We start from the raw sequence: 72089 nt of genomic DNA on the forward strand, positions 1-72089 counted from the left end.
CTTTCAATGCAACATGTCTATCTTCATTGCATTAACCTTCGAAGCATAATCATACATTTGCATAATTGTGTGCAATATAATACAGATTCCTTAAGATAATTTCTTACTATGTATTAAGTCGCATTAATAAAAGTAATTTTGGGGTGGTTGGGTGGCTCAGTCAGTTAAGTGTCAGATTTCGGCTCAGGTCATGATCTCACGGTTTGTGAGTTCGAAGCCTGTGTCAGACTCTGTGCTGACAGCTCAGAGCCTGGAGCCTGCTTTCAATTCTGTGTCCCATTCTCACTCTGCCCCTCCCCCACTTCTCCTCCGTCTCTCAAAAATAAATAAATGTAAAAAAAATTTACGTAAAAACAAGTGAAAGTAACTGTGGAATAAAAAATAAGCTGTTCATATGAATAACAGATGGCAATCTAAATAACTATTTCAATATTTTTTAAAACTGTTGAATGTGTAATACAGGTATTATGTTTCATATAGTCAAATTTAAAATATGGAAGTCAACTCATGGATGTGATAAGTTTTGAACATTATTATTTGAACTTTCTCTTGCTCACAAGTTTTATTTGCTACCAATACCAAAGATAACTTAAGGAAAATGTTATCCCTTGAATGTTTTGCATAAAACATAGCTGAGTTCCTCTTTGTACTTTGGAAGTCTACATAAACACTCTTCATATCATTTCTTTTACCAGTTTTCTTCACTAAGATGAAAAAAAAAAAGAAAAAGGTAATAAAACCTAATAATGCAAACATCAGTTTTAATAAAACACTCAAAACTTGTGGGACCACACAATATATTTCACAACTGTTTCCCTCTTCTTGGTTTTTCTGTTCTCTTCTGATTTCCATCTCACATTCAGCTGAACTCTATTTCATTTTTTACTTTTACTTCTTTTATCTCTGGCTTGAAAAGTTCCCAATGTAATTAAATCTAGGTTCTCATCTGAACCAGATCATTTATATTTATAAGGATCTATACTCATTTTAGGTGTAAATTAGGTGAAGATATATCTATATACCTAGATATCCATATCTATCTAGATATCTATATCTATCTATAGTTGTAGATATATATAAATAGATATAGATATATAGATATAGATATAGATATAGATATAGATATAGATATAGATATAGATATAGATATATTTGGTCTTACCTTTGACAGAGATCACAATTGGTAATCTTTGCAAATTTGTCCCCAAAAGCTTTTTTTTATCAAGTAAGGATAGTAAATAATAATATATATACTATATATACTATGCTATTTATAATATATAATACTATATTATATATTACTATATATATGTAAAATAAGGATACTAATCTAATTACTCAACTGAAGCTCCCTTCTTGTTCATCTTTGACTCATTGTCTCTTTTCTCATTGTTTTTTTCAACTCTATAATCTTGAGGCCTGAGTTGGGCCATGGACTCCTAATTCTGTTCTATTCCTTTAATATTATGGGAGTCTCTTGCAATCAACTTTTACCTAGTTTACATAGGGGGTATATTTTTCCCAAGGCTGGTCAGTTCAGGATGAGTCTTTCACAGATCTTAAGTGGCTGAATGATGTAGTTGTGTTATTTTCTAACAGGGCAACATCAGAGTTTAAATGTGGGGCTTGGAAAGAACACCAAGTACCCAAGTATCTGTGTCTTCCCATGACTTTCCCACATTGAACATGAGCATTCATCCTTAGGGCTCAGATCCTCACAAGCTGAGTATTAATAGCCAAAGTTAAATCTCTGGTCATTTAGTTCATATTTCCACACTCTGCCTCCTACCTGGGAAAAGATGCTTGTTTCTATCAAGTTCATTTTTAGAGTCAGAACATTTCACGCTGCTGGCACTATTACCATTGTAATCCTCTTGACAAGAGTGGAATTCTCCTTCAAAGATAGTTTGGGAAAAAAATTGGCATGTTCTTCATTACTGAAATAGAAACACGGACATATTTTAGTGTCTCATTTTTTAAAATAATATTTAATCTCATGAGCATTGCTCTAAGTTAGATGATCATTGAGTTATAATCACATAGAATCCCATTTGTTGAAATTGTCTTCAAAGTAGTAACAAAGCAGTAGGTTCATTCTGACAAGGGCAATTTATCTCTTTCAGGAGATGGTCAGGATATGGTCATGAAACAGTTTTGTTTTTGTTTTTTTGTAAACAGATGTGTCACCATATAACATTATTACAGTGCCATTCACTATTTCTCTATGCTATACTTTTCATCACTGTGACTTATCGTTATGAGCATCACGTAAGGGTTAAATTTGCCTAATTGCTATGTTGTATACCTGAAACTAATAAAACATTGTATGTTAGCTATACTTCAGTAGGGAAAAAAGGCAGATATGGTGCTGTAAGCTAATTCCTTACTCCGTGTCTTTTGGGTCTCTGTCGTAGTTTGCTTGTTTTATCTAAGTTATTGAATTTAATGATGTAAACTCTTCATACTTCCTTCCTATCCCTTTCTCAATATCTGTAGAATTAGTAGGAAAGTAACCTCCCATTTCTGATACTGGTAAATTGTTTTTCCTTTTATTTATGATTAGTGTGGTTAGAGATTTATCAATTTTATTGATTCACTTAAAAAAGTCATCTTCTTGTTTCATTGATTTTCTTTATTTTTTTCTCTTCATTGCTTTATGCTCTAATATTTCCTTTAATTTGCTTATTTGAGGCTTGATTTCTTTTCTTTTTTTTTAAATGTATTTATTTATTTTGAGAGAGAGCATGAGCAGGGAAGGGGCAGAGAGAGGAAGGGCAGAGAGAAAGAGGGCGGGGCAAAGAGAGAGGGTGGGGCAGAGAGAGGGAGAGAGAATACCAAGTAGGCTCTGTGCTGTTAGCACAGAGCCAGATACAAGGGGCTTGATCGCATGAGCCAGGAAATCATGACCTGAGCTGAAACCAAGAGTCAGATGCTTAACATACTGAGCTACCCAGACACTCCTTAATTTTTCTTATTTGTTTCTTAAGGAGAAAACAGTGTTGATTTATTGAATCATTTCTCTTTAATAGTATGACCATGTAGTACTACAAATTCCCCTCTAAAATGTAGGTTGCATTCAACATATTTGATACGCTGTGTTTTTGTATTAATTAAGATCAAAATAATTTCTATTTGCTATGACTTCAGATCACGTTGAAATTTGAGCAAAACCTTGATCTTGACGTTCAAGTGTGTCTCCACTAGTCTTGCCATCTAAATTTCCAGATGTATTTTAGATACAGGTTTCAAGTTCCACTTAAAAAATCCTCTTAGTGATTTAAATGACATTGTATTCCATCTGAACATCAAATTCAGACATAATCGAATTTCTTTACATATTGTTTCAATACACGTCCATCACTAAAGTTGTATCATGTATTGTGATAAAGATTATTTTATCATATTCTGCAAAGCACATTGAGAATCTCTAGACTTTATAAGTGATCTCATCTGATTGTGTTAAGGTTCACTCTTCGAAATGTAATGTTTGGTGGATATTGACAAGCATATAGTATCATCTATTGACAGTTTTAGAATCATACACATAGTTTCATTCCCTTAAAAATTCTCTTTCTTAGCCTATTCAATTGCCCCTCTCCTCCAAAATCTTAATAGCCACTTAACATTATAGTGTGTCTATGGTTTTGCCTTTTCCAGAATCTTATATAGGTGGAATTATAGAGTAGGTAGCTTCTTGGACTGACTTTATTCACCTAATAGTACACATTTAAAATGGTTAAATAAGTCATTTGTAAAATCACTAAATTACAGTTTGTTTATCCATTTACCTATTAAATGATATTTTGGTTGCTTCCCATTTGGGACAGTTGTGAAGAGAAGTTACCATAAATATTTAGATGCAGGTTGTTGTGTGGACACATTTCAAATCAGTTGAATGGATGCCGAGAACCGTGATTGATGGAGTATATACTAAAACAGTGTTTGGTTTGTAAAAAACTGCCAGTCTTCCAAAGTGACTATACTGTTGGGCATCTCCACAAGCAATGAATGAGAATTCCTATTACTCCACATCCTTACCAGTGTTGGGTAATATCTTTTTAATATTTTTTGTTATTTTGTTGGTTTTAACTGTTTTAATAGATGGGATACATCTTCACCAGTGTTTGGTAATATCCTTTTAATATTTTTGTTATTTTGTTGGTTTTAACTATTTTAGTAGGTGTTTAGTGGTATCTTCTTGCTTTAATTTTTAGGTGTTCTAGCACTATGTGTTGGAAAAGTATTATTTTATTAATGTTTATTTACTTAGAGAGAGAGAGAAGAGAGAGAGAGAGAGAGAGACAGAGAGAGAGAGAGAGAGAGAGAGAGAGGCTGTGAATGGAAGAAGGGCAGAGAGAGAGGGAGACACAGAATCTGAAGCAGGCTACAGGCCCTGAGTTGTCAGCACAGAGCCTGACATGGGGCTTGAACTCCCAAATCGTGAGATCATGACCTGAATCAAAGTCAAAGTTGGGCACTCAACCAACTGAGACATTCAGGCACCCCCTTTGTCATTTGTTTGAGGAACGCTGGACCACCATAAAAATATCACAAAAGGGCCTGGGAGTACATATACAATTCCTGTCAAAACTTGCTGCATCCTGCATTTGCCTGTAAAACCCCCAGCCCTTTCTTCTGAGAGGGCTTGCATTTTTTGAAGACCTTAACCTTCCATAGCCACTTTTGCCCAGCAAAACAATAAAGCTATTGTCCCTCTTTATCCCAAACTCTCTCTTTGCATTATGTTTTGGCTCCAAAGCATGGAGGTTGGTTTTTGATAAACATAGTAATGTGAGCATCAGCATCAGTGAAAATCAAAGCAGAATAATGCTTTGCTTTACCACTCTTAGGTCTTAATAACTCCAACAGCCTTAAATACATATGGCAGGAAAAAGATAATACCAATGTGATTGAACTATAATAGCATTTTTTTTTTACATTTTGACAAATATCTCATTGAAGATATATACAATTTATTTTATTCTGCAAATGATACTATGAGGTTAGTATCAAAGTTATCTCCATTCAATATATGGGAAAAATACGTTTTGAAAGTTAATGCAATTATTTCAATATGACATAGCTAATTAATAGTAGAGCTGCTTTAAGAATCTTTAAATGACCATGTGTGTTCTCTGTAAGTTGTAAAGACAAAGTAGATAATTTTATTGGACCCAGAAAACATGTCAAGTGAGTATAATACAGCACAATACTTATAAAATTCTATAAAACCAAAGCTGAGTTTTTTTTTTTTTCATGATGCAACTTTTGGCCAAAGTTCAATTAAATTAAAGTTTATTATACTCCTATTCCTAACAACTAATTATGTGGAAAAGTATTAAATACTATGGGCCTCGTAGAATTAGAATGAGAAATTAGACTGAGGAAAATACTTAGAACATTGAAATAATTAGAACACGTGTGAAAAAAAGTCAACGCTAATAATCATAGTCTACTTACTAGTGTGAATACTTTCATTTTTTAATCAAGAAATAGAAAAATATCAAACTCTTTACTGGAAGTCATGGTTCGTATCCCTTTGGTGACATTAGAACAATTTCAGCAAACATTCCACAAACTGCCGTTCATTTTCTTTGTGGCTTTTAAAGCAAAATATAAACGAGCTTTGAGAAAAGTTTTTTTTTAAGTTTGTTTATTTATTTTGAGATAGAGGGCACAAGCAGGAGAGGGGCAGAGAGACAAGGAGAGAGAGAGAGAATCCCAGGCAGGTTCCCCACTGTCAGCACACAGCCCAAAGTGGGGCTCGAAACGACAAACCATGAGATCATGAGCTAAGCCGAAACCAAAAGTCAGCTGCTTAGCTGACTGACTCCCCCAAATGCCCTTAGAATGAAGATTTTAATGTAGAATTCAAACTTGAAGCACACGGCCTTAGAGTTTTCCAGATCTAATTCAGGTGTCTCCCCTTCTGTCACCCAGCATCTATGACAAATCTCACCTTCTCTCACTCCTCTCCTCCTAGTGCACATCACAGACTGCAAATTCCCACAGCCAACCCAACTGTTGGAAGTTTTTGGTCATCTCACGATTAACCTGAATGTTAAGAACCTAATAATTATTGTTTATTAGGAGGAAAAAACAACTATATGTAATCGTAGTGATGCAAAGTATAGGTATGCTTTAGTGCAGCTGTGTAAATTTCAACCTACACAACATTAATGGTTCTTTGAACATTACCGTTGTTTTTTAAATGCAACCCAGGCACTTTTAAAAATTTTAAATATAAAGTATACAGAAAAAATCAGGATGGATAATTTTGATGATTGAAATGTTATGATTTTTGTGTCACGTCCATGAAAATATTTTCGGCTATGATTGTCTTCTGTAGATAGAAGCACTAACTCTGTCCTTGAAAATACGAAATAAAGCTGACAAGTGTACAAGTGGGAGCATATTTTAAAAAATATAACAGCACTACTTTATTGAGTAATACTGAGTTGAAAAACTAAAATGGTTATTATCACTGATATCTAAGATTCGGATGATTTGCAGTATCCCATAAATGTATGATGCTGTTTGTTCTATTTATAAAATGTACCATCTGACTCCCTTTATTCATGATTTTTATATCTCTTATGGCCACCGTTTTATAAAACAATTTTTATGAAAGCTGTGTAAAGGTCTTTAACTTTTTTCCCCTATCATAAGCCCTTTAAAGATGGCAACACATACATGGGGAAGAATCCTCAGTGAATAGTATAATTTTTCCTATTCAATATGTTATGGTAAATTCCCAGAAATGTATACACTAATTTTTAAAACTGGGTCATTTTATTCATTTTTTTAATGTTTATTTTATTTTTGAGAGAGAGAAAGAACGTGAGTGGGGGAAGGTCAGAGAAGGAGACACAGTATCCAAAGCAGGCTCCAGACTCCGAGCTGTCAGCACAGAGTCTGCTGCGGGGCTCGAACCTACAAACTGTGACATCTTAGCCTGGGCTGAAATCGGATGCTTAACCAACTGAGCCACCCAGGTGCCCCTAAAACTAGTTTGTCTTCATATTTAAGCTTTTTAAATATGAAAGATACACATTGATTTTGGACATAAAACTGACAAAAATGGTTTTCTGTACCAAAAGAACGTCATTTTACGTATAAATCTCTAATACAGTTTTTCTTGAATTCCCTTAAAATTCAGCCCCGATAAAGGAAGTTAAAGTCAAAGAAAAACATTGTGTAATAATGCAATTATTCTACTCCCCTCTTGTTTGTACACAATCCTTATTTTTAATACAAAAGAGGAAAATTCTCAGCTTTTTTCACAAATATTGCAGTTACAGTCAAAAAAATAATAATAGAAGTGTCCTTGTTAAGAAAGCCTTCCCCTTCTAGAAAACAGTAACATCAAGAGACAATTTCGACTAGGTACCTCTAGGAGTTTAAGTAGCTCATACTCATTTTGGATCCTCTATTATAATAGATGCCTGCAATTGAGTATCAATCCCCCTATGGATGGAGAGCCTGACTGAAAAGGAAGTTAACAACAAAACCAACAAATTAAAAGTTTGGGAAAACATGTGGAAGGTTTTCTTTTAATCCATTCTCAGTCGAGAGTGTGTGTCACATATCTTAGGAGCAATGGAGGATCCTAGTTATGCTAATATACTTTTTCTTATTATTCTCACACTCCAATGAAAATCAGGTTATTTCATCCTTTGAACCAATTACATAAATAAATTTGGAATAATAAAATCCATTTATGTTTGAATGGCAAAGAGTGTAAGAGAAAACATTGTCAGTTTCAAACTGATGGCTCCATTTTCTTTCACTTAAATGTGAGTCCATAGATAGCTATCATCATTAGGTGCGTTATGCAAGTTTTCTTTTAAGCAATGCAGAAAACATAATTAAAATCTTTGGAGAAATTAGTAAAGGATTTTGGGAGAATGCCGCCACAAAGATGTTTTCCTAGGTTGTGACTTCTGATGCAGGAGTTATGAAACCACCTGTTAGATCTGAGAGGGTGTTGGTTTTCTTTAATGTTTTAAATAAGTGATGATATTTAAAGTCAGTTGCTAGTTTTGAAAAATGCTACCTCGGGGCGCCTGGGTGGCTCAGTTGGTTGGGCGACCGACTTCGGCTCAGGTCATGATCTCGCATTCCATGAGTTTGAGCCCCGCATCGGGCTCTGTGCTGACAGCTCAGAGCCTGGAGCCTGTTTCAGATTCTGTGTCTCCCTCTCGCTCTGACCCTCCCCCGTTCATGCTCTGTCTCTCTCTCAAAAATAAATAAACATAAAAAATTAAAAAAAATATTTAGAAAAATGCTACCTCTTAGGCAACAAGAAAGTGCAAGATTTATATCCAAAAGATCAATAATATGTAACCACGGTCTTCCTCCCAGAAAAACAGAAAAAAAAAAATCCCAACATCCACCCAATCGTCCACCTTACCATAATATTTCTATAACTGTAGTGCTTCATTTCCTCTACTGAGGATGGAATTTCCACCCTGTTTATGGTACATACTAAGTGTTAAAGAATGCTGTCTTTCTTTTGAGATTGAACTATATGATCAGAATTTTTTAATACATATTTTATAAGTTTATTTTGAGAGAGAGAAAGTATGAGTGGGGGAGAGGCAGAAGGAGAGGGAGAGAGAGAATCCCAAGCAGGTTCTGCACTGTCAGCACAGAGCCTGATGCGGGCTTGAGCTCACAAAACTTGAGATCATGACCTGAGCTGAAATCAAGAGCCAACCGCTTAACTGACAGAGCCACCCAAGCACCCCAATACATGAGTACTTCTAACAGGAAACAATGAAAGTATAATATTAGAGAGGACATAGTATGATGTCACCCAAAGTAACTTGAATATTTTTAAATGTTAGTTAAGTTTTTGTTATATGATGTTCTCAAAGTATTCTGGGGAAGTTGCACAATTGCTCGAGAAATAATGTAACCAAATCATCTCGTGGAAAATGTAATTATTTGTGTATAAGTTTCCAAATATTTCTTTCCTGAATGCTATATGTTTCAGTTTTTGTCACAGTTCATTGAAGATTTAGTGAAGACTACTTTTATTTCAAATAAACATTTTGGATAATTACAAAGAATATTAAAATTCTATTTCATACATGTTGCCAAAAAAGGGAACTCTAGATGCTAATTACAGGACAGATCCTTTCCTCATAAGGATATCTACAAAAAAGAAACTTTAGATAATGACTTGGATTAGAAACAAAGAAAATATCTGTTTGAATAAAAAGCACATGGTCGATGTTACTTGGATTTTTCTGTCCATGAATGTCCCCCAATCTTTTTCATCCCATTAAATATATCAGAAAGTTGCCTAAGCATTTTATCAGGAATGCAAAATTCTCCTTCGAAGGAGATTGCAAATTTGTCCAACATAGTATGTCCCAGATCAGATTTGTCACAACTTTTTGTATGCATCCCTGTAAATGAGTTTTGCAAAATGGCAGGAATCATTAAAGAATTGTAGACCTTTGAGCTGTGATTAAAATTCACTCAGTATGGGGGCTCCTGTGTGGCTTGGTCAGTTGAGCATCCCACTTTGGCTCAGGTTATGATCTCATGGTTCATAAGTTCATGCCCCGCGTCGGGCTCTCTGTTTCAGGTCGTCCCTCTCCCTCTGTCTCCACCTTCCCTGCTGGTGCTCACCCTCTCTCAAGAATAAATAAACTTAAAAAAAATTCACTCAGTGTGAACACAACCCTACCCTCTAAAGAATGGGCCGGGAGTGCTATGAATCCTGGCACTCTTGTTAATAGCTACACAGATACAAAATCTGCTATAGCACGGACCGTATTGTCAGTTTTACAACTCTGTTAAAATATTGCAGATAAATCATAAGAATTTCTTGGCCTCTTTAATAATTACACCTCTAGACAGGTTAACATCAAATGATAGCGTGATTATTTGGGAATATGATATATGGTGCTCGCTTAAATAAAATCCAACTTTAAATACAAAGAAATACAGACCACACTTGAATAGATACAAATGCATGTTTTTATTTGTATATCAGTTTTTGTGTCAAAATACTTCTTTAACATTCGAATTTACGTATTTTGATGGTCTCCATTTCAGAGGTGTAGTATTACACTAAATTTATATTTAAGAGGTCATTTTCTGTTCCCAGAATGGCATAGAAAATTGGGGAAAGGGAATGATCTTGGCCATTCCATTATGCTGATTACTGAGATTTCATTGTTGACATGTGAGTAGCGTGTGGGAAGATGAGTAGCTTGACCTACTCAATGCTATAGATATGTTTATTCATATATGCAAATATAAATGTATATATTAACATAAAAGAGTGATTGCATTCTTTTGAAAATTTTCCTTATATACCTATACCTGGAAATTGGCCACAAAAAGAATACAGGTATTAAAATCATATTTTTCATTATTTTCACTTGCAGTGTCGACCCAGGACACTTTGAGTTGTTTTTTCCTAAAGTACATAGACTTTTAATAAGCTGACTTCTCAAGTGATAAAATTTGGTTCATACCATAAAATAATAGTAGTATTAAAATCAACAGTGCCTTGTGACTTCTATTAACTCGTGATTTTTGAAAATCTTTATTAAAATAAAAAAAGGAAACTATACGCCAAGGGTTATTACCTAATGTGGGACATTTCAGATGTTACTTAATAGTGACATTTCTTAAAAAATACTTTATCACTATTTTATACTATTTTTAAGTTTTATTTTAAGATATTAGAATAAATGATAGCTAAAATACACAATTGGTTTTCCTACTTCAACCATCTTTTGGACAATCTTTCCAACATTTGCCCTTCAATTTAAACTAATTAGAAAGTAAAAAATAGAGGAGCATTTTAATGTTTATAAATATTTAAATGTTAAAATATTGATATACCTGACTTTCTAATTATTTAGGAATAAAGCGAGCCAGATATACACAATTATAATAAATTTGGGAAGATTAATCATAGTTTTATGGAGCCTTCCTGCTAGTTGAATGGAACATCATTAAAATATCTATCATGTTAAGTGTTTTCTTTAGCACTAAAAATAAATGAGACAGCAAAACATGAAAAGACAAACAAGAATCTTAAATGTATATTACTAAGTGAAACAAGCTAATCTGAAAAGACTGTATACTGTATGGTTCTAACAGTATGATATTTCAAAAAAGGTAAAACTATGGAAACTTAAATAGAAAATTTCAAAAGAAAAACTAGGAGGTACATGTTTTAATTTAGCTAATATAAGGACCAGTAAATGAAAATGTTTGGAAATGTAATTCAAAAATTATATGGATGAAAGAAATACTGGAGAGTCATGATTGCCCATCTGTAGACTTTTCAGTTTGCTCTCAAGTCACTGGGAAATGACTTGAAGATTTGGGGCAAGAGTACTATGGTAGATTTTGGCTTGCAGAATATTGATCTCATCATATTTAACATAAATGCATGAGATTACTATTTTAGGATAGTATGTTGATAATGAGAAGACAAAAACACTTGATTAAGTTACCTTAGCCTGATCTATTTCATTGGTATCAATGAATACACTATTTTCTTTTTGTTCACATCCCCTCTATTGTGATTTCTTTTCTGGATTTAGAAAGTTAAGCTAGAGGGGTACCTGGGTGGCTCAGTTGGTTAAGCTTCCCACTTCGGCACAGATTATGATCTCACAACTCTTGAGTTCAAGCCCTTCCTCAGGCTCTGTGCTGACAGCTCAGAGCCTGGAGTGTGCTTTGGATTTTGTGTCTCTCTTTCTCTCTGCCTCTCTTCCACTTTCTCTCTCTCTCTCTCTCTCCCTCAAAAATAAATAAATATTAAAAAAAGTAAAGAGAGTTAAGCTATAAGCTAAGCACAACAATTTCATTTGTTCAGGAATCTCAGTTTTTTGTTTTTGTTTTTGTTTTTTGTTTTTTGTTTTTTTTGTTTTTTTTTTTGCTTCTCAACCTACAGTGATTTGACAGTCAACCTTACTTCTCCACTGAGACTACCCTCCTATAGTCTCCAGCAATGTCTATTGTGTTCCCTTCAGGGAAACCCTTTAAGTGATGATTTGCATTGGCTCTTAAAAAATATTTGACAGGGGCACCTGGGTGGCTTACTTGGTTGAGTGTCAGACCTTGTCTCAGGTCATGATCTCATGGTTCCTGAGTTAGAGCCCCACATCCGACTCTGTGCTGACAGATCAGAGCCTGGAGCCTACTTCAGATTCTGTGTCTCCCTCTCTCACTTTGCTCCTACCCTGCTCGTGCTCTCTCTTTCTCTCAAAAATAATTAAACATTAAGAAAATTGAAAAATACATTTGACATTCTAGACCACATTATCCTTCCTATAGCAATTTTTTCTTGTGACTTTCTTCTTACTTAGTAATTACTCATTTTTAGAATTTTTTGCAATCTTTGTTTTATATGGATGATAAATGTTGACTTTCCTTGTTTCCTGAATTTGTCCGTCTCATGTTCTCATTTTTTATGTCGTTGTGCTGTGTGATATTATTTTCTTTGATGTTTTCAATTGTAATGAACATTTGACAATATGCAAATATTCAACATAGATCCTTTAGATACCACACCTCTATTTCCATAGCATTCCTGGATGATTTAGATTTCTCACTGACCCCAAAACCCTGATCTCAAACCTTTAATTCTTCTACTATTCCTTTTCCATGTGAATCATATCCACACCATTCACTTACTAAGTTATAAACCAGTCTTTTCTTATATTAGTAAATCGGCTTCCTAAATTGGTAATCCAATTTAATTGGATCCCCACTCTGTAGACATCAAGATCTTTCTAAAATGCAAATCTGATATTATTACTTCTATGATTATTTATGTAATACTTCTGCCAAATTTAGCTCAAGGCTTATTAAGCATCACTTATAATAGTGCTACATATGGTATGTAATAGTTGCAGTGGCATGCCAATGTACTAGTTATGATATAGGCTATGATACTGAATGAAATAGACCCCCCAAAAAACAAACAACAAACAAACAATAGTTGAAAAAGAAAGGCATTTCATTTGGCTCTCTTCTTGTCCTTTTTTCAGGGAACTTGGTCTCTTTCATTATTCTGTTTAAAAATTTCTCAAAAGGTTTCTCTTATCTGCATAATTCAAGCAAGTTTCAGGAAGCTGCTCCTGCTCCAGATTGTGAAAAGTGAAGGAGGGGGCACCTGGGGGGGCTCAGTCGGTTAAACATTGGCCTCTTCGTTTTGGTTCAGGTCATGATCTTAGGGTTTGTGATTTCAAACCTTGCTTCCAGCTATGCCCTGGAGAGCATGGAGCCTGCTTGAGTTCTATCACCCTCTCTCAGTCTCTCCTTTTTCTCTCTCTCTCCCTCCTTCTCCCTCAAAATAAATAAACAGACTTAAAAACAGGAAAGTGAGGGAAAGGAATTTTAGGGCCAACAACTTTGTGTTTAAGGAAATCGCCTGAAATTCCTCATCATGCCTTTCACATCCCATCGCCCCTAGTGTCCAACCTACAGCTAAATGGAATGAAAGCAAGGGAATGGAGTTGTAAAGGGGAAGTCAGGCTAACAATTGGGAAATTTTCTATCTATAAGGAAATGGATATTGGCAGGCAGTCTCTACTGTACCATCAACATCAGCTGATCCCTGTTATCCTCAGAGTTTGCGTTTCTGTCATTGTGATTCACATTGATTTCCCCTAATTATCTTTACCTTCTTGATATTTCATGTCGGTTATGCTGTTCTCTTCCTTAGGACAATCCTCTTGACTCTCAGCTTCCCTTACTTGTATTCAGGGAACACCAAATCATAGCATTTCAGAAGCAAACACTAAGGATTTTTGATTTATAATTTGCTTATATTTGATCATTCAAAACTTTCTTTTTTTAACGTTTTTCCCTTTCTCAACATTGGTACTTTTAGTAGTCAATACTTTTACAAATTATCATCAGAATTAATGTTTGTGAATGACTTCTTTATGTTTTCCTCAAAGCCAATAAGAATTTTAGCCCGTATTTTTCAGCCTTGTATAGGGACCATGATGTTTTACTTATATTCTTTGATCATCTCTTTTTCAGTTATTCTGGTAACTTCTGGAAAGCACAATTTTAAGATTAAATTTCTATTTTCTACCTTTCATAGGAATTGCAACACTTTGCCTTTTATCTCTATCATTTCCATTTGATTTTGTTGGATTTTCCTTTCAATTGTATTTCTTTCAGCTTATGAAGTTTTCTTCTTGAATCATAGTAAGATTCAAACAATTATTTTTTTCTGAAAGATGTGCCTTCTTAGTTTTCTAAGAAAAATATTTCCAAAGTTATGCTCTTACTTTCATAAGTCAAACTAATATTTTCCCCCTTTTGTCAGCAGGAGTTTGTTCCCTATGCCTCAAATCAGAATTTCTCCCTCTCAAATTCAATTGAGGCAAGGTTTCTGCCATCGTAGTTTTTGTCAATAGATGGGGGTGGAGTTACTACTGGAACCTCTTTCTATCAACTTGATGTTCATATTACCCTATGAAATATAAAGGGAATTAACAGTATGATGTCCATAAACTGTACCTCAATGCTTGGTATCTAGAAAACATTGACTGTTACAGATTTCTTTTACACCCATCTACTCTCCTACAGTGCACCTCCTGGCAACCAAAAGAAATAGATTGTCTAAAACATTAAAATTCAGAGTCATCACTTTTATACAATTCTCTTCTATTTCCTAGTTTTGAACATGATCTTGGGTGTGTGTGTGTGTGTGTGTGTGTGTGTAATATCCCTTCCTGTGTAAAATGTTAATATCTACTCTTTTTCTCCTCCCAGCTACTCCTCGAGACATGCGCATGCACTTATTTTTAATCTCTTACTTTCATACATGATGTGCATTCACTTACATACATGTACATTTCCCCTTCACGTCAGTTTCTACTTGGATATTTGAAAAAACATTTGCAAATCAGAACAAGTATTACTAAATGTATATCATGTGCTGACATCATTTAAGGTGTTTTTTAAATTTTATTTTTAAAAGTTTATTTATGCATTGAGAGAGAATTAATATGAATATGAATATGAATGTGAGTGGGGGAGGGAGAGAGAGAGAGGGAGAGAGAGAATCCCAAGTAGGTTCTGTGCTTTCAGCGCAGAATCCAACACGGGGCTTGATCTCAAAACTGACCTGAGCTGAAATCAAGAATCAGATCCTTAATTGGCTGAGCCACCCAGGCACTCCTGAAGGTATTTTAAGTACAAAAATAAAGATTTTAACAAAAGATCCATTATTTAATGTATAATGCATTCTAGAGGTCTGATACAGAAAATAAACAAGCAAAGAAAATGTAAGGTATGTTAGAAGGTAATACACATCACAGAAACTGTAGACTAGGGCATCAAAATCTGAGGCTTGATAATTTTAAGGAGGTTGGTCTAATATATCTTGAGAAAGCCTAAACACAAAATGGAAGGAGAGAGGTATACATGCAGATATATCTTTTTCCAGATGGAAAGGAAAGCCAATGCTAAGAAGTGATGTACATGAGAAACAGCAAGTAGGTCGGTCGGGCTCAGTGAGTTGAAGTGAACAGATGGAGGGAATAGAAGAGATGATGTCAGAAAGGAAAGGAGAGACTAAAATGCCTAGAGCCTTAGGTACTTTAAAGACTTTGATTTGATTTCTGAGTTCAGAGGTTTATACAAGGGATAATCCAAATCTGATTTGTGGGTTCTAAGGATTCCCCCTTGTATTGAGAATTAAACAACAAAGAACAGGGATGAGAGCAATGGAATTATTCAGAAGGCCACTGCAGAATCTATACCATGGGTGATAACACTTGATACTCGTATCAGGATGGAGTGAAAGAGGTAAATATTGGTAGGGGTCTTAATATGATTTTGAAGGAAGACATTACATGATTTCCTGAAATATTGAATGAGATGTTATGAGAGAAGAAGGTGTGTGAAGAATGCCCTAAGATTTTGAGACTAAATGACTAGAAGTTCAAAGAAGCTGTTGTAAGCTGAAATGGGGAAGATTGTGGGCAGAAAATAAGTTGCAGAGAAAATAAGGAACATGCACTGGGGAACTCAGAATCTCTATAAAGCAGTCATTGTAGGTAAATAGGTGGATATATGGGTCAAGTTTAGGAGTGTCTTAGCTCAGACTACTATAACAAAAGACCACAGACTAGGCAACTTAGACAACAGAAATTGAGTTCTCATAGTTCTGGAGGCTAGAAGTCCAGGATTGTGGTGCCACTGTTCAGTTCTTGATGAAGACCCTCTACTTGTCTTGTAGACTGTCACTTTCTCATTATGTTATCTGCACACGTGGCAGAGAGATTTATCTTATTTCTTTCTATATAATCCATATATATATATATATATATATATATTCTTCCATATATTTGTATATATTCTTGCATATATATATTCTTGCATACTATATATATATATACATATATACATATATATATGTATATATATATATATATATATATTTCCAAATATCTTAACAATGAATAAGAGAAGGAGATTTGAAGTCAGTGGTAGAAAATTCCCAAAGATACTTCCCATTTTATGAACCACACCTCCTTGTATTTATGGTGCTGGCTAGTCCCCCCTTTTTGAATCTGGCTTGGGTTTTGATTCATTTGTAGCTAATAGAATGTGGCCATAGTGATGGTGCATGACTTTCAAGCCTAGATGAGAAATATTATAGCTTCTGCTTAGATTTATTGCAGCAATTCCTCTGGAGGAAGCCAGTTGCCCTGAGAAGTTTGGCTAACTTGAGGTTGTTATGTCCCGTGTAATGTTGCCACAAGGAGAGAAGGGGATATCTTCACAGTGCCTAGTTGATCCAGCCATAGGAGCCTAGACTCCAAGCATATGAGTGGAAAAGACATTTTGCATATAAAACTCTATTAAGCCTTCAGGTGATGTCAGCCAGTCCTGTTGAGAGCTAACAGCAGCTGTATGAAAGACCTCAAATAACAACTATTTAGCTTGAGAGATATTAATCCATTTTTTACTACAGTGTTTTGAAGTGACTTGTTATATCCCAAAATCATCAGCATACAGATAATACATAATTCCACACGTTGTGGTGCATTCTCCAAGGAAATGAATATCAGATGACACAGTAAGTGAGCTAGGTTCAGAGCCCCAAGTAATCTATCTTTAAGTTATGGAAGAAGACAGCTGGTAATACATTAGGAAGGCAGGTTAAAATTTTTCTTTTTGAATTATTATTTTGGGATGGAAAAATTGGTAGCCTTGAATGGCAAAAGACTTAATTTAGACTTTAAACAAAAGTTTATTTATTATGAGAGAGAGAGAGAGAGAGAGAGAGCAGGAGGGCAGAGAAACATGGAGAGAGAGAGAATCCCAAGAAGGCTCTGCACTGTCATCTCAGAGCCCGATGCAGCACTGGAACTCATGAATCATGAGATCATGACTGGAGCTGAAACCAAGAGTCAGACGCTTAACTAACTGAGCCACATAGGCACTCCAAATGACTTAATTTAATTGCTTTAAAGGAACATTAAAAAAAAATCATTTAAAGGGAAAATTTAAAAAAATAGTTTTATAGAGAAGGAATAAAATTGAAGAGACCTTAATGAGGCTTCTAGGAAAATAGTTTTCGTCAAATTTCGGGGAAGGAACAAGGAATGCTGAACTATGCAGAGATCCATCCACAAAGGTAAAATGCTATTAGTACCTCCACGGCTGAAGGAGCTAAGGGAAGAAAGAGTGTACTTTAAGGCCAGACATAGGTGAAATCATCAAAGAATCTCCAGCAAATCATTACTAGTATGTAGAGAAAAGCAGGAGAAAAATACTCAGATCTCTCTCCTTCTACCCTCGATATTTCATTTTACCTTTTGTTTCAATGCAAGGCAGCCTGAGAGATGGTGTCATCAGGGGCCAGGTTAACAGATGCAGAGCAGGCCAGGGGAGGCCGAGGTGTAGAGGGGTAGGCGATACAGATGGACGAAAAACAAGCACATTAAAAAAAAGAAGCCCCCCCAAAAATAATAAGGAAGTAAGACATAAGGATTAATGACAACAAACAAGATTCATACACTTTTCAAAAAGAAAAACTGATGCTGACCCTATATTACATCTAACTTGTTTTCAAAGCTCGAAGTTTTTAATATCTAATTTACAGATGTCATGAGACACAGTTTTCACATACTATTGTTTGATATTCTTTTCCCTGCTTTCTAATAATGGACATCAGTCATCACAGTACATGTTGCCACTTTGACAATTAAAACAGGTATGACAGAATGCATATATAAAACTACTGTTCAGTTTTCTTCTCTAATTCAAAAAATAGAAAAATGCCTAAGGGGAACAGGAAATTGTGTCTTTGTTCTAATAATACATTAGAATACAAGGCAGGAAATAACTCTACCTAGGGAATCTGGGAATTTGGGTTACGGGCTAGGTAGAAGGTGAGAAGGAGAAGAAATATAGATCAATTATTTTAGGGAGGTGTTTTATGTTAAGTGTATTCTGAGAGAGAGAGAGAGAGAGAGCGAGAGAGAGCGAGAGAGAGAGAGAGTGGGGGGGGGGGGCAGAGAGCAGGGGAGGGGCAGAGAGAGAGGAAGAGAGAGAATCCCAAGGGGGCTCTGCACTGTCAGCACTTAACCCAACCTGGGGCTTGATATCATAAACCACAAGATAATGACATAAGCCAAAATCAAGGGTCAGATGTTTCACTGACTGAGCCACCCAGAAACCCCATAGGAAGGTGTTTTTATGACTGTGTATACATGTATTAAGCGTATTGAAGACACAGCATTGCCTTTCATCCGAACATAGCACATCAGATGAATAGGGGAGGTGTGTTTATTGGGATTTTCCATTAATAGATTTAAATCGTAGTCTGGACTGCTCAGCACAAGCATGAAAAGTGCCCAAGAATTTGGTGAGTTTTATTGAACGGTTCTAGTGGACACACATGTAAGTACTCTTAGCCGTACGTGAAGCAGGGATCTTCACAATGATGATGAAGTCTGTCCCTGCTAGTTAACCCTATGTGTTTAACTCTCATGCATAAAGTGGATTTCTATTCGTTTTTTTAAATTTTTTTTCAATGTTTATTTATTTTGGGGACAGAGAGAGAGACAGACCATGAACGGGGGAGGGGCAGAGAGAGAGGGAGACACAGAATCGGAAACAGGCTCCAGGCTCTGAGCCATCAGCCCAGAGCCTGACGCGGGGCTCGAACTCAGGGACCGCGAGATCGTGACCTGGCTGAAGTCGGACGCTTAACCGACTGAGCCACCCAGGCGCCCCAGTCTATTCGGTTTTGTTTTTTGATAGCACAGAAACCGACTATGCACTTATAAGAATGATCCCTGATTTGGAAATAACTGATACGTACCCCAAAATAAAAAGTCGTATTTACTTGACTTTTTAAGAAAGAAGAAAACTTTCTTTAAAGAAATTTTAAGGAATCGGAAAAGAGTAAGTGAACAAAAATGAGATTAATAAGAACGAAAGTATTTTTTGTGCCATACATCTTTTAGCTTATTTTAAACTCTGAACTTATTGCATCTTTTCATAGTTTGCATAAGACAAAGATTTTTAAAAATAGGCTGTTTTAAAAGGGCTACCATTATAAGCAAATTTCCTTGAATCTATGAATTCTAAAATGCAAAATGTAATGATGCACAGGTCTTTAATGGTTTCCTAAACTCCAAAGAGTTAAGAACGTTATAAACATTAAATCACTTTGCTTGAGCTGAGGCATTTACTAATATTTAAACATTTGCTGTTAAGTATGAGAACAACTAGTTTTTCTGAAGGGTGTAAATCTTGTGTTCTGTGGAAGAAAGACATTTCAAAAAAAATAGAAGCTAAAGAATTGATTTTGTTCATAGAAAAATGATATGCAGTTCCTCCAGTATTTCATTTTCTGACACAAATCACAAGCTCTCATCTCTTCAATACATTGTATTAAAATGCAAAAATATTTATGGACAATTTTCTTAATGTAAGCTTTTTAATTTGCAAAATTCTCAGGTATAATTATAGTTAGATGTTCTATGTTGTTTTTGTAAACTAATTGTTACCAGAAACCTCAGTACTGAAACCTAATATTACATCTAATCCTTATTACTCATAGCAGTAAATAAATAATTAGTAACTAAGTACTTTAAATAAGAAAATAATAAATTAAATATATAATTAAGAGTAAATTAACAATAAACACATCTTGGTCTCCCTTTTCTGGAAATATTTTTATTCATAAAGAGCATATTCTTGAAAGAAAGCAGTTTTGAAACAAAATGCCACTAAAGGTGATGGAGACATTAAGATTATAATTTTGCCTGTTGTGAATAGATAATCAAGAAATATTATTATGCCAAATAGCACAAAAAAGATCAAGCTAATGCCTGGGGTTTTAGTGCACCTATAAGGTATAAAATTATTAGAGCTGAAAATGTTTGAGTCAAATTTGGATGTTTTTTAATAATAGCAAATTTTTAAGTTTATTTAATTTGCTTAGAGAGAGTGAGAGAGAGAGAGAGGATCCCAGGCAGGCTCCATACTGTTGGCATGGACCCTGACCGGGGGCTCAGTCCCAGGAACTGCGAGGTCATGTCCTAAGCTGAAATTGTGTCAGATGCCCAACTGACTGAGCCACCCAGGCCCCCAATAAGAATAAATCGTTAAGTTCCTTATGTTTAGCTAGAAATATATTCTTACCTGAAATAGAGTTGGCTGGCAATACTAAAAAGCAACGTGGAAGGGAGAGAAAAAAAATTGAAGCATATAAAATACCACAGGTAATCATTATTTTCAAAGAAAGAAACTTTAGTTAATATATTCAGGCATAGATTTTTTTCCCTTTTTACAAAACTGGTTATTTCAGAACTGTCAATAGTCTCTCAAAAGTCACTTTGTAGGCTTTAAAAAACCCCTATGGAAATATTTTAACGTAACAAATGTTCATGGGGCGCCTGGGTAGCTCAGTCGGTTAAGCATACAACTTCAGCTCAGGTTGTGATCTCATGGTTTGTGAGTTCGAGTCCCGCACCAGGCTCTGTGCTGACAGCTCAGAGCCTGGAGCCTGCTTCAGATTCTGTGTCTCACTCTCTCTTCCCCTCCCCTGTTCATACTCATGCGCTCTCTCTCTCTCTCTCTCTCTCTCTCTCTCTCTCTCTCTCTCTCTCAAAGAATAAATAAACATTAAAAAAATAAAAAAAAAGAAATATTAATGATGAATGCAACTTATCTATACAGTTTCCTCTTCGTTCTTGAGGAAGTATCAATTTTCCTTTTAACTGATTCTCTATTGATGATAGTCCTTTAACTTAAGTGCATACATTAAAACATAAAATGGTTTAGATTATTAATTTTTCTGTCATGAGGTTGACCAGTTATTGCAAGTTGCTAAACATAATATATGATTTGATTTAGCTGTTTAATTAATGACCTTATTTTTTTTCCTAAATGCAATTAGTAGATTTTTTTCATTTCTGTTTTTCTCATTTACTTAATAATTTCTGAACATAAATATTTACCCAGTAAATCTAAGTTACAACTATAATGCGATAATACTATTTTGACATAAATGGACCAAAACATTTCACCAGAAGAATCATTAATCTGTTGGAAATGATTTTTAAAGTCTTTGCAGTGCAAGGGGAACAGTTTGAAAAAAAGACAAAGACTTCAAAAATAATGCACAATGAAGGATATGTGAACTGTAATGAATATGGAAATATCCACTAAATGAGGGAGAAATATTAGAAAAGATAGCCTGGCACCCTAATATCTTTTAAAAGTCTATATGCTAATGGATAATGTGAAAATTAACACAACTGGTAAGAATTTCGCTGTAGGGAATTTCATCTGTCTGATATTACTGGGAAAACAAAAGCAAACAAGCTTAACTTATAGCATCAAGATGAAACTCAAGGACATGGTGTATTGACAGCAGAATAGGAGCCTAAGTATGTATCATTACGATGTGTCCTATTTAGACATCCATGTGATTGACACTTACAAAATGTTAGATGTAAAGGGAAATAACCAGACCATAAAATTGCAGAAATGGTTCCTTCACTTGATCAAGACTGAAGTAAATAATTACTAATGTCTTAAACCCTGAAACTTTTATAACAAAATGACTATTTTGCTAATACAGTGGAAAGTTACAAAAGTCATACGCATGCTGACTAAAAAGCATATGCTGATTTTGAAAGAAACGAAAGTGGCATATAGGCAAGATATACTTGTGACACGTTTTGCTTCCCTTGATTACAATCTCAGGGAATAATAAGGGAACGATGATGATGGTGACAATAATGATACACAATTAGAACTGGGCCTAAATAGAGAGTGCTGGCGTGCTTTCTAAGCAGGACCCTTTCCAAAATATTATTTCTTACAATAAATCCTTAAACTGGCTTTAATACTTTAAAACCAAAAGCTTTCTTATATTTTCTATTTTTGTAACCATGTTGTTGTCATAGATATATTTGATAATGATGATCACAATTTCTCTACGTAATGATCTTCCCATTACAGAATATAGTCATTCATTTATTATTATTATTATTATTATTATTATTATGGGAATTGTTAATTAAAATTCATTCTTCTATAGATTTTAAGAACTATCTTACAAGGACATCCAATGCAACATCCTTTAAAATTAGTTCATTAAATTGGGGCACCTGTGTGGCTGAGCAGGTTAAGTGTCGACTCTTGATTTTGACTCAGGTCATGATCTCAGTTTGTGAGACTGAGCCCCACAGGGGGCTCTGCACTGACAAGGAGGAGCCTGCTTGGGATTCTCTCTCCCTCTTTCTCTGCCCCTCCCCCACTCTAGCATGTATGTGCTCTTTTTCTCTCTCTAAAAAAAGTTAAAAATCATAAAAAAATAGTTCATAAAATAGAAAAGTTTTGTAATATTTCAATCTTCTAGGAGTATTGCTAGGAAGGACGGTTAATTCTACTCACCCTTACAATTCTGAGTGTCCAGGGAAGACCAGTCAAAGTAGACGGTAAGACTACTGAATTAACATGAACATTGAGGCCAATCTATGGTGTTTTTTTTTTCCCGATGCTTTCTTTTCCCCTAACACCTGCAAATCACAGTTGTCTGAAAGTAGTTGTGTCTTTCCCTTAGGTGTCCCCCAAGATCTAGACCTACATCTAAAGAAAATACTGTATTTGCTTTGGGTATCTATCACACTATGCTCTCAAGCTTAATAGTTTACCCATAATAGTTAACCTGTTACTATTCATTGCTCTTCACTTGGCTGGTTGTGTTAGTTTCTCAATTTGGAAGGAAGGAAGGGTAAATAACTTGCAGTCTAAGGGCGACTGGGTGACTCAGTCGGTTAAGCAACCACCTTCATCTCAAGTCATGATCTCACGGTTTGTTGAGTTTGAGCCCTACATCGGCCCCTGTGCTGACAACTCAGAGCCTGGACCCTGCTTCGGATTCTGTGTCTCCCTCTCTCGCTGCCCCTCCCCCTCTTACACTCTGTCTCTCTCTCAAAAATAAACATTAAAAATTATAAAAAGAAAAAAAAACTTTTGGTCTCAACATTACAACCAAAACAAGCACTTTTGTTGGCACATGTATAAACACACACACACACACACACACACACACACACACACACACTCACGCACACACCAGAGAGAAATGTTATTCTTTCTTATTGCCATCTGTGTCAATAAACAATATTTTGTGTGGCTCAGATTTAGGACAAAAATGAGTAAGTTAGAAGAAATGCCAGAGAAAAGTGCAAGAAAGTAGGAGAATGGCATAAAGGAAAAACAGAAGAACAATCTAGATCCCAGCCGGAATTGTAATCCAAGAAGTCAAATGTCCTAGTTTGCTTATCTCTCATGAGAACTATAATCCATATTAGGTAGGGTATATTTTACTGGATGTCTGATTATTTTTAATGTAATTTCAAGGAGATAGGCTGAACTAGTCTTTTTTGCCAGATTCGATTCTATTTAACATGAGAGTTGTGGGACTATTTGAACATAAAGATATTTCTGCTTGTTAGACCTAGTAAAACTCTTTTATCTTCTAAAGTAATGGAGTTAAAATATATGGCCCTCTCTTGGGTTTTCTTCCCTCTAAGAGTAGCCAGGGTTAAAAAGTCATTTCAAACCTAGCAAAAGTGTGACCCAGCCAGCAAGTTCATTTTAATAAACTTCCTTTTTTCACTTTTCATGGAACCAAAAGTGTATTTAATTTGGGATGATGTTGACCACATAAGGGTGAAGTCAGGGAAAGGGCCACAAGCGTTATGTGTGCAATGCTCACCCTTAATCACCAGAGGAAAGAAAAGGTTAAAAGGGTCACAGAGGAACACACGGCATGGATGGATTTCTGAAGCTATTTTCTGAAAACTCTATTTCTGGGAAAGAACTATTATAGGAAGGTGGAGCAGGAGATTTTCTTCACTTAGAGGAAAAGCTGACATTTGCCCCCGTAATTCAGTGTTGTGTCAATGTCCCTACGATGGTACAATTGTGTTATGAATCTTCTCTGCTTTAGATTGTGGGGCTAAATGGGAACATAATAGGAGGGAATTTGTTGTTGTTGTTGTTGATTTCTGTTTAATTTGCTTTGTTTTTAGGATTGGTCATAGGCCAATACTGATTTCAGTGGTATCTGCAAACTGAGGAAAGGAGGCAAATACAATCTCCTATATATTTTGGCAAATGTAGACTGGATTCAAATTCTTAATCGCTTCTGGTGTTCGTCAGTGTCCCACCCTCAGCCAGCCTTTAGTTAGTACTGACACAGTTCATGATCATTAGCCAATTAATTGAATAAATTACAATAAAAATGTGCCCATTTCTTTTTCAACAATCCTTGAGAGCTAAGGATTGTTTTCTATCACTGGGCTTTACTACCACTGAAATGAATAATATAAATAATCTAGATAATAAAAAGGGAAAATTCTTCTCCCCCCCACCCCCAAGCAATTTATATCCTATTAGAAAATTAGAGAAGGACACTAAGGTCATAGTCCTATAATTATTAGATTCAGATTTATTTACTATTTACTATTTATTATTTATTATTTACTATTTATTTACTATTCATGAAATAAATAGTACTCTTTGAGGAAAAAAAATAATGAAAGTGTTTTTGTTTTGCCTTGGTGTGTGTGTGTGTGTGTGTGTGTGTGTGTGTGTGTGTGTGTTTCCTTCCTGGAATGCAATAGAAAACTTTCCAGTATATGGGTATTTACAAGAATCCTCTCCATGAGTAAACTCTAGTCAGACTCCTCTGAGCCTTCATCTTGACTGAGACTCAGCGTGGATTATATGGACAACCAAATAGTGAGTTGCTAACAGCACAATTCTGTGTGCCTGAAATGACACTACCCTGCCTGAGAAAACTCAAGCCTGCCAAGTAATGTACTGTTTGTGCCGGCAACAACTGATGATAAGGACCCCAGTCTCCCATTTATGAATGAATGTAAACTAATTTCAGTAACTGCTGGTTCTCAGATCCAGGTAGGTTTCAGATGGATCATACCCTCCTGCTGGATTTTGATAATTTTTCCCTTCCCTGACACCACTCAAGGCTCCACTGAGCCCTGTCCCCACTGCCTCATTCTCTGTTTGCTTGTTTGTTTTTGTCTGTTTGTTATATAATTGACATGTAACCTTGTGTAAATTTAAGGTGTAAAACCTGTTGATTACCATTGTAGCTTTAGTTTCATCTCTCACATTAGGTAACTATCATTTCCTTTTCATGGTGAGAACATTTAAGATTTGGTCTCTTAGGAATTTTGAATTATAGAATAGAGTGCAGTTGACTATAATCACCGTGTTGTACATTAAATCTCCAGAACATACTCATCTTTCAGTTGCAAGTTTACCTTTCAACAGAACTTCCCCAATTCCCCCACCTTCCAGGTCCTGATAAGTACTGTTCTACTGTTTGATTTATTCTTTAAAATGCCCAGTCTTCTATGCATAAGTCGAAATGGAGCTCAGCTCTTTCTCCTACTGCCAGTAGTTACTGAATAAAATCTGCTTTCACCACTCTACCTAATGTCCAGCTATATTTATCTTTTGACAGTATCCATTATCCAGAACCCTTCATAATGCACAGAAAATTAAAGAAATAACAGTCTCTCCAATAGACTCATAAATGGTTAGATTTTTCACCACCCTCCCCATTCTGATGCCATCAGTCATGAATCATTGACATCACTATCTCCAAGTGGTGTTGCTTACGGCTCACTTACCTTGTGCTTTTAGTGTTGACTTGTTACGATACAACTTGCATTAATGCAGCATTTTACAACTGGCTTAGAATAATTTTTAAAGTGCTGAATGGAGTGAATACCATTTTAGACCCCTATTTCCATATTGTACAAACTCCTTTGATAAACCAGCTATATTAGATTGCATTACTGTTAAAATGTATTCACTGCTGGGGCACCTGGGTGGCTCAGTTGGTTAAGCGTTCAACTTCGGCTCAGGTCATGATGTCCTTCCTGGTTCATGAGTCTGAGCCCCCATTGGGCTCTGTGCTGACAGCTTGGAGCCTGGAGCCTGCTTCAGATTCTGTGTCTTCCCCTCTCTCTGACCCTCCCCCGCTCTCTCACTCTCCCCACCCCGCCTCTAAAAATAAATACACATTAAAAAATTAAGAAAAAATATCCAGTGCTCTTCCATGAGGAAGAATACTTCCTATTCCAAGGGTTTCAGGATTGCCATGTATCTTACTTAGCCAATTAACTATAAGCATGAATGTGACAATTCTGAAGAGAAACTTTGAGGGCTGGGGCAGAGTTTGTGATGAACTGATTTTATCTCTGTTTGGGAACCTAGCAGCATGGGTTCTTAAGTGAAGACAAGGTGAGATTGACCTGGGATAGAATGTAGGATAATATACCCTAAAAAATATACCCTAGTTATTGTAAGAAAAAAGATTTGGGAGTTGTTTGTTATGCTATAACCTAGCGCATCTTTGCCTGGGCACAGGCAGGACCATAAAGAGAATATGAATATACATATAGTAGGAGGGTTCTGAGATCACCGTCAGAAAATATTATCACTGAATGCAATGTAGTTAAATCAATAAAACAAAAAGGGTAGATTTGTCTCCCTGTTTCTTCATTTAATTCATTTCAGTTTTATTTTTATTCTATTTTTTTAATTCATTCAACATGTGTTGAAATATCTTCTAGGGAGTCCTACTTAAACAAATTCAATTTCATTCCCCTTTGCTGGATATAAAAATTTCTTCTATGATGTTCATCCTTTTATGCAATTTATATAGATTTGCATAATAGGTACTCATGATATATTTGGTTATGTAAATTAAAATTACATATTATTGATCTGATGAAACTTTCTTATGTTAATGCATACATATCTATTATATTCATTTTAACCCCTGTATTGTATTCTATAGTAGGTTTACAATTCCATTTCAGTTTATTTAATTGTTCATATTGATGCACATCCATTTACCCCTAATTATTCACTATTATAATCAAAATTACAATGGGTATTCTTATGCTTTCTCCCTAAGCAAGTGTGTATGACAAGAACTGGTAATGGGATGGCCTGTTAATTCTTCCATTGTTTTCCTCTTTTCCTCCAAAATGACTATAGTGGTTTACACTTGCACAAGCAGAAAAGACTATAACTTATTGCACAGCTATTTTTTGAAACATGTAAGACTTTTATATATTTATTATTTAACAAGCTTACAAGTACTGTCCTAATCCTGTTCTGGGCTTGCAGTCATCATGTTGATATTTCTAACTTCACCTACCACTCCTCCGCAGTTTTCTATTAAAGATTGGGTAGGGAAGATGGTTTCCGATAGCTGTAAGTACTTTGCATCCTCCAAAACAGGGCAAAAATTAATAAAAAATAAAAGCAAATAGTGGAATTTATGAGAACCTAGTATTTGCACAGGGAATTTGTTAGAGACTGCAGCATGGTGGTACTGGTGCTTGACAGACTATATGACAGACGATATGTATATATATGTGTATATACACATATATACACATATACACATGTATACATATATATACATATATACATATACACACATACATATAAACACATACATATACACACATACATATACACATACAAATATACACATATACATATATACACATACATATACACACATACATATACACACATACATATACACATACAAATATACACACATGCATATACACATGTACATATGCATGTGTATACATATATACATATACATACATATACACATATATGCATGTATATATGCATATATAAACATACATATATACACATACATGTACACATATACATGTACATATATACATATACATATGCGTATACACATAAATATACATAAACACATACATGTATATGTGCACATATACACATACATGTACATATATACATACACATATATACATGAATATATACATACACATATATGTATATATACGTGTATATATATACATATATATGTGTTTATATGTGTGTGTGTATATATATATATATATATATATATATATATATATATATATATATATATTTAACCACAGGATGTTTTGATCTTGGTGGCTCATTTCAGGTCAAAGAAGTTTTATCCACAATTGATTGTCTCTTTATACAGAGGCGGAAACATAAATTAAGATACAATGACCATAGGGATCTTAATAATCCAAGTGTCCCCAAAGGCAGGAAGGATCTCAAGGTACAGGTTGTCACAGCTCATTACTCACACACAGTTTTTCCTGAACATGCTTGGCTGGTGCAAAATTTTATTACAAAAAAAAAAAAAATGGAAAAAAAAAAAACAACAAGGAGCCCTTATGTGCCTTTTGGTATCAGTGGGCAAAATGATATTTGATATTCTTATGAAACAGCTGACCATCTTATGTTACAGAGTAAAAGAGAGGTTCTTATTTTTAAATTTTTTTTTTAACGTTTATTTATTTTTGAGACAGAGAGAGACACAGCATGAACGGGGGAGGGGCAGAGAGAGAGGGAGACACAGAATTGGAAACAGGCTCCAGGCTCTGAGCCATCAGCCCAGAGCCCGACGCGGGGCTCGAACTCACGGACCGCGAGATCGTGACCTGGCTGAAGTCGGACGCTCAACCGACTGCGCCACCCAGGCGTCCCGAGAGGTTCTTATTTTTAAAATATGCTTGCCAAACTAAGAGAATAAAGGGGAAGAAAGTGTCGTGCTAAGCTGCTATTAAAGCGAACATTATAGAAAGGACAGAAGATTTTGTTAGCATGTAGAAACCACCCTAAAAAGGCTGGTGATAGCTGTATCAAGTGCCTACAGAAAATCTACACAAGTTTAAGATGAGGATCAGTATAAAAGAACTAAGGCAGTATTAGATGTTGTCAAGGTGATAGTTACTGCAGTCGTCAACATTAATATATTGCTTGGACTCTGAGTGATGCTGGAGAAATTATATAAGAAAGTCTCTTAAATAGGTCCAGATAGATGAAAGATAGTAAAGGGGGTTCAGGCAAGATAATTATAAAGTGTATGCCTGGCAGAAGCCATGGAAAAATGTTGTGTTGGTGTAATTATTAACAGAGAAAAAGGTATGCGAGATTTGGTTGAATAATGGATGCTTCCAGGAGCAACATGAGGACTTGATTTCATATTTCTGTGATGAGAAGCACCAAAATATGAAATGTACAAGAAAATGCTAGAAAAACACATTTCTGGATTAGATAGAAAAGGTAAAAAGAAAGAAGTCCTTCAGTTCCAGCTACCTCTGAGACACCTGGGACACAAGCTCCAGAACCATCTATCACAGCCTCAGCTCAGCAACCTTTTGAGGACAATTCTACACTTGTAGCACAAAGAAATGTGAGGATAGGGAAGGATCATTCCTTGGCTTTACAGAAATAGCAATCCATAGACAGGCAGTGGGCACATCACCGGGGGCACAAGACTCACATGTGTTATCTCAAGAGATGGTGGGGCAGCGGGGATATCACCAATTGGAGCCACTGTGGAACAGACCTGGGTGTCAGAAACTTAGAGTATAAGAGAATATAAAAATTGTGAGGTTTTCATAAGGGAAGATAGGAAAGTCCCTGAAGAAGGAGCTGGTGATAATACTAATTTAAAAAATTTGCTGGATAGCAGATGACCCTTACTCAACTCAGAGAAAATAGTTTGCTGACACTGCCATTACTTTTTGGGTATAATATTTTCTTCAGTATCTATCTCTCTATCTATCTATCTATCATCTATCATCTGTCTGTCATCTATCTATCCATGCATAATTTTATTTCTCAGAGATAAGCCCACCATATGCAACACTATCATTACCAGAATCAGAATTCACTGGATGTATCCTTTGCTATTATCAAGAGTCTGACTGACATGGATGAGAATAGGAATATTGAAATGTTGAGGTTTCAATACATTCTCATTCCATTTCTGGGGAGAATATATCTGATTGGCAGAAAATAACAGGAAAGACTCTGGGAGACTAGAAGGTGACATTTTCAAATTGAAGAGGCAGGATTCACAATTTTTTACAATGTAAGATTGTATGGGGGATTTCTTCATTTCTTCCAAAATGTTAAGACATGTTCAGATATTAAGATGGAGAAAAGCAAAAACATCAACACAAAAAACCTAATTACCTAGTCAGATAGTAAATTTCATGGATGTCATGACTTGACAACTCACCAATTCAAACTTTCCACTTAGTTTCATCTGTTGTAACCCAGCTGTTCCATATAATAAATAGTGTTTTAGTACATTTATAAATGCCCCTAGGCTTCGACCGTCGCCTTGAGGAATATATTTATGAAATTTACCTGTATTTCTTTTTGTAAGCTATTCAACACTACTGGAAGAATTCCTTCACCTCACAGTTCTTAAATATTTTATGTCCTGCAAACTGGTCTGTGAGAGTGGTCAGTCTCCTAGATCTTTGCTGTCATTGTACCTTTTTCCGGGTGATCACAAGTTATAGTTTTTTTTTTTTTTATTCCACTGCAGACCAATGTGCTTGAATATCATCCAGTAAGACTAGCAGAATTTAAAATGCCTTCATCAGTGTCCCTTGTATTAAAAATTGAGACATAATTGACATATAACATTAGTTTCAGGTATACAATGTAATGATTTAATGTTTGTATATATTGGGAAGTGATCTTGACAGTATATCCAGTTAACATCCATCACCATTCCTAAAGATTCTTACTTTTGTTTACTTGTGAGGAGAACCGTTAAGATTTCTCTTCGCAACTTTGAAATATACAATACAGTATCATTTACTATATTTGCCACAGTGCACATTACATCTCTAGGACTTATATTCTAACTGGAAGTTTGTACCTTTTGACTCCCTTCACCCATTTCAAACCCCTTTCCCCTACCCCCTGACAACCATTAATCTATTTTCTGTATCTATGAACTTCGTAAAATGTTTTCATCTTTAATATGGCCAATCGATAATGGATTATTTCCATTTCCCTGAATGATTGCCCACAATTCCTTCTATTAACAATGTTTGAAGTAGTTGACATTTATTTGAAAGGCACAGAAAACGATTAGGTGATCTAAGCACAGAGCGGTTGGTTATCTCATGGAAATTTACAGGATGCTGGATGTGGAAGAACAGAGGCTACATAGAAGCAGAAACTGCCGTCAAAACCACACTACAGAAACAGCAGAGACCCAACTTCTTATTAAAAAACAAACAAACGAACGAATAAACAGCTACTCATTGGTACCTCCTTGGGTAGTATCAAGCTATAGATGCTTTTTCTCCTAGAAAACACACATTGCTAACACAGCTTCCCCAGCCAACAGAATGTGTTCTCCACTTACTCTGCATCTTTCTCACTAGTTCCTCCTTCATGGGTGTTTCCAGTGGGTTGTGGTTATGTGGCCTGTCCATACTCTAAGTGAGGCACTACGTGTGTTAGTCAGCTTTCCTTCAGATTGTGCTGCAACAGACACATACTCTTAATCTATGGAGATAAAATAGATCTTATTTCACACTCCTGTTTTATGTTAACTGAGACTCTACTTGTTCTCATTTCAGAACCCCAGGGTGAAGAGCAGAATGGTGTGATGTCTGTGAAACCCTCTGCTCTGACATTTGTTAATGTGTTAATGGACCAGGAAATTGAACTCTTGCCTTACAGAGGCGCTTAAAATAACTTGGCAGAAGTCAAAGATACAAAAATCCTCTTGTAGTGAATGCAGTGGATAATTAGAAGCACTAATAAAGCCTACTAAATTATTGTCTTCCTTCTACAGTGTGTTGTGAGCCTCCTCAGTCCTTTTTTGGTAGAAACTCCAAACATAGGAAAAGGTTTAAGATCGGTGGCAGGACATTAGGATAGTCACTATAGTTTCTGTGACACATTCCTTTAATAATGCATAGTGTTTCAACTTAATTTGGCCTCCTTTTAATACCTCTAGGACTATTAGTCACAAAGGCATCATCTCCAGAGGACAGCAAGCTTATTTCTACCTATTCAGATAATACATTAATAGGCATGATGGAGGTTACATACTAAGGGCCCTATCCTATTCCCCTTAGAAAAATTTCATATTTAGAATTTTTATGGAAGTACCCCCATGGATTTGGCAAAAGGTTCTCTAGTGCTACAAAAGATGTCTAATTAGAGGCAGATTAGATATGATCTGATTAAAAATGGGGTCTAAATATAGCCCATGCTTGTGACTGAAATTAAGATAATATACTGTTTGAAAAAACTGGCAGAATTTCTGAATAGACTCTCAGAATAACGGGGATCAGATGACTACTATTAATTGTTTGGGGAATAATTATATACTTTGTTGAAATTTAGCAATACACTCCAAGAAGCAAAATATTTAAGAAACTAACTGAGTGTTCTTTAGAGGAAATTCAGTAAAATTCCATCAAAGTTGGTTCTACCCAAGGAAAGAGTTTATCCCTGTAGGGATGATACAGATAACTTTCACATTTCCCCATTGATGTGATACAGAAGAGAGGTTAAGATGCCCAGACAAGTTACTGGCCAGGATAACTTTTGTCTAGATTGGGAAACTGCTAAATGAGTAAGACAGGCAATTTTAACAGTTAAATTGTTTTTTTTTAATTATTATTGTGTTGATGAAATTCTACAATTCTATTTTGAAGTTTCCCCTTACAATTCAATAACACAACCATAAAACCCATTGTTCTAGAAAAAAAAGAAACAGATGAAGTTTGTTCTTTTTTTTTAAATTTTTTTAAAAGTTTACTTGTTTTTGAGACAGAGAGAGACAGTGCATGAACGGGGGAGGGTCAGAGAGAGAGAGAGGGAGACAGAATCTGAAACAGGCTCCAGGCTCTGAGCTGTCAGCACAGAGCCTGACGTGCGGCTCAAACTCACGGACTGTGAGATTGTGACCTGAGCCGAAGTCGGACACTTAACCGACTGAGCCACTCAGGCACCCCAGATGAAGTTTGTTCTAAAACAAGTTTGAAACAGGAAGAGATTGATAATTATGAAAAAACAAAAGATAGTAAAATACCCTGAAAAAACTCTCAAGGTCAGTGTTTTTTTTTTTTCTCTTTCCAATGGAAGACAGGATAATATAGGATTATTTGCTTTAAAATATATTAACATGTAAAGTAAAGAGCAGGTAACTTAAACAACAATGAAGTGGTCACCAAAAGGCAATTAAGCAGAACAAAAAGGAGGCCAAGAGATATTTAAATGAAAAAAAAAAGTGTCTTTATAAAGTAATGGGAAAACACGTGAACATTCAATACTTGTAGTTGAATAAACTTGTTCACTACTTGGGGAAAAATTCAAATGGGAAAAATTATGTAGAAAGTCAGAAGGATAACAACAACAACAACAAAAAAAACAAAACAAAAGCTGAACTTATCAGCCAGGATCCTGCCAGGTGATAGAAACCACATCAGTAAATGGAACACAAATTTTCATTAAAAAAAAAATGTATGTGTATATTTCAGTAAAAAGTTGACAGAACTTCATGGAATACAGAAGTGGGAATTTCACAGGATAATTACTAGCTCTAAGGCTGATGGAGAGTGAAGAAGGATAGCACTAGGAATTCAAGGCTAGGGAACCAGTTCAACATTTTCAGCCAGTTGAGGAGAAGGAAAAGTCCCAGTTGGTCTGTAAGAAGTCCACTGCCTGATGATGGACCCAACTGTAGGATATGAACGACAGCAGGTTTGAGGGACTGCCCACTCCTAGCTGATGGAGAACCTTACTTGTAAGCACCAACTGTAGTTATCTGTCAGGGTCACTGGAAAGAAAACCACCAAGTCCCCACCTATCCCAGCTGAGTCTCTGGCTACTGTGTGGAAAAACAGCCCATTTCAAGGAGGAAAGAAGAAAAAAAAATAGTGTTTTCCTTCTCTCTGATCTTACAGTGTCCTTTCAGCACCCCCTGTTGGCAAATCCAAACATCAAGGCAGCTGATTAAGGGGGAAAATTCTAGAGTCCATCTTAAATATTTCTATATTTTCTTACAAGTTCATAAGTTTGAAATTATTTGAAAAATAAACACTTGGGTTTATTTTCATAAATTGTCTAATGAGTGTGTGAACAGATGTTCAATCACTTTACTTAGAAAAGAATGAAAATCTAAGATATTATTTATGATTGCCATTTAAAAAAAATTCTATTACAGAGTTTATTGTGACCCCAGGGAAAAATGAGATTGCACATAGTGCTATTTAGAATCAAAATGGCACATAAATTTAAAATTAAAATTTAAAGTATAACTACTATCCAAATCTGCCATTCTACATTTAAGAATATACCCAAAGAGTCACACATGTGTGCAAAAATATAAGGAAAAAATTCACTAGAAATGCTTTGCGATATCTAACAGTAGAAGATAACCTAAATATGTACCCAGTAAGAATATTAAGTAGAATATGAAATATATATGCTCTGGAATACCATGAATATAGCCAATGACGTCCATGTATTAACAAGCAAGGAAAGAAGTCAACAAAAAGACATGAAAATGACTAGCTGAATAAAAATAAAGCACATTGTCACTGTAAAAATTATGGATATATGTCAAGTAAGGTTTAGGAGAATCCACTCTGGTTAATTAAAATGGTTACATACAGAGATGAACGGGAGCCATGCCTTTTTACCTTACAACTGGCTATACTGTGATTATCATTTATTATATTTCAAATATTAAGCTATAATGCAATAAAAAGAATACATATACTTAAGACACTCATATATAATAACAGCATGCAAAACTACTGGATGAAATGATAAAGTTTAAATGTATTACATTAAATATGTAAATATCATATTTAAAAATTTTACATGTATGTTTATTTTTTAGAGAGAGAGAGAGAGTATGAGCAGGGAAGGGGCAGAGAGAGAGGGAGACACAAAATCCGAAGCAGGTTCCAGGCTCTGAGCTGTCATCACAGAGCCCAATGAGGGGCTTGAACTCACAAACCATGAGATCATGATCTAGCCAAAGTCAAACGCTCAAATGACTGAACCACCCAGGAGCCCCTATAAATATCATATTTTAAACAAAATAGATTTGTGAGTATTTTTTATCCTGTTTATTTACATAAGAATCACTTTGCAGTAATAATAAAATAGGGTGAAGGTCATGTCAATAGTCAAAAATGACCCCAAAATTGATTAATAGAGTTTAATACATGTGTTTACTATTGACAGAAAATGCACTTCTGTTTTATGTATTTAGCTATAATAATATAATAATAGGTTTAAAAAAATCTGTGTAGGGGCGCCTGGGTGGCTCAGTCGGTTAAGCGGCCGACTTCGGCTCAGGTCATGATCTTGCGGTCCGTGAGTTCGAGCCCCGCGTCGGGCTCTGTGCTGACAGCTCAGAGCCTGGAGCCTGTTTCAGATTCTGTGTCTCCCTCTCTCTGACCCTCCCCTATCATGCTCTGTCTCTCCCTGTCTCAAAAATAAATAAAACGTTAAAAAAATTTACAAAAAATCTGCGTAAACCCATAAGAGTTAATATTGATCTAATTTTAAGATTGGGAGGTAATGCTTCAGATTCTGTGTCTCCCTCTCTCTCTGCTCCTCCCAGGCTCATGCTCTGTCTCTCAAAATCAAAATAAATATTTAAAAAAAATAATTAAAAAAAGATTGGGAGGTAAAACGTGACTGATATAAAATTGATGTTCATGAGTCACCTTGTAAACATTGATATAGAACTTTTTATATAATGCCAAAAAACACAAAAAACAAAATGCTACAGTCTCACAGAAGTAAACGTAAAAAAGTAATACATTTAGACTGTGAATTGTAAAATCTAGTACAATTTCACTTTACACAACATTTTTAATGGAATCTCTTCCCAAACTGCATTAGAAAATAGAATTAACCTCATTACACATTTTATGAGGAAAAAGCAAGCATGCAAAGTTGATGAGTGAAAATGAAAATAAACAGGAAAGGTTCTGTTGTTTTGCAGTGAATTGATTTTTTTTTATTTTTTTTTCAACGTTTTTTATTTATTTTTGAGACAGAGAGAGACAGAGCATGAACAGGGGAGGAGCAGAGAGAGAGGGAGACACAGAATCTGAAACAGGCTCCAGGCTCTGAGCTGTCGGCACAGAGCCCGACGTGGGGCTCGAACTCACGGACCGTGAGATCGTGACCTGAGCCGAAGTCGGACGCTTAACCGACCGAGCCACCCAGGCACCCCGTGAATTGATTATTAATCATTTTCCCAGCTTTCCATGAATGAATGGTTTTGGATTCTGCATTCCTCCTGTACATTTTCCTATTTCTACTCTCTAATTTCCACTCACTTTTTTCTTCACACTGTCTTTCCAACTTTTTTGAATTTATTTTATTTTGTTTTTAATTTTTTAAAATTAATTTGTTTTCCAGTTAGTTAAACGTTTTTTTTTTAATGTTTTTTATTTTTGAGACAGAGACAGAGCATGAACAGGGGAGGGGCAGAGAGAGAGGGAAACACAGAACCCGAAGCAGGCTCCAGGCTGTGAGCTGTCAGCACAGAGCCCGACACAGGGCTTGAACTCACAGACCATGAGATCGTGACCTGAGCTGAAGTGGGATGCTTAACCGACTGAGCCACCCAGGTGCCCCTGTTTTCAAGTTAGTTCACATACAGTGTAGTCTTGGCTCCAGGAGTAGAAGCCAGTGATTATTCATCTCTTACTTAAGACACCCCGTGCTCATCCCCACAAGTGCCCTCCTTAATGTCATCCATTTAACCCACCCCTCTACCCCAACTCCCTCCAGTAACCCTCAGTTTGTTTTCTGTATTTTAGAGTCTCCTATGATTTGCCTCCCTCTCAGTTTTTATCTTATTTTTCCTTCCCTTGCCTGTGTTTATATATTGAGTCTCCTTCCAATTTTGCCTGTGTTTATTTTGTAACCATTGCCCTTACGCTGTTCCACATTCAGTCTTCACAGCTGGTTTAACTTTTGTTGCTACCCTCTCTCCCCCAACTGGTTTCATTGGTTTAGATTTGCTCACAGTTTAGACTTACTCCTTCTCACAGGACAGGCATGAGCCGCAGGGGATTATGTTTGCATTTAAGGGAAATGACTTCCCACATCTCAAATGCTAAGTGCCACCTATGACTTCTGGCTACTATATAGGACAGTCTAAATTTTTGAAAGTTTCCAACATTGCAGGCAATTCTCTTCAACAGAACTGGTATATATCTTTGGTTGGCCTTATTTTTGCTAAATTTAGGCTTTCCCTTTGCTTAAGACTCTGTCCTGGTTTGCTATTGCCTTATCTTACATTTGAATCACAGGAAGCAATATGCTACAAAGAGAAGAGTAAGGTTTGAGAAGAGAAAACACTAACTGTGGATTTATACTGAATTTATAAATTGGAGGTGATGGGAATTAATTTTTAAATTTTTTAAAATGTTTATTAACTTTTGAGAGAGGAACAGAGAGACAGAGTGAGAGCGGAGGAGGGGCAGAGAGAGAGGGAGACAGAACCTGAAGCAGGCTCCAGGTTCTGAGCTGTCAGCACAGAGCCTGATGTGGGGCTCGGACTCAAGAACTGTGAGATCATGACCTGAGCTGAAGTGGGATGCTTAACCAACTGAGCCTCAGGAACCCCAGGAATTTATTTTTAAACGTAATTGTGATAATTACTTGAAATATGCCATATAATGTGCTAGTATTTCTCCTGTCCCTTTTCGACATTTGACATTCTAGTCCTTTTAGTATATGTGCTGCCGAAGCGAGCACTGACATTCTAGTCCTCTTAAAGCCATTGAAATAACTAATATTTACGACATCTTGAAAAAATGACCAGATGCCTAAATATCACTCATTTACAATATCAATGCATCTTCCATTTTCAAAATAGAAACCACTTTTAAGTGTAACGATATATGTATTGTGTATAATACATGTGGCATTATTATGCATCGAATCTGCAGTATTCATCAGGATAGTTAGTTAAGAAAATACTTTTGCCACAATATTAAGTAAAAGCTTTGACATACAGTGACAGATCTTGTATTTTAATCGTGACACCATAACAAAAAACATGGAAAAAGAAAAAGTCTAAGGAAAATAAGCTGCTGCAATTATATGTCTTCCTTCTTTAGTTCATTCACGCTATTCCACACTTTTCAAATATTCCTCACATGAACATATCACTTTCATCCTAAACACTAAAACAAGCAAAAGCCAAAGCCTTTTATTGACTCAATGTTATATGGATAAAGCATATGAAAGCAGATACTATAATATTTAAAGCTCAGAATTTGCAGTGATATAAACCTTTTTTTCAATGATATAAACCTGTATTCCCTTGATTGCACAGTCCTGGATCTATGGACTCAATCAAGCTATCTAAGGCTCTTTAACCCCTTCTTAACTCTGAAATTATAGTATTTATTATATCAAGACATTTATTGGTTACGAAGAAGTACGGTGGCACCTGGGTGGTCCCGTCCTTTAAGCATCCGACTTCAGCTGAGGTCATGATCTTGTGGTCCAGTTTGTGGATTAGAGGCCTGCATCAGGCTCTGGGCTGACAGCTTGGAGCCTGGAGCCTGCTTCAGATTCTGTCTCTCTGTCTCTCTATCTTAAAAAAAAAGACATTAAAAATATTTTAAGAAGAAATATGTACCTAACATATCACTTGGAACAAAACAGTCATTTTAAGAGATATTAGCTAACAGCCACATTACAGCCAGTCTCTTTTATGGGGCATCTCAATCGAATTGTCATTATGTATAAGTTTAGTTTTCCTATAACTTTTTGTGAATTGTTGGTACCCAACACATATTAATAATAAATAAAAACCTTTTAAAAGCATAACTGACTCAATAAAGCTCAATTGATTTATTCTAATTTTGAAATGGCAATCAGGGCAGCTCAAATTTCAGCTGGCATTTGATATTACCGTATCAATTGTAACTCTAAAGTTACATTTACATTGATTATAAACATTTACAAAATGCTCCTTGGGGCGCCTGGGTGGCTCAGTCAGTTAAGCGGCTCAGGTCATGATCTCACATTCCGTGAGTTCCAGCCCTGTGTCAGGCTCTGCGCTGACAGCTCAGAGCCTGGAGCTTGTTTCGGATTCTGTGTCTCCCTCTCTCTGACCCTCCCCTGTTCATGCTCTGTCTCTCTCTGTCTCAAAAATAAAACATTATTTTTTTTAAATGGTCCTTTACAAATCAAATATTTGAGTTATCATTGAAATTTAGGTCTAATGAACCTAATGGAAGAACAGTGCTACCGAAAGTAAATTTTTGCATTGGAGAATCTAGAAATCCTCCCTTTATGAGAAAAACATCAAGAGAGCTGGGTTGATGAAGTTTGGAGATCAGTGAATCAAACATCATGTAAGAAGGAGGAAATAAAATACTCTTTTTACTTGTCCGGTATTAATACTCCGTATCTAGTCTTTTGTTAACATGTAGGACAAAGTTGAACCAAGTACTTATTATGGATATGTAGAAATAAAACCAATTCTTTCTCATGAATATCTATTGATCTACTTCTAACGTGTGCATATGTATTTATATATATTATATATTCATGAATATATGTGAAAAACTATAGAACAAACAATAGATGACATGACAATACCCGAAATTATCAATTGAACTTAAATTTAGAGGCTCTTGAAGTTCAAAGGACAAATGTGGCAACTTCTATTTCAATTAGGTGAGGTTTCAGGGGGTGGAATTATAATTTAATAGCAGAACATTATTTTAACTTTCGAGAGCATGAAAAAATATAACGTTTATTCACTTTTGAGAGACACAGAGCATGAGTGGGGGAGGGGCAGAGAGAGCGCAACACAGAATCCGAAGCAGGCTCCAGGCTCTGAGCTGTCAGCCCAGAGTCCAACACAGGACTTGAACCCAGGAACCCTGAGATCATGACCTAAGCTGAAGTTGGATACTCAACCGACTCAGCCACCCAGGTACCCCTAGAGCATTTTGTTAAATCTCGTATCCTTGCATGTTATATAAATAATGCAGTCCAGTCCCTCTAAGAGTAATTTTGACCCTTAATGAATCCTTATTGAAAACGACTTTCGTCCTATTCCAAGTGAAATCCTGTTTAATATGTTTGGGAGAACAAAACACAAATACAGCCCTGAAATGATGTATTCATCGGTTTTATTGTTGTTGGAGAGGGTTAGCGAGGATCGTGGCAGAGTTGTAGGAAATCTGGAAGATTTGGGGAGATTATCTGATATTTTTTGAGTAAACAAAAACTCACAACTTAAAATATCAGCTTCTATTGCTTATTCCTCAACAGAACTTGCAAAAACATGCCAATCAGTCCTAGACTCATTATAATACTTTCTAACCAGCGAAACAGGATTTTTTCTTACACTTATAAAATCTAACATGTGATCATCTCTCCCACCATCACTCCTTGGATTTTTAAATTAGTAATGGTGGTAATAACAAAGATTACTTGTACTATATATATTCAATGTACCTGGCCTTTTACTCACTGTTTTCTCTGAACTTTACTGAATATAAGCATATGAAGTAGATACGAGTATTACTCATGTTTTGCTAAGTTATGTGCAATTCTGTACTATCTTCAGTATCTTGGTGGCTGACCAAATATTCTTCTCTCTTGTTCATGCTATGTACTGTGTGTGGCTCTATCTATTACAACTTCTTAATTCTGAGACTCAGGCTTATGGGTCCATTTCTACCTGAGACATGGCTTCCTTATGCAAAAAATAAAAAGGTAGGTGAAGGCAAAATTTCATGATCTTCAGAGTTTCTGCTATGGAGTGGTACATGTCACTCCATTTACATTTGATTGGCCAAAGACAACTGACCTGCTTACTCCTGATGTCAGTGGTGTAGAGGTGTGTATTCCTTACGTGTAGAGGGACATGGCAGTCACTATGACACTAGGAGGTATTGTATGAGTCTCTGGTGGGAAAGAAAAATAAAAGAATAATCAAATAGAGGGGCGTCTGGGTGGCTCAGTCAGTTAGGCGTCTGACTTCAGCTCAGGTCATGATCTCACGGTTCGTGAGTTCAAGCCCTGCGTTAAGCTCTGTGCTGACAGCTCAGAGCCTGGAGCCTGCTTCGGTTTCTGCGTCTCCCTCTCTCTCTGCCCCTCCCCCTCCCACACTCTGTCTCTCCATCTCTCAGAAATGAATAAATGTTAAAAAAAAAAGAAGAAGAAGAATAGCATTGACCACTGGCACTTTTCCTGTTTCACTGAGAGAAGATAAATAATTTGATCAATGCTATACAGTTAGGGATGTAGCTGGAGTTCACCTCAAGCAATGTCATTCCAAAGTCTGCTTTATGATATCCTACACTAGTTTGTGCCATGGCACTTTGTTATTCAAATATACATAATCTTATATCCCAGAGACAAGACCCTGATTACTTACTACATTTGCATTTAACTAATGAGCGAGCAGAAAGGATCTTGCCTTCTGCTGGTTCAGATTTCCTAAGTGATTCAAACTGAATGTTCAATTATGATAAGCAGAGAGTATGGCCAGGCATATCGGTAAGAAAGTATCTGCATTTCAAAATACATACAGTATTTTATATATCTGGAAGTATCATTCCAAAAATCAAATTACAACAGCATCACTCCCGAGAACCAAGTAATGGAGACTCATTTGGTCCTTGGAAGAAACTTGTAGTCTAATGAGCTAAAATACAAGGGACTGGCAACTCCTGCAGCAAGTATATCTAATTGCTACATTTTGTATTAGTTTATTGCTTCAAATCAGCAGGTTGTCTTGCAATAACCTACTTAACAGAAAACATTAAATGTATGCATTAATGTTCTAGCTGTGGCTTTTACCAGAGGGCAATGAAGTGCCATGTGTTTTAAATATAAATAGAATATTTCATTTTATAATTCAATAATCTAGGTCTTTAGTGATAATCACATGATAAACCATTTACTGAATGCCTGAAAATAGAATGTAAATAAGTGTAAGTTCCCCAGTGAGAAAGCACCATTATTCTAAAGAAAGTCTACGTATTATGTACCAATAGGGAAATCAGACAAGAAAAATTGTACATGTCCTAATATCCCTGATAACTTGAGAATTATGAACAATTGGTTCTTCTGTAGTTAATGATTAAGGTAAGAACATGCTTTAGTAGGAAGGGGGGAATTTTGAAATCTAAAGGGTAATGATAGCAAAATTTTTAGGAGGGACATCTGAGTGGCTCAGTCGGCTGAGCATCCGGTGGTTCCTCTCAGGTCATGACCTTGTGTCCATGGGTTCAAGCCCCACATCAGGCTCTGTGCTGACAGCTCAGAGCCTGGGGCCTGCTTTTGATTCTGTGTCTCCCTCTATCTCTGTCCCTGCCTGCTCGTGCTCTGTCTCACTTCTGTCTTTCATAAAATAAGAATTTTTAAAAATGTAAACACAATTTTTATGACATTAATTAAAATGAAACTACTTTTTGGCAAGCCACAATATGCAAATCCGTGTAGTGGGTTGAATAACGTCCTTCAAAGATATCAGGTCCTCACATCTCTAGACCTGTAAACGTCTACTTAGGGAAAAATGGTGAAGGAACTCAGGTGGTAGATCCTAAACACAATCTCATTTATCTTTACAAGAGGGAGGCAGAAGGAGATTTGAATATACACAGAAGAGAAGGCCTTGCAAAGCTAGGACTGAGAGACTGGAGGAATGTGGCAAAGCCAACGAATGCTGACTGCCTCTACATGGAAGAGGCAAGCAACAAATGTTCCTTTAGAGCCTTTGGACGAGTAAAGCCCTGTCAACACCTTGATTCTGGCTCAGTGACACTGATGTTGGAATTCTGGCCTCCAGAACTATGATATAATAAACGTGTGTTCTTCTAAGCCACTAGGCTTGTAGTTTGTTATACAAGCCATTGGAAACGGATATAGATTTGGATATAGGGATGTGGGATATTGTGTAATACTTGCCTGAAAGTGTTGAAGAGCTTTGGAATTGAATAATGGGTAAAGGAAGGAAGAATCTTAAGGGACATGGTAAAAAAAATCCTTAGATTTGCATAATCACGTTGTTGGTAGAAATGTGAATTAAAGGCATTTCTGACGGTGCTCAGAAGGAAATAAGGAGCGTATCACTGGGCACTGAAGGAAATGCAGTATTTGCTACATAGCAGCAGAAAACTTAGCTAAGTTGTGCCTTCTGGTGGTTTGGAGAAGCAGAACTTGCAAACAAGGAGCCTGGCTATTTAGCTGAAAATATTTCCAAGTAAAGCTTTGAAGGTGTAGCCAGCTTGTAGCAAAAACAACCAGAGATAAATGAAGGAAGAAACTGTGAGGCGAGGAAGATCCATCACTTGCTAATTGAGAAACTCAGCCTATTCCAATGATGACAAAATGTGATACAATCAGAGCAAACACTAGGGAAGCATGATTTGGAGAGAAGGCCTAGAGTGTGGCTGGGCACCCTTTAACAGTGCTGAAGAGATTACACACATGACACAGAAATTCACTTAGCTACCTCAGGGGAAGCCTGGAATAGAGATGGGATTCTCCAGAGAGGGTCTGTGGCAGATGCTATATCTAAAGGCATGAAAACCTGTGATATTTCTGAGCAAACTGCAAGGTTTTTGAGAAATACTAGGCCACCATAAACACTGCCACCTTGGACGGGAATGGATAGGCCCTGGACAAAATGAAGAAAGGCCTTTCAACTACCAAAACTCCACGGGAGGGAAATAATGTGATACCACTACTGAGCAGCACACATATGTGACCCCTCAAGTCAAAGGAAAGTGATTCTGAGGGCAGGAACCTGGGCCCAGAGGCCATCGCGATGGGCTCAGAAGAAGGGGCATAAGCCCCAAGCATAGTGGTAGAAGATGGAACTGTGGTGCAGACAGTAGGGTCTTGAGCCACAGAACATTATTCCCAGGCCTTAAAACCTGATAGAATCTGTCTTGATGTTTCTTTCCATTTCTTGGAGTTTATGACTCCTTTCTTCATTTCCCTTTTGGAATGGGAATGACTATAATTATACTATGTCGGTCCCATAACTGTATGTTCACAACCAATACCTTTGTAAGTTTCATAGGTATATCGAAGCCAATTTTGCCTCAGAATGGATCATACCCAGGGTCTTATACACTTGATTTAAATGTGTCAGATGATGAGATTTGGGATTTTTCTTTCTTTTTTAATGTTGATTTTTGAGAGAGAGAGAGAGAAAGTGTGGGGGAGAGACAGAGAAGGAGGGAGACAGAGGGTCTGAAACGGGCTCCGTGCTGACAGCAGAGAACTTGATGTGTGGCTCGAACTCAGGAAATGTGAGATCATGACCTGAGCCAAAGTCAGATGGTTAACTGGCTGAGCCACCCAGGGGCCCCAAGGTTTGGGATTTTTCAACTGATGGCATTTAGATGACATTTTAGACTTGTGTAGATGAATGTGTGGAGATGTTGGATGGGGTAAATATATTTTGCAGGTGTTATAGTCATGAATCCTTGAGGGCCAGGAAGAGCCTTATAATAGGCTGGACAGTGTCCCACAGATATAGGAATCTAATCCCTTGAGCATATACCCATGACATGTTATCTTATTTGAGAAACAAAGGCCTTTGTGAAGTCTTTTCAGAACTGACCGAAATAAACACTTGGTGATAAGATCATTATCCAGGATTATCTGGGTGATGCCCGAATGCAGTTACATACACCTCTGGAAGACGGAGCTGGGGAAGATTCTGCACAGACACAAAGAAGGCAGTGTGACCGTGGAGGGTTGCATGGTGCAGACCAAGGAATGCCAGCAGCAGCAGAACCCAGAAGAGGCAAAGGACACTTTTTGCTCTAACCCTTTTGCAAAACCGCCAACAGACATTGATTTTAGCCCCATGATACTGATGTCCAACCTTTGGTCTCCAAAACTTTGAGAGAATAAGTGTTTATTGTTCAAGCTATCAATTTTGTGGTAAATTTGTTACAGTTATCATATGAAATTCATACAGTATGAAAGATGCTATCTGCTATCTGAATTATATTAATATTTTTTAAAGAAACGAGATATTATATAAATTGCCCAAATTTTACCGAACGGTATGAATATATCATTTTTCTAATTACCTGCACCTATTTCATTAGTAAAATCAAATGTCTATCTGAATAAAAGGCTTCATCGTAGAATATGGACTTCATTATGAAATTTTAAAGAAGAAGGAAAAAATAGAGTAGGTAAAGGATTTGAATGAATGTAGTTATATAATTTGGGGTATAATGCATCTTTTTACATGAGAGCCAGTGTCTTTTCAAGTCCATTTTTCCCTGTCTACCTCATGACAGTTGTGAGGATAAAAGGTACACTGCAAATATAGAGAGCAAATATACCTTAAAGTAGTTTCAGTCCTAAAGTGACGCGTAAATACTATTGTATTGGTACTTCTCTAGAGTCTGGTAGAATAACCCATCACCTGCATCCCTGCAACCCTCCCCAAATGTCGCTTACTTTTTCAGTCTTTGATTTCAGTGAGAATTATCCAGAACTCTATAGTGAGTTTTCAAACTGAACACACCTGCAAATGTTTACAAGCTGAAATTATATTCTTTCTTATGGGGTAGTGTTCGTGTCTTGAAGTCAGACACTCCCAAAATTTACATTTTCATCTCTGGTGACTATATGTGAAGATGATTATATGCATGATGATGACTGTGGTGTGTGTGTGTGTGTGTGTGTGTGCATGTGCGTGTGTGTGTGCATGTGCGTGTGTGTGTGTATGAAGAGTGTGCAGTGTACTGCAGGTTATAGCCCTGGGATAGGATGACTTTTACAAAGGCTTTTAAAAATCTCATACTTGGGTGGCTCTTGGGTGGCTTAGTCAGTTAAGCCCCTGACTTCAGCTGACAGTTCGTGAGTTCGAGCCTCACACTGGGCTGTGTGCTAACAGCTTAGAGCCTGGAGCCTGCTTCGGATTCTGTGTCTCCCTCTCTTTTTGCCCCTTCCCTGATCGTGCTCTGTCTCTGTCTCTCAAAAATAAATAAACATTAAAAAATTGAAAATCTCTTACTCATATGTCTTAAGCTAATATCTAACGCCGATTATGTATATTCAACTTGTCCATTAGTCTTGTATAGTGCAAATAATACAAAATATGTTTTCATTTACCTTGTCCCATAGTTATTTTTCTAAAGACCTGTACATATCTCAAGATTTCACGCTTCCCTTACTCTTACTATAAATAAATCAAGATTTCACATTTTAAATGTCTTTAGTGGGACATCTAAAACTCCCAACTTTATAATGTCCCTGTAGCTTCATTTCCTACTCAAGTCACATAGAATATGCCATTTCCTGAGGTAATTGGTCTTTTACAGCTCCGTGCGTTGGAAGGTTTGCTTTCTATTTCTGAAATAAATTTACTCTTATCTTTGTATAAACCTTCACATCCTTCAAGTTGAAAAATTAACATTCTATATGTAAGTTCTCATCCCACCAGGAAAATTTAGCTGTGCTGCATGCTGTTTGTCATCAGCCCTTTATATATCTTCATTATAGGATTTACTATGTAATAGTGCCGTATAATTCAGTGGCTGCTTCAGTAGACAAAACTGCTCAAGGAACGGATCTTTGATAAATTAATTATGTTGCTAATGTGTGATAATCAAATGTCTGTCCTTGGAATAATACAATTTATATAATTAAATGTACACATTTCAGAAAAATGATACAAGGTGAAAGAAAGTATTTTGCAGGGAAAAATCATTTTAGATTAAAAAAAATACAAACATGGAGCCATAAATTGAAATTTGATTTTTACAATTTTTTAGAAGGTTCCGTTTTCCTTAAAAAAAAATCCAACAAGACGAATCTATTTTTATCCATAGACATCATTTTAACTTGAATAACCCTGAGTGAGGTTTTTCTAATTCAACTGCAACACAAATTATTTTCATGAAATTAAAGCATTCTCTACTTAAGACACTTACTTTTTCTTTTTGACTTGAAGTGAAATAGTACTTAAAAAAACCTAGTATTATTTATATTTAGAAGCCAAGGGAGTAACCAAAAATTGTTATAATAATTAACTAACTTGACTCTACCTAGTACCTTTGGTAGTAGATGGTTTATTTTATAGCAATTAACTATGCTAGAATAACAACTACTATTTATATTATCATTAACTTACATTGTTTTATTTTTTAATTAAAAACATTTTAAGTTTTTATTTATATTCCAGGTAGTTAACATACAGCGTAATAATAGTTTCAGGAAGACACATATTTTCTTAGCATTCAGAAGAATATTAGAAAATGATCAAATCCAAGGGGGTGCCTGGGTGGCTCAGTCGGTTGAGCATCCGACTTTGGCTCAGGTCAGGATCTTGCAGTTGGTGAGTTTGAGCCCCGCATCGGGCTCTGTGCTGACAGCTCAGAGCCTGGAGCCTGTTTCACATTCTGTGTCTCCCTCTCTCTGCCCCTTCCCTGCTCATGCTCTGTCTCTCTCTGTCTCTCAAAAATGAATAAATGTTAAAAAAAAAGATCAAATCCCTAATTTAAAGGGAGAAAAACTGAGATATAGTAGAATTGTCAAAGGGTGGGCAGATTAAAATACAAAGAAATGTACCCTATATAATCTATCCTGTGTTTTACTTCTTAGGATAATTTGTGTTGGTAACAAACTTCCTTCCAATCAATTTGACGTGCTTTGCAAACATTTTCTTAATATTATTTAAAACATCTGTAATAGATTTTGGGTGAGAAGTGTTAACTATGTTGTAGAAAATTGGCATGGGATAGTCTTCTATTATAACTTTCTTTTTTGACGATGGTTCCCTAAAGATTATTGGTTAACAGTAGTAAGAGAGGCTTTAAATAAGAGTGTGTATATGCATTCAGTATTTGGGATTATTTTGTGAAGTATAAGGCCATCGGTCTTGTTTTCCTGATAGATGGTGAGATTTAAAATATGATTTTCAATGTGGAATTTAAGACCTATTTTTTAAACCCACATACAAAGGCAGAAATGTCAAGGTTTTTGAAGTCAGTAAGAAGAGAATGATGGTGTTTGCTTCCAGTAAGACACAGCCTCCTGGAACAAATTGGGAGTCCTGTATGTTTCTTATTCGGCAAAGCAGCCCCAGGCGTAGAGGTTCTGGTCAATGTTTTTTTAACTACCTCTCAAGGGAAATATCAGAAAGGTCACGCAGGAAAGAAATGTTTCTCAATACCCACATTACATCCAACAGCCTGATTGGTCCGGAAACTGGAGAATATATAGAGATAAAGATCACAGAACACATACAATATTGCGTTCGGAAGTAACCCAGGAAGGGAAAAGTATCAAGAAACCGAGTGGTTAAAAGTGTTAGAGCATTGAAATAGGATATGCTCACCTGACACTATTTCCCAACAAGGCACTGATTCACATTTTAAAGCTTATTTATTTTTGAGACAGACAGACAGGATCTGAAGCAGGCTCCACACTGACAGCAGAGAGCCCAACGTGAGACTTGCACTCAATAACCATGAGATCATGACTTGAGTTGAAGTTGGAAGATTAACCGACTGAGCTCCCCAGGTGGTCCTGATTCATATTTTAAATGAAAGTAGAAAGATTGCACATCTTACAAAATTCTAATTTATGGCAAACACAGTCATGGTGCACTATAGGTATACATTATTTTTTTCTCTAATTCATAATAAGATGCACACTGAAGTCACAGAAATAATGCTAAAATCCAGAATTTTTGAAAGCTTGGGAGGTGGACCATGTTTCAAATCTCACTGAAGTATTTACTATATATTTGATTTTTCTACCAGATGAAGATTAATAATTTTTACCTAAGTAAATTTTATTTGGATTAAATACAAATACATAAGGAGCAAATTAGAAACATTCTCTTTATCTCAATTAGCTCTGAAGTAGAAATTTAGGCCAGCAAGAATTCTCCTAAGGCTTGTTTCAGTTCCAGGTATGAATAGGTTGCATTTAACTATTATCTACACAACAACCAGCAGCATTTTATGTATAGGCTCAATTTGACATATTTAAAATTAAGTTTATTTATTACATGCCCTTATAGTAAGTCAGCAAAGAATTGAAAAAATAAAGTTGACTATAAGAGGCATAACAAAGAGAAGTTGCAAACCCAATAATATGATGACATTTTATAAACTCAAAAATGTGCAATTGTATATGCAACCTTAATGATATGAGGGAAGCTTCCCAATTGATTGATAATTCAAAATAGGCAGACTGAAATTTTATGTACATAACGTCTTCCAATTTATTTTAGAATACACTGACATTCCGTCTATATTCTATGTTGTTTCAGGGCATGGACAAAATATTAAATGAGTTAATACACTATAGATATCTTAATTGCTGACATACCTAACTTTCATTACTTTGTACCTCAATAGTCCCCAGTGTAAAACTGCAAGTTTTTTTCTTGCCCCATCCTTCCCTTTTTAATCTCGGGAAATTTTGAGGGCTTTATAATATCGCTCTTCTGAAATAGAGCCCATCTCCTGTTGGACTTTCTATTGTAGCTGTGCTATTCGGGACCTGGATACTGTTGTTCCATTAAAATTGTTTCCTATACGTTTCTCCATTTTCTGCCTGTCATTGTCAAGGTGCACAGCTCTGGGCTTTCAGCAACATCAACCCAGAGATGATTCTGCTGCCCTTACTTCTGACCAATCTACAAGGAAAATAATAAAACACTTAACTACAGAAAAAAGGTAACATGGCTCCATGATGAAAAATATCAGTAAGACATCAATAACTAAACAATAAGGTGAAGGACAGAGAAAAGAGGTGTTTAGGCTCTTTTTTCCCCTTTTTTCTTCTTTCTAGGGCATTGTAGGTAGCATAGGTAGCAATTCTGGATTAATTTTTATTTACTTCTATCTCTTAGAAGTAAATAATTTTTATTTACTTCTATGTCTTCTATGTCTTTCTGAACTTATTCTATAAGATGTCTCCCCTGCTCTGTGAACTACTAATATTCCTGCTCCCTGCTCTATTTTTTTAATTCATTTTTTTATGATTTCTTTTTAGCTTTCTCTTCTAGGAGTTGTTCATGTATCTGCTTAGGTTAGTGGTCAGCCAATGACTGGGCGGAAGCTGTGCATGAACAGGACACGTGTGGAAGTCTTTGGCCACAGTCAGTGGTTTGCGTGTGGGTTTTGTAGAACATTCAAGGATCAGCATGATCTAAATTGTGTTTCCAATTTAGCTTTCCTCTTTCCATTCACTCATTTCTTTCCTGTGTGTGCCTGATTACTTAGTCAGGAGAGATGTGTGAAGAGCTTTTATAATTTTTTTTTTTTTTGAGGGAGAGGGAATAAAGAGAATCTCTGGCAGTCTCCATACCCAGTGCAGAGCCTGATGCGAGGCTCAATTTCACCACCATGATCATGACCTGAGCCCAAATCAAGAGTTTGATGCTTAATTGACTGAGCCACCCAAATGCCCCTTAAAACCTTCATATCTCTCTTCATTTCCATGATTTCCCATTAAATTTTTGGCTGGTCTGCTTTCCCAAACAGAACCTTAAACTCAGGCTATAAAAGATTTAGATTTTTTCCTTTAAGTTCCAAGTAAGTTTGTTGCTTTTACTGACCATGCCATTGGGCATGGGCAAGATTTTGCCCTTGTCTCTTTTTTTTTAATTAAAAAATATATATTTATTTATTCTGGAGAGAGAGAGGCAGAGCACAAGCAAGGGAGGGGCAGAGGGAGAGGTAGACACAGAATCCAAAGCAGGTCCCAGGCTCCAAGTTGTCAGCACAGAGCAGATTCCGGGCTCCATCTCATGAACCGTGAGATCATGACCTAAGCAGAAGTCGGATGCTCAACCAACTGAGCCACCCAGGTACCCTTGCCTTTCTTTCTTAAAGAAGTCCGCCCTCGAAACAAACAGAGTTGCTGTGTTGCACTCCCAACCCTGACCTAACAAATCCACTACTGATGGTGGAAAAGGTAATTATGAGGCATTTTGCAAAACTTTGAAGTACTTGCTAATAAAACCATGCCATATTAAAATTAACGTCATGCGAACGAAGTTATGCTAAGAGAACGTGTATAGTTCTAAATGCTTATATTTGAAAAGGGAATCCTTAAAATTTATAATATGTATTTCTATTTTAGAAAGCCAGAAATAAATGGGGGGCAAAGGAAAAACAAGTATGCACGAAGAAGGAAGTACATCTTACAGCCAAACAATAATGTTGAATTAGATGCCAAATGAAAAACATGAAACTATTAAGAGCCAAAGTTATTTTTCTGAGTAAACTAATAAATTGAATAGTTCTCAAAAATGACTGGAGGTTTCATAATATCATTAAATCATGCCAAAATTAAGATAAGGAGATACAGAAATGACTTGAGTTTTTTCATGGCTACTCGTGGATCAGAAGTTGAGGATTAAGTGTAGAATTGAAGCTAAATATCTGGAATAATTTATTTCTATTTTCTAGGATAATTGGAAAAAAATAACCAAGGCAATTAAAATGTAGACAACAGATTATAGAGTGACTACTTGATTAGTGTCCATCAAATGGTTTTAATATAAATGTTTCATCTTATTTGCTGTGGATCTTATGACGGGTTTAGTTCATTAAACTCAAAAAAGAAGGAGGCCAAGAAATGAGTGAAAGCTAACTAGTTTAGCATAAGGGGAAATAATTGGAATTCAACGAAGCCAAATATCCCTGCATATAAAGTTATGCCTTAAACGTAAATTAAACTAATTAGCTAGAAAGAGTTAATGCGGCTTCCAAAGACACTGTTCTTTAATAGCAAAGAACAGTTTATGAACTGAGTGAATCTGGGTCATAAAGCCTAAGTGCCTTAATATAGTCTAACCCACACTTCTTTTTTTACAGTTTTGGATCTTGAGGCATGGAAAGTAATAGTTTCCAACGTTTATACTAGTGGTTGGTAATAGCATTCACCCAACTCAGTGTCCATTCTACTATAGCATAACATTCTAAAGCCTGTTTACTAACATCTACTTAATGTATTTCAAATGTAAACATCTTTAATATATAGCTTAATATGTAATATTCCGATGTTAAAATTATATTGGCTTTTGCAGTCACTTGTGCTACATTGTACATGTTGCATTTATACATGTTGATTTCTCATTTTTGATATCTGGTAGAAAATCCACGCTTTTGGGGCGCCTGGGTGGCTCAGTCGGTTAAGTGGCCGACTTCAGCTCAGGTCATGATCTCGCGGTCCGTGAGTTCGAGCCCCGCGTCGGGCTCTGTGCTGACAGCTCAGAGCCTGGAGCCTGTTTCAGATTCTGTGTCTCCCTCTCTCTGACCCTCCCCCATTCATGCTCTGTCTCTCTCTGTCTCAAAAATAAATAAATGTTAAAAAAAAAACTTTAAAAAAAAAAAAAAAGAAAATCCACGCTTTTATTGGTCTGTGTAATATTTACCTTTATATGAAGAAGTAAGAGTAGAACAGAAATATATTTTCCTGAACTCTACTTGAAACTTATTAAATAATATCATAAATTTTAAAAAGATTTTGTATAATTGATTGATTTGTTTTAAAAGTTTTTTTTTTTAAGTTAATGAAATAGAATCTATTTATATTATTTAATTTCCCATACTGGAAGCATGGCTAATTCTAAAACATACATAGAAACATGGTGACTGCTGCAATATAAACACTCTCTAATTATAGTAATCATGTATTTTGGAAATTATTTTCTGAATGTGAGTCTCTAGAAACAAAATTATGATTGTGTGAAGGCTGCTGCTCTACTTATGTTCTAACTTTCCATTAACGCATAAATGAAGGTCAATCTTTTACCTGTAGGTTTATGATTATTTTGTTAATTGTATCAGGTATTTATGACATACATAAGTTTCCTTGATATTTTGCTAGGCCCTGAAGATATAATGAAGGCAAATATAGCTTCGTCCTTCAAGGACTTATACTCTAGTGTGTATTATTTTGTTTTCTGAATTCCTATTAGACCTATGCCATCTATGTATTCCATTGTCTAGGTCTTACATCTACCAAAAGATTGTACGCATTTTCAGTAGAGTGATGACGTGTATGGCCTTTATTATGTTGAGGTACATTACATCTACACACACTTTGTTGAGAGTTTTTATCATGAATAGATATTGAATTTCTCAATTGCTTTTTCTCCATCAGTTGAGATGATCATATACTTTTTATCCTTCATTTTGTTAATCTGGCATATCACACCGACTATCCTTTTATCCTTGGAATAATTCCCACTTGATCATGGTGAATGATCCTTTTAATGTATTTTAGAGTTTATTTTGATAATATTGTGTTGAGGATTTTTGTATCTATGTTTGTCAGGGATATCAGTCTGTAATTTTCTTTTGTGGTGGTGACCTAATCTTGTTTTGGTATCAGGGTAATGCTGGTCTCATAAAATGTATCCGGAAGCATTCTGTCCTTTTCAATTTTTTTGGAAGAATTTGAGAAGGATAGGTATTAAATCTTTGGGGCGCCTGGGTGGCTCAGTCAGTTAAGCGTCCGACTTCGGCTCATGTCAAGATCTCGTGGTTCGTGAGTTCAAGCCCTGCGTCGGGCTCTGTGCTGACAGCTCAGAGCCTGGACCCTGTTTCAGATTCTGTGTCTCCCTCTCTCTGACCCTCCCCTGTTCATGCTCTGTCTCTGTCTGTCTCAAAAATAAATAAACGTTAAATTTTTTTTTTTAAATCTTTGACTGGCAGGATTCACCTGTGAAACAGTCTGGTCCTGGAGTTTTGTCTATTGGAGGTTTTTGATTACTAATTTAATTTCCTTACTAGAAATCTCTCTACTTAGATTTTCTATTTCTTCATTATGCAGTCTTGAAAAATTGTATAGCTACTCCAGCTTTCTTTTGGTTTCTATTTGTATAAAACATCTTTCCTGTCTCTTTATTCTCGGTCCGTGTGTGTTCTTAGATCTGAAGCAGGTCTGTTGCAGACAGCCAATAGATGGGTTACTATTATTATTCTTTTATCCATTCACTCATTTTACATTTTTGGTTGGAGAATTTAGTCCATTTATATATAACTTATTGATATGTATGTACTTATTGCCATATGGTTGTTTTGAAATATCTCTATGTTCCTATTATTTTCTCTAGCTTTTGTCTCTTTTATCTGATGATTTTCTGTAGTATTATGCTTCAATTTCTTTCTCATTATCTTTTGTATATCTACTATAGCTGTGTGTGTGTGTGTGTGTGTGTGTGTGTGTGTGTGTGTGTGTGAGTGAGTGTATGGTTACTATGAGGCCCACATGTAGCAATGCATTCTAAATCTCTAGATTTTCCTTTCCTCCCCAATGTTTTATGCTTTTGAAGCCACATTTTACATGTTTTTATATATCCTGCCACTTAGTCAAAGCTCCAAGACAAGCAAATAGGTCTTTCTCACAGGACGATTGGTGTTGTGTTTTGGTTTGCCCTCTGTGAAGTGCCTTGCGGGTGAGAGCCTGAAGAGAACTGTATCTTTGATTGTTTTGGACTTGTGGGGTCCAGAAATGCAACACTCCTCAGACACCAAAGTGGATGCTCAATGACTGTCCCATGTGTGTGTTGTGTACAGCCTTGGTGGGGCATCAAGAGGCACGAAGATGGGGTGCACCCCTCCACCCCTGTCTCTAGCATTTTGATAGAGAATGCAGAAATGGTGCTCACCAGCAATGGTGCTAGCAAGGTAGAGGGAGAATCCAAAAATGGTGGCCGTCGGTGCCTCAGCCCCTGAAAAAGTTCTTATGGGCTCCTGCCCTCCAGCAGGTACTTTATGATTAGCAAATGAATCCCCTTTCCATATGATTAGGCCTTTTTCAAATTGTTGCTCTTGGTGTGGTTCCCAAGGTGAGTGTATCTGCACATGGACCCTTTAAGAGAGGAATTTCTGTTCCCTACAGCCCCAGGATTCTCCCTGATAAAAGCTCTATCAATTTGAAACCCAGATATTTTGGTAGCTTGCCTCTCTGATTCAGGGTTCAAAGTTTGGTGTGCCTTATGTGGGGCACAAATCCTTCACTCCTCATAAGGAAGTTATGTATTTCCGAGATCCCTCCAGACTGTGGGTCACTGCATCCGGGTTGGGGATTTTGGTGAGACTGTCTCAGGCTCTCCTAACTGTATCCCAATGAAGCTCTTTTATCTTTTGGTGAGGAGAAGATTGCAGCTAGTTTTCAGGTCTTTTACGGAAGGAATTGTTGTATGCATAATGTAGTTTTGTTTTGTCTAGCGATGGATGTGAATTCAGGATTTCTCTATGCTACCCTCTTAAACCATCTACAATAAGTCTTTTGCCTTTAAGATCATTGTGTTGAATTTTTATAAAGCTACACTAGCTTTTCCAGATTCTGTGATTGGAATATACCTAGAATTTAATACTAATAACAAAAATAATAAAATTGTCAAATCTTAAATCAAAATAAAAATATTACCCTAAAATATTTTGGGAAAAAAAATGGAAACTAAGGCCATATTTGCAGAATGCCATATAAATAATTAAACTATAATACAGATATTTATGTATCTAAAATACATAAATCAAAATCTTTGTTATGTACATATGATAGTCTTAACACAATGATTCTTAGTCTTAAATACAAGGCAAAATAAACTATTGGAAAACCGGAAGATCAATCAACCTCAATGTAAAAATTAACAAAATATCAAAGTAAATAAAAAATTAACATGTAAATATAATCAGTAATAAATGATTATAAACATCATTTTAGAATTTAAAAATAAACAGATACAAATGATATTAAAAGAATATGGAATGTGTATATAAAACTCTATAAATTATTTTAATATATACATTTGCAGGGTAGAACATATTTCTTTATTAATATACTTTTTATTTAATAAAAAGACAAATCAAGTGTTTTGTGGATTTCATTATGCCATGTTCCGAAAAGATAGTTGGGATTATTGGTACTTCTTTTAAGATTTTTAAAGGTTTACAGCAGTTAATGACTAATTTTTTCAATATAGGGGCACTTAAAAAGATATGTATATATTTGCTTAGAGACATTAAACATATTTTCCAGTTCTCTTTTTCTCCTTCCATCATTTTATTGTAGTGTTCTGATATAGATCGCTTACTGAGTCTTTTATTTATTCTGTGTCTTTTTCCTTTTATTTGAACATTTTAACTTTCCATCTGGATTTTGCTGTTATTAAAATTGTTTAGTATGTAAACATCGTGTCAGTTATATCCACATTATAGTCTCAACTATATGACATTTGAAAATTTGAATGTTTTATGTTAAAAAATGTTTTCTTCTTAAATCATCATTATATGCAATTCATAATCTGCCTCTCCATTCTTGAGTTTTTCTGGCTTACTTTTAGTCATCCCTTTTCTTTCTTCTATATGTACATACATGGAATATCTAAATACCAAATTGCTTTTTCATTCTATTAAATGGATGTATCCCATTAAAATTATTTCTTTAAGATGTATATTTGATAACATTGCTATTGTGCTATTTTATTCTTTTTTTCTTGGATTGTCACTTTTGATATATCCTTTATATTCTAATTTTGGTGGAATATTCATATTCCATCTTTGAGCGTGTGTTCCGTATTTTCTTCCTATCTTTTTTTATCTCACATCCCACTCATTATGGTTCACCATGTCTCTTCCCATCAGTCCTTCATTTCTCAGGAGAGTTACTGGTCTGTTCCACTTTTCTGTGCTCTGATGGCTTTAGAAAGTGGGCTCAGCTGGGCTGTTGGTAATATAAATTGTTGGATTTGCTCTCCACATTTTTTCAGTTATTGAATTGAAAGTACTGTGCAAGGATTTATTCTATTCGATAAAAGAGTGCTGGATAATCCTTCAATTCAGGATGGACTCCTGAGCCTTTGCCAATGCTAGAGGCAATTTGATATTTATATCCTCCCATTGCCAACATGTAGCCAGAAACTGCTCTTCTCTTCACATTCACTAAAGGAGACGCAGATAGGGGGGAAAAATACTATTTTTGGTTTCAGTGATAACAGAAGACAATTACATGGAGCTTTTGGGACATTTTTGCTTTTATGCCATATTCTCATTAAGATTTACTACTATTTTTGTTTGTGTAGTATTGTTTTATGTTTTGTATTATCAATATACCTGTATAATTTTATTAGAGAAGATAGAATAAGCTATATTATGAAAGACATGCTTCCAAACATCAGTGTATCAGCAGAGCAAAGCATTATTTCCTATTCATATCACAGCCGGCCCAGGCCAGTGCTTCTCCACTGATAACTTGGGAACCAGGACTTTCCATTCTGTAGCTGTAGATCCGGAACACCCAGACTCCACAGGTCCCTGCTGAAGGTCAAAGAGAGACAAGCGTATGTGATATAAAACACTTGCACCTTGGGTCCAATCACATATCCCTATATTCTACTAATCAGAATTCAATCAGATGATTTCCGACCTAAATACAAGAAAGATTCAGAAGGTCAGATTTCTCTGTGCCCAAGAAGATAGTGGTTTGAATACGTCTTATAATCTTTGACGGAGCATTTGGGTCACCAAAGCATTCTACTTTCACGCATACAACATTCTTACCCCCTCCCTGGGAGAAACCATATAAAGTCCCATCTGGGCACTGATTATTGTTCGGAGTCTATGTCTCAAGGTACGATCAGATCCAGATGTGTCTCCTTTTAGTCTATAGACCTACAAATTTAAAAGGCAAATTATCTTTCCCCCTCCAGCCCTAACACCCAATATGCAGTGATGGGGAAGGCACAGTACATTTACGACAGCTTCTCCCATCAGGAAAGGCAAAGAATAGGAGGCATACAATACCTTACTGGAAAACAACAATTTAAATCTCACCGAAAAGAGATTTTAATAAAGTTTTCTGGCATACACACTTGGTTGTGAGAGAATCATCTTGATAAAACTCTGATTCTGTTCACTAGAAGGAACCTCTTGTCCACTGTTGTGAACTCGGTGTCTGACCTCCGAGAATCCCCTGTTCGTTACTCTCCCTCATCATACCTAATCTGGGAATGGAGACCACGCACTCCTTGGGGAACTCTAATGAACCTTTCCTCCCCTAAAGGAAGTTTGGGCCCAATGCTTTAAAACAAATCTTGAAGATTTAAAGTAAATACTTTAGTTCTCTATGAACTAATGTTTTCTATGATAAGCCTGCAAAAACCTAATAAACTTCTGATCTATTTCTGCCATCTAAAATTTCTTCCTGGGCACAGACATCAAGTATATTTTACTTTCCTGCTTTCTGAACCCTTGACTCTTTAATTTTCTTGCTAGCTTCTGGCAAAACACTAACGGCTATTTGGAAAAAAAAAATTTAGATATCAGGGGGACATCTTTAATTTGATGTTTTTATAGGCCACTTTATTAAATCAAAATTATTTTACTGGCTTCTTTTCATAAAATATTTATAAAACAATATTTCAGAAACCTTCTACTCCACTCTTGGAAAGCCTTGAATTTCTAAGGTATCTCTTATCCTTCTTCTCAGATTTTTAAAAAAAATTTCCAATGACTACAAGCACATTTATCTTCTTTAAGTCTCTAAGTCTTCTAAGCATATAGTCTGCCTCAAAATTTATAGCAGTTGGTTTGTATATTTTCAGTCTTTTACACCTGTTATCTTGTAGTTGTTTCCTTGTTGTCTGGTCATGAGAAATGATGCTTTGAGATGTATTTTTTTTTAATTTTTTTTTTCAACGTTTATTTATTTTTGGGACAGAGAGAGACAGAGCATGAACGGGGGAGGGGCAGAGAGAGAGGGAGACACAGAATCGGAAACAGGCTCCAGGCTCTGAGCCATCAGCCCAGAGCCCGACGCGGGGCTCGAACTCACGGACCGTGAGATCGTGACCTGGCTGAAGTCGGACGCTTAACCGACTGCGCCACCCAGGCGCCCCTGAGATGTATTTTAATAGTGCGGTGACCTACCTCTGTATAAATTTATATAGATCAGAAATTTTATGGATTATAATGGACTAACAATAAGTAAGAACATATAGGAATTGGACAATAGGATAAGTAAACTGGTGTGTGTGTGTGTGTGTGTGTGCGTGCCCTTGTGTGTGCATGCACTCATGAATATAGGAAAAATACCTTGTATCTTTTGAACAGTGAAGAAAAACTTTTCTTCCCATATGTTTATGGAATATATAACATTATTAATCCCTTCTTTGGAAAAGTGTCTTTTCATGTCTTCAGCCCATTTCTTCACTGGATTATTTGTGTTTTGGATGTTGAGTTTGGTAAGTTCTTTATAGATTTTGGATACTGACCCTTTACCCTATATCTCATTTGCAAATATCTCCTCCCCTTCCATCTGTTGCTTTTAGTTTTGCTGACTGTTTACTTTGATTTTTTTTTTATCTTAATGATGTCCCAATAGTTCATTCTTGCTTTTATTTCCCTTGCGTCCGGAGACAAGTAAGAATTTGCTGCGGCTCAGGTCAAAGAGGTTGCTGCCTGTTTTCTCCTGTAGAATTTTGATGGTTTCCTGTGTCACATTTAGGTCTGTGGAAATTGAGAAACTCAACAGATGAACATAGGGGAATGGACACAAAAGTAAGATAGAAACAGAGAGGGAGGCAAACCATAAGGGAGTCTTAAATACAGAGAACAAACTGAGGGTTGCTGGAGGGGAGGATGGATGCTGGGATGGTTTAAATGGGTGATGGGCATTAAGGAGGGCACTTTTCAAGATGAGCACTGAGTTCTATACCTGAATCCAAGAATGCACTGTATGTTATTTAGCTTGAATTTAAAGTAAAAAATAAAATAAAATAAAAATAATAAAATAACTAAATCATTGATCCCATATTTGCCCACAAAGAAAATTCTGATATGTCTGTACTATTTCACTTTTTGCAATTATCATGTATTACTTCCATTATGCAAACAACACGAAAATAAAGAAAAAAAATAAAGAAAAGATTAGACTAGACTAGACTTTCCTATGGTAATAAACTATCAAGTCTCAGGGTCTTAATTGAATAAAGTTTTCTTTAACTACCTCACATTTTTCACAGCTTCTCTCTTACAGGATTATTCTGTGACTTCTCCTTTCTTGCAGCTATGGCTTCTAAGTCAGTGTTTCAAGGAAGCATGGAAGGGAAAAGAGCAGAAGCAGCCTATTGAATATTCTTTAAATGCCCACTGGGAAGTGGCTGGCTTCACCTTTTTTTATATTCCATTTTACAAAAATTAGTTGCATGGCTTCCAAACTGACTTCAAAAGAGGTTTGGGAATGTGATTTTTCTATGTTCCCAAGAGAATGCTATGGTGAGTTCTCTGCCATACCTATGTATTGTTATAGTCAATTATTGTTGGATGATCATAATAATTTTCATGACTTTTTATGCTTTAACCTAAGCCAATGGAAAAAAAAAGTACTATACATTAAAAAAAACTGTTCTAAAAATAAATATTAAAAACAAAATTTAAAAAGGGGGGGGGGCGCCTGGGTGGCTCAGTTGGTTGGGCTTCTGACTTCGGCTCAGGTCATGATCTCACGATTCATGAGTTTGAGCCCCGCAATGGGCTCCATGCTGACAGCTCAGAGCCTGGAGCCTGCTTCAGATTCTGTGTCTCCCTCTCACTTTTCCCCACTTGTGCCCTGTCTCTCTCTCTCTTTCTCAAAAATAAATTAACATTAAAAACGATTTAAAAACTCTTTGGTGCTCACTGTTCTTCCATATATGAGCAGATATGTTTCCTATTTTTGAAGTAAATTACATATCTGTATCACTAGAACAACTACCCATATCTCCTAACTCTGTATCCCTTTAAATATGTGTGTTTTCATCATTTCCCTTCTTTCTTTCCTCTTTTTTTTTTCCTGCACAGTCACTGCCTTTCAAAAAATAGGGCCAATATATAGATTTCATAATAGAGAAAATGCATAAAGCTATAACTTTGCAAATTCTAAATAAACACTGACCTATGTTAGAGAATATATATGAAATATAAAGTAGAACAAAAATTGAAAACAGAATTATATCACTTATGCCTCTAATAAAATCTTGTCCATTTTTTACTCCTTATGACAATTCCAAATATAACTGTATTATTCTGCTGTTCATCGATGATAAAAAAAAACCCACAGGATTTATCCAATTTTACTTTTATCAGTTATTTTCTTTAATTGTCCTAAAAAACATTGTTATGGGTGATAGGGACCTATTTCAATGATAGTCCTTTTTTTCTTTTTTTTTTTTTTAATTGACCCAGCTGTTTTAAAAAAAATATATGCTTTCCCTAACTAATTAAGCCTGGTCAGTTCAGAAGTGCGGTCACCTTAATTAGGTATCTGAGGTAACGGCCTCTTCTCATTGTTAGTTCCAAGATAGTCCACAGCTTGCACGACTTGTTAGCTAATTAAAAAAAAAAAACAAAAAAAAAACAAAACTTCTATATCTACAAGAATTGTCACTTTTCTTCTTGTCTTTGAGATTCTTTCTGAAGATATTCACATAGTAAAGGACAGTAAGATTATTTTAATGCCAGTGCATATATTTCCTAAAACTTTATTCTACCAACAAAAATCTTATCACTTCTCTAATGATCTTATCACATAACGTAACACATTAAACTTTAAAACAAGATTGATTAGACCTAGTTTTAATATTTTGAGGAACCTGCACACTGTTTTCCCGAGCGGCTGCACCAGTTTGCATTCCCACCAATTGCGCAAGAGGGTTTTACCCAAGGGATACAGGAGTGCTGATGCATAGGGGCACTTGTACCCCAATGTTTATAGCAGCACTTTCAACAATAGCCAAATTATGGAAAGAGCCTAAATGTCCATCAAGTGATGAATGGATAAAGAAATTGTGGTTTATATATACAATTGAATACTACTTGGCAATGAGAAAGAATGAAATATGGCCTTTTGTAGCAATGTGGATAGAACTGGAGGGTATTATGCTAAGTGAAATAAGTCAGTCAGAGAAAGACAGATACCATATGTTTTCACTCATATGTAGATCTTGAGTAACTTAACAGAAGACCGTGGAGGAATGGAAGTGGAAAAAAAAAGTTAGAGAGGGAGAGTGGCAAACCATAGGAGACTCTTAAAGACTGAGAATAAACTGAGGTTTGATGGGGGGGTCAGAGGGAGGGGAAAGTGGGTGATGGGCATTGAGGAGGGCACCTGTTCGGATGAGCACTGGGTGTTGTCTGGAAACCAATTTGACAATAAATTTCACATTAAAAAAAAACAAGATTGGTTATTGTCATATACTTAATGACAACATCTTTATATAAACTTTTACTGTCTGTTGGATGTCAAGGTGAGAGAGAAAAAGATCATCTTCGTTTTTGAATCTACAATATAACTCTCCTAGGTAACTATAGTCAAAATACGAGAAAATTGCTTATCTTTTGGACAGAATGTAAAAGCAATAGCAAGATATTACTCTTCCTGGCGATGAAGTTTTGATACACAGATACTCTGTGTATTGACACTTTAATTAAAATGATAAAGGCTGGGGCACCTGAGTGGCTCAGTCATTAGGCATCTGACTTCAGCTCAGGTCATGATCTCGCGGTCCGTGAGTTTGAGTCCTGTGTCCAGCTCTGTGCTGACAGCTCCGAGCCTGAAGCTTGCATTGGATTCTGTATCTCCCTCTCTCTCTCTACCCTTCTCCCACTCAAGTTCTCTTTCTCTCATTGTCTGAAAAATAAGCATTAAAAACATGAAAAAAAATAATGATAAGAGCCATAACTATTAATTTGACTTGACGATCATAGTTAGGCTGGTAAATAAGGTTTGTTTATCCATATTATTACCAATTATTGACATATATGTATAAGTTTATCTGAATAATATTCAAATAATCCAGATTCAACTTAGAACTTAAACATATCCTCCCAATGCCAGTGACACGTTGGAATCTCATTTGGAGAGGGTATCAACAAAAATCATTTAAATTAGGCATTTTATGTCATTTTCAGGCATGGAAATTTTTAAAAATACTACCTCTGTGCTTTTTAGGTAACCCTAGGGAAATTCTCTGCTTAGTTATTTTATAATTTCATAATAAAATCAACTCCTTTAGAGTTTGCTAAAACTAACTTCTTTCAATTATATTATTTTGAATCAGTACAAACACTTTCTTTCAAGTTTTAAAATGTGACTACATGGTAATTCCGGGTCAGTATTATAATTTGTAAAGCCCTGTGTAAAATGAAAATCTGGAGCCCCTTCAAAGAGTAGAAAAACACCAAGAAAAAATGCCATTAAAGGTATAAAAATATATTTCTTGTACAGTTTCTCAGCCTATAATGGTGATTTTTATTTGCTAGTTAAGATCATTATAAATAAAGACAAGATTATTTACATTTATTAGCAAGAGTTTTGCCATTCATCTCTTACAGTACAAATCACTTTAATTTTTTAACGCTTATTTATTTTTGAGAGCGAGAGAAAGAGCATGAGCGGGGAGGGGGCAGAGAGAGAGGGAGAGACAGAATGTGAAGCAGGCTCCAGGCTCTGAGCTGTCAGCACAGAGCCCGACGTGGGGCTCGAACCCATAAACTGGGAGGTCATGACCTGAGCCAAAGTGAGACAGTTAACTGACTGAGCCACTCAGGCGCCCAATACAGTACAAATCATTTTATTTTATTTTTTTTTAATTTTTTTTGTTTAACGTTTATTTATTTTTGAGACAGAGAGAGACAGAGCATGAACGGGGGAGGGTCAGAGAGAGGGAGACACAGAATCTGAAACATGCTCCAGGCTCTGAGCTGTCAGCACAGAGCCCGACGCGGGGCTCAAACTCACGGACCGTGAGATCATGACCTGAGCCGAAGTCGGCCGCCCAACCGACTGAGCCACCCAGGCACCCCAGTACAAATCATTTTAAATGGAATGAGTTAACTACAAGAAGAGGGATGCTGCCCATAACTATCTCAGCTGTTTATATTTGACTTCTTGGCAAATGAACATTCTATCAGCAAGTTCTTTTTTTTTTTTAATTTTAACGTTTATTTATTTTTGAGAGAGAGAGAGAGACAGAGCACGCGTTGGGGAGGGGCAGAGAGAGAGGGAGACACAAAATCCAAATCAGGCTCCAGGCTCTGAGCTGTCAGCACAGAGTTCAACGCAGGGCTCGAACCTGTAAACTGCGAGATCATGATCTGAGCCAAAGCTAGACGCTGAACCCACTGAGCCACCCAAGCAACCCTCTACCAGCACTTTCTACATTGGATTCACTGATGAGTTAGGAAAGAATGAAGGGGATAGAAACTAAGCAGAGGGCCATTTCTGAGTGTCTTCGATGCCATGCCACAGCTTGCATATCCCTGAATGGGGAAATTAAAAACATCAATTGTGACAAATTATTTACATCCTAGTATGAATGAATTTGCCCTTTCTAATAGAATCTCATAGGAGTGGAAGTGGTGAGAGTAACAGTAGTGAGAGTAGCATTGAATTCCTCTAAGAGTTTAGAAAACAAAAGGAGGGAAGGTAAAGGTTCACAGATATTTCCTAAGGCCAATCTTGTTCAGCACTTCATCTCTGAAGAATATTTCTAAAGCAGTAAGTTGATAGTAAATGGTTTTATGAATATGTTCCTTTTACTTTGGTAATTTTGGTTTTTAACTAATAGTGTAGAGGGCACGAATCTCTGCCAATATCCTTGGTCTACAGAAATGGATTGTGTATCTGAACTTAAAATCAATTTCAGACACCATTTTCCGCATATGGAGCCATTTACTGTTAATTAATTTAGTGTCTCATCAGCTTTCTTTGGTTTTCTGTAGGAATTCTGGAGAACACATGTCCTGAGATAGAGAAGGAATCTGTCCTCAAGGCATTATTTTTCCTCTCTGACATCCTTCTTCCGGACTGATGTTCATTCACTTGTCCGTGCCGGGCACTGCTGATTTTCTCTCTCATCTCCTCTTTAGGCCTGTGGTCTCTGTGCCTTATCTCTGCCACCTCCACTTGCATTAAAACTATTCTGTGGTATCTTTCTGTTTGGGGCGACTGGAAAAACATGTGACCTTGTCTCAGACATCTCTGGCCAGGCAAACCATGTAGACACTCATTCTATCACGTCGACGCAAGGAACTAGTCCATTCCCCAGATTTATTCTGGGGTTCGGGGAACACATACTCTGCTCTTTAGATGTCCACTTACCTAGTTCTGACAGAGGACATTCTCCACAAATCCACAAATACTGTAGACTCTTACCTCTTCCCTGTACATTTTTCTTGTGGTCTCTAGTCTTGGGCAGAAAACATCTTTCATAAACATGCCTTTTCTGTATCTTTTACTTTAAGTGAAAATTTAGGATTATAAAAGTCAGAGCCCCCAAATTGACTATTTCCATGGACTTCCTTCTGTTGAACCTCATTACCTCCTTCCCTAGGGCCATGGATGTGATACACAGAGAGGAAAATGCAAAGACTACAAAGTATAGTGTACATGAAGGAAGAAAACAGTTGCTATCTAAAAATATTTATGTACGCCATAATTGCTTTGGGGCATAGCTCTCAGAAACCAATGGAATGGAAAAAAAAGAATCCTTTGTTTTCTTTCATTTTTTTGTAAAGCAATCAGATAGAAGTGAGAGAAATTCTGCCAGGAAAGTGACCAAATCCTTCTCTTTGTGTGGGGAAAAAATATGTGTGAAAGGTCTTCAGAGATAACAACATTTTCCTAAATTCAAAAAGTAAATATGGTATAGGTCATTATGTGAAACCTATATTGTGGAAAGTAATGGACACAATAAAAGCGTATTTCTAAAGACAGATTTCTGTCACCTAACTTTAGTTTCATTTTTTCAAATTCATTATGTTTATTATAGAATTATTCAATATAATGCAGCCATTCTAACCTAAAATTACCTATAATAGTCTTACAGTTAATACACACGTCACATATAACCTGAAGCAGGATAAAAGTCCACACAGTGCCTTAACCTCTAGCTTGGTGCCTGGAATGGTTCTCTGGCCACCTCTAAGTATGAATGATCTCTTTCTCTCTCTCCCCAGTACCTTCTCTGTCTTATCACTTCTCTGCCAATAGCCCTCAACTATTTAGAGAGTACAGAGACATTCGGCATCTCAGCAACAGACCTGTGTGCTTTGCAGTTATTTTAAGTTTCCTCCCTATACTTTCTTCTTCTAACATAGAGAATTAATCTTTTAAATCTAGTGTATCCTCTGTGTCCCTAAAAGTTTTTGGATGGGCCCTTGTTTTCATGTTTCTGAACTACATGCATAAAACTTAACTGGTTTCTCTGTTGCTATTCTTTTCTTTCTTCCCTCTGTCTTTATTATAGTGACTTAGGCTATCTTCTGAGAATGTTCATTCCTCAAGGGAATAGCCGACTCACAAAAATCCTGGTGGCTCTTTGTTGCTTACTGAATAGACTACATAAAACAAAGACCTCACGGCACAGAATCACTCGGAGAGACTTGGTCCTAGGTATATCAAAATGTTGAAGTTTATTAATTGATTCATCATGGATCTTAACAGAGAAGCATGCATGAAAGATGGAATGAAGTTTAGGCTTTGGTGTGTAAATGGCAATGTTCACTCTGGTATGTCTTTTCTGTCCCATCAGCACTGGCATACGGGGATGGAATCTGTGAATCCACATGGTTTTAAACAGCATCCACGGGGAGAGATTACCGAAGGTGAAATTGTTGGGTTGCTCCACGGTTCAATTTGTGCAGGCTCCTATAGTAAAAACTCAGGAGAGTTATGGAGAAAAGTGGAAAGTTATTTCAAGGAAAAACTTGAAGCTATAGTTACACAATTTAAATTGGAAACAGACATTTCCGTGCAAGAGATAAGTAACACATATTTGAAGGAATCATGTCCACTTCACCAGATGATGGGAAACATGTATTTTCTCTCTAATAAAGGCTCCAAATTTCCATCTCTTTCTATCTTCTGGCATGAACTTTTTCCACGGATGTAAAAACCAACAAACAAATAAACAAACCCATATTGACCTATGTAGGAAATATATCTCTTCTTTGGGAAGAATAAAAATAATTGGTTTATGATATACAGGAGATTTTACGTAAACTCTACCACTACATAACCACTGTGAATTTTATGCAACTGTAAATACAAACTAAGTTTTATTTTCACCCAAGTTATCAAAACTACAGGTCCTTACTGAATCCTAGAACTTTTCTGAAGGTGAGTTCAATTTCCTTGCATTTTACCTTCCTGTAAATTACACATTCTACCATAGGTCATGCTCAACATGGCCATAAAACAGCTATAATTTTTTATCACTGCTAGTTTCAGAATATTACTATTTCAGCTTTCTCTTTGTTTTTTCCATCCTTCTGAGCATTAAAGACATTTTAAAATTTATTATTATTATTATTATTATTATTATTATTATTATTACTAATACTACTACTAGTATTGTTTTGGTAATTCTTGGTCCTGGTTAAAACATTATTTTGGTTTCCTTCTTGTTTCATCCCAAATCCTCCTTTGTTTTACATTCCAAATATTTCAATAATCCTGAGTTTTCAACCTCAATTGAAAGGGGACATTTCAAAAATTAGGCAGATTAATTTAGATTATTGTACACTCAAACGATTTTCATCTCTACTCCCTTTTTAGTTTCTTTCACAACAGTTCCCACAAGGATCTTCCAGCACTTAAAGCTCTTCTACCTCAAAAATCTTCATTGATTTAAACATCGAATTAAACACTCCACCCCATCACCCTAGACACTGTGTTTCAAAGATGTCTCCCATTCTCAATAACAGTATTGCTCATCTAATTGTATTCTGAGGTTTTAGTTATGTATGAATTTCTTTAGGATGCAAACCTGGGCATGTTTTTTCTCAATCCACATTATCCACCAGTCGGAAGAGTAGATCTTTGTCAATCATTATGGATTATGGGATTATTATTTTAACTTCAAGGGCATTTTCATACAGTGACTTAAGGATCACTGCAAAATCTATATAGTTATTGTGAACTGATTTGATGCCTCAAATTGTTAAACACTTAAAGAAGATATTGTCTTAAATGTCCCTTGATTTAACAGAAGCAATGGTTTCAGGTGATTATCTGAGAATGAGAATTTCCTTGTCTCTATGAGCTGTATCTTACCCTGCCCCCATCTCCAGGCAGCTACTGGTATGTGTGTGTATATATGTATATCTCACAACATACACACACACACATACATACTACATATATACTCATTACATATATACCCATTACAGTATAAAACCATATATATATACATATATATACAAGTATACATATATACTTATATATATGTATATATATATATGCCCATTACAAAGTGGGTTGCAGTTTCAATAATTTTATAAAAATGGAATATTACAGCATGTAATCTTGTGTGTACAATTTCTCTCAGCATAATGATTCTAAAAATCTTCCATGCTGTTGCACGTAGGTAATTTTATTTTATTTTTAATTACTGAGTACTTTCCTCTTCCTATGATTCATTTTAAGGTTTTGTCTATTGTAAATCAAGTTACTACAAATACTTTTCTATAAGTCTTTGCATGAATACGTATTTTTCATCTGTCTTAGCATGAATATGTATTTTTCATCTGTATTTTTCATACTTTGGAGTAGAATGTCAAAACTTTAGAGTGGGTTAATATTTAAACCTTTGGCAAAGAGGTAATGCTTACATCTACCACCTTGTCCCTTCCAACCCCTGTCAAGTAGTATATGAAAGTTAGAGTTGTTCTTCAGCATTGTTAACATATAGTATTGTCAGTCTGTTAATTTGGTATGTATAAAGGTTATCAAATAATAGTTCATTGTTTTAATTTGAATTTGTTCGATAAATAATGCTTTCATATATATTTGTCCATTTATGTAACTCATTTTGTGAAATATCTGTTTAGATGTCTAATTGGTCAAGAAGTATTGTGGCTTCTTCTCATTTCTTCGGTCATAATAGTTCTTTTCACATTGGGGATATAAAATTTTGCCAGATAATAGGTTCTGTGAATATTTTTAGTGATTCTGTGGATCGTTTTTTTTTTTTATTTTCATAACTATGTACTTTAAAAATAATATGAAATGCAATTTATCAATTTTTGTGGGGCTTTTTTGTTATTTATAAAATCACTATATACCTGATCATGAAAACTATTTTATCATATAGTTTCTTCTAGGAGATTTATATTTTTACATTTTACCATTAGGCATATAATTCATTTCTAGTTAACTTTTCTGCTTGGTGTTAGAATTTTTTTATTTTTTATTTTTTTGTTTTACATAGGAATATGCAGTTATTCCTGAACCACTTGTTGAACACACTTTTCTCTCCTCATAGAATTGACTCAATAAATTTGTGTCCACCAGTTTTTAGACTACTTTTCTATTTTATTGATCGAAATGTCAAACCTTATGACAACAGCTATTGTCTCGGTAACTTTACAGTAAACCTTAAAATCAGGCACTGTATTTTCACAAACAAAACTGTGAGGTTTTTAAAATTGGTTTTGGTCATTCTAAGCCATCTGTATTTCCATATAAAATGTATAATCAGTTTATTAATGGAAAATGGCCATCTTTATCATTTGCAGTCTTTCCAATTCTTGAAGGTCTCTATTTATTTAGGTATTCTTTAATTACTGTCAGCATTTTTTATAGCGTTCAGTACAGAAGTCAACACAAATTTTGATAAATGATTTCCAAGAGTTTTATGTGTGTTTTTGTTACTATTATAAGTAGAATTAAAAATCATTTTCAACTAGTTTGTGGCTGGTATATATAAGCACAAATGATATGCTTCTTAACTTTGATTTCTGAAATCTTGCAAAATTAAGATATTCTTTTTTTGAAGTCTTTTGGGAAGAATGCTTAACTACTTCTCTAGATAGTCACATCGCCTGCAAATAGGTGCATTTTTCTTAACTTTCTGCCATCTATGTCTACATCTTCTTTTTTCACTGTAATTACTATTATCAGTAGCATAATTATAAATATAAACATGACTGAAAGCATTCTTGCTTTGTTCTTGCTTTCAAAGGATAAACATTCAGTAATTTTATATTAGTATGATTTCTAATTAGTATTACATATACCATAAGGGCTACTTATACTTATATTAGTATATACTAATTAGTATATACTTATATTAGTATGATTTCTAATTAGTATTACATATACCATAAGGGCTACTTAAATGTTAATTCTATATCATAGTACTTTTTGAATTTTGTTCACTGCCCTTAGGAGTTTTCTATTGGTTATTTTAGGTTGTCAAACATTATGTGATCTCTAATAGGAATATTTTTATCTCTTTTCTGTATTGTATATTAGTCACTTACTCTTGTAAGATAGCACTGGCTAATAATTCTACCCAAATATGAAGATACTTTGTATGTTTGTAATGTTCTTAAATTTCTTAGTTAGTAAGATGTTGAAGTACACATATGCACATTCTTATATACATATACTTTAAGAAAATATATAGCAATTCATTTGTACAGAATTTTAAGCCATGTGTCATAGGCACTGGATTTTCTTAAGTATGCTCTTAAGTATTGCAGCTATTAATTTAAATGTATTAGTTTCTACAATTACCTCTATCATTATTATTAAAAGTTTGTATGGATGTACATATATTACACATTCTTCTAACATAATATATTAACATTTTTAAATAATTATATATAAAATTGATCAATAATATTGTGGTTTTTGTGACAATATTTTTTTTTAGGTTTTAAGAATCCATAGCACGCTTCGTGAAATAACTTTGTAAATTTTTAATTTTTTCTCTATACTCTGAGATAATTTCAGTTGCACTGAAATCATATTTTTACAGGTTTAGTATGATTTCTTTGTGAAACAATCTGGAAGAAAGTATTTTGTGGGAGCTCTTTAATTATGTAATTAATGAATTGCAAGTAGCTTGTTTAGAGTCTTTCTCTTCTGAAGTCAATTTAGTGAATTACATTTTTTCAATTTTCTAAAAAGATTTAAAATCCAATTAACTGAGCTTTACAAATTTATTTGAAAAGAGGTTTATAAAGGTTTTAAAACTTCATCCAATTGTGTCTTTTTAAATTCTGGATTAGATAATATAGTACTTAGAGCTTTGTTTGATTTCACAAAAAACTAGCTATTTAAATGTATTTTTAGTCATTACATTCTACTTCCTAAATTGATTAATTTTTGCTTTTGTGTTCTTACTGCCACGTTTGTGTTGACATTGTTTTTCTTATATTTTTTGAGATGTCTTCTAATTAATTTTTTAGCATTTTATATTTATTTAATGATGTATTATTCCAATTTTAACTGCCCTAAAAATTTGCCATATGTCATAATTTTAAAGAAATTCTCAAGTTCTATTTTTGCCCATTGATCAAAAAGTGTCCTGTGTTAAAAATATTACAATATTAGGTATAAGTTTCTTTTTTTGTTTTTAATTTGGGGGAACATATTTATATTGAGATATTTTAGTATTATTTAAGACCGTTGATGAATATAGCTTTTGAGATCTGTTGTATATTTCCTTGAGGCAAATGCTTTCTTAACTCTATAAATATACCTCCATGTCAACATATGGCGATATGTATTTTAGAATATAGTGTTTCACTGGAAAAGAAAGGTTATCATTCGTAATGAGAAAACTATATAAAATATAAAAAGAAACTCCTGTTCTCTCATAAATAGATATATTAGACATTATCTCA

This window comes from Prionailurus viverrinus, chromosome A1 (assembly GCF_022837055.1).
Source record: "Prionailurus viverrinus isolate Anna chromosome A1, UM_Priviv_1.0, whole genome shotgun sequence".
NCBI lineage: Eukaryota > Metazoa > Chordata > Mammalia > Carnivora > Felidae > Prionailurus > Prionailurus viverrinus.